We start from the raw sequence: 72,089 nt of genomic DNA, 5'->3' as shown, positions 1-72,089 counted from the left end.
ATCTGTTGTGCAGAAACACTGACCCACGGGGAACCGATGGAATACAATATAGAGGACAGACACAGCACCCCACCACAGTTCAGTGGCCTACTTCCTATAGAGGCGGTCATTTTCACACTAAAGGTTTGATGTCAGAGTTGTTTGTTTAGTTGGTGTAATGGGTTTACATGTACCATATGTCTGAATGGCTACAAGCATATGGAAATGATTAGAGATGCACAGAAATTCCATCAACCAAAAACTATGTCCCAATACAGCATGTTGGATGAAATGGTTTTGGAGGGCCGAAATCATTGACCAAAATGCGCTGTTTAATTAGCACTTCTCAGATGGCACGTGTCATAACTTCATGTCAGCTGTGTGGATGCTAGGGCTGGGTTGACAATTCTGGGTTTAATCAATTTTAATCAATCTTTGATATGAATTGATGAATTGATATCAATTCTTAAATCCTTTTATTATATGCTTTTTTCAGTTGATCACAATACGCTTTTCGTGACTTTTGATATGAAAGTCTAAACTTAACTTAACCTGTTATATCTCCTTTACAGAATGTTTCAATAAATCGGTCATTGCAGACAGTTTAAATGTTTATATATTTCAACAATTATTTGTTGATTACTAAACAATTTGATTACTGAATTGATTATTTAGCTGAAAACCCTTGTTTTCAGCTAAATTAACTAATTTTGGTTTCGGTAAAAATTTCATTTCGGTGCATCACTAGAAATAAAAAGGGGTGTTGATAAACATCATCGTCATAAGTTTCAAGACGTTATGGTGAGTATTGAGCACTGAAATTATTCTCCAAAGTTTTACTTTAAGACCCCGTATAAAGTTTAAAATACATTTTGTAAAATTTTGAGTTCATGCATTCATTGGTTTCAAGAGCGTTTTCCCAGTTACCAATATTATCTGATGATAGCCATAAGAGTAAAACACAGTTTTGGTCGACTTCTGAGATGTAATTTGAGTGATGTGCACCACATGACCGCTGAACAGTGTCATTAGATTGCAGCTGGCGTCGGCCTGGGACTTATTGCCTTTTAATATAAAACGCGTCAAGCTTGCGATTATCTTATTCATCCATTCATTTTTTATCGCTCGTGTCAGTAACTTTAAGCAGTACTGAAAAGCTGGATATGTTTACATACCACAAAATAAATGATAAAGCAATATCTAAATCGACTGACTGTCTCATCCTCATTATATAATTAAGTAACTTCTATTCCAGATGTGATGCAGGGAAGCTTGACATTAATGTTAGTTTTTATTTGCAGGTTTTTAACCTATGCAGAGCCGCTATTGAAAGTTTTCACCACCACATAAAGAAAACTTTATGTGTGAGTTTTCACACTTCTTGAATGTATTCAGTTTTGTTTTGTTTTTCATACATGTTTTCTGTTGGGACAGTGAGAAATAAAATTGCAACTAAAATCTAAAACATTTAATTGGACCAACAACACGGTTTGGTAAACAAATTTTTTTCACTGGCTCAACATATTTCTAATGGAGCCCATGTTAACAGACTGTGGCCACAATTCATCAAATTCAATTCACAGAAATTCTATTAGGCCAATGTAAAAAAAATAAAATATGTGACCAGTCATTAGAAATTTCTGAGTTGGAGAGGTCTGACATTTTTTACAGTGTACAATCTGAAAATGTTTGAGCATTTTATACACAATGCCCAATGTATAATATTTTGCACGCCACCACCTACCCCTCAAACCTCCACCCTTATATTTGCTCTTGATGGCGGCTAGGCTGATGGATTCGTCACCCTCCTCATCCTCATCATAGCGGTCTGGCTCCAGGTACCCAGCGTTCAGACCTCGCTGATGCTGTTTCTCTCTCATGCGCCTCTGCTGGGACTCGCGACGGATAGATGCACGTAATCTCTCCTCTTCTTTCTGCACAGAGAGAGAAAAAGAAAATGTCACTGCAGGATTACACTGAAGGAACACATCCACTTCCTAGTTTATCAGTCGAAGAGGAGATAAATATAGACTGAGTTTTTTATCTGAGTAATGAAAAAGGATTTAAGAACTAAACCTTATTGGATTTAATAAATATTTTCATTTATTACATTTTGATCCAGGATCCCCACACTTTTCACCAGAGAAGTTCCACGACTTTCCCATGAAACTGCAGTCAATCAAGATTTTTTTTTTTTAATACAATCATTTTACAGATATTGCTGGGGTTTGTCAGATACTAAACTTTTACATTTAAACACTAAAATCATAAATGCCGTTGATGCCATCTGGAATGTATTGTATTTGTATATTGTATTGAATTTACACTACTGTTAAAAATACTTTTTTTTTAAAGAATATTCTTATGATAACCAAGGCTATTTATTTGATTTAAAATACGGTAAAAACGATAATATTTTGAAAAATTATTTCAATTAAAAAGAACAGTTTTCTACTTTAATATTTTTAAATGCAATTTATTAAGAAATTTCAGCAGTCATTACTCTAGTCCTCAATGTCACATGACCTTCAGAAATCATTATAATATACTGACAAAGAACATTTATTATTATTATCAGTGTTGAAAACAGCGCTGCTTAATATTGTTCTGGAAACCGTGATAAAAAAAATACAAAAAAATAGAAAGTTAAAAAAAGAACAGCATTTATTTGAAATACAAATCTTTTGTAACAAAATAAAAGTATTTACTGCCATTTTTTTATAAGTTTAATGCACGCTCGCTGAATAAAAAATAAAATAATAAAAATAAAATAAAAAATAAAAACGTACTGACCGGAAAGGTTTGAAAGGTAGTGTACAGTATATACAATATAAATTCAAGCCCAGTTGAATCAAAAACACAAAACAGGTCCAGGCGTTTATGCATGAGTTATTAAGGGTGTCACGATTCTCCAAATCCTCGATTCGATTACATTTTCGATTCTAAAGTCACGGTTCGATTCGATTCTCGATTTAAAAAAAAATTTTTTTTAAAGCACAAGCTATGCCATTTTTAGACTTTTATGCAATATAATAATATCTGACCTTTGTTCGCAATGTACTACCACACACTACATTGTCAAATTTAAAACGTTTAACAACAACATAATGTAACAATAACTTATATCTTAAGTCAACTGGAAACTTAAACAATATAACCTATTACCTATTATAGTCCCGGGGCTCCCTGGACTCCTCAGAGCAGTCACAGGCGAATAGCACGGCGTTTTAAATTGGGTTCCCACAGCGTTTGCAACGCAGTACGAGAGAACGTCCTCGTAAGGGAACGTACTTGGTTACTTGCGTAACCTCGGTTCCCCTAGAGATAAGGGAACGAGTAGCCTACTGCGTTACCTTGCCGTGCTATTTCGCTCATATCCGGTACTTCGCTTCAGTCGATTTAAACCTAAAGTCCTTTGGCGAGTTTTCTCTGAATTCATACACTTCAGCCGCGTCCAAATTGCCGCGCTCGAGGTTGGCAGGGCGCCAAGCGCTCCCATTGGACCGTACGCCACTGCTATACTCGCCATAGGTTCGACGAGTTGCCGCAGCACAGCCAGCTCGCTCAGACGAGCTATGATGCCCTCGCTGTGCAGCTGCAATGCGTTTTAAAATAAAGGCTTCAATATTCTCGAGAAAAGGAGTTTTACCTATTACAGGCAAGCCGAGCTGACGTGACATATGGGGCGTGGCAGCATCGACGATTCCATTTTTTGATTCGATGATCGAGATTGAGCATTAATTTCGATCGATTTCGATTTAAAATCGAAATCGTGACACCCTTATGAGTTATGCATGATTATTATCTCTCAAAATCAATTTCAATAAAACCTGAAATCCTTTTATAGCTCTTCATTTATTACACATCAACATTTATGACAGTAAGACTGTCTAATGGTGTCTAGGTCTTTGACTGACTTATGGTCATTCATCTGATATGAAATCTGGCTCTTTGGACATTAGAATTCAGGTCAGAGGAAAATGAATGTGGGAGAAGAAATAGATAAAACATTTACAGTACTCCGCTATAGTTGTCAGACAATCTGTTTAGATAACACAGCTCAAATCATACGTGCATAACCTGCTGCTGCCAAGAGCTGCTGTGTTTATGTATGTGTGTGTGTGTGTGTGTGTGTGTGTGTGTCGAGATGGCCTGGTCTTCACAGACTCTGATAAGTCTGTTATGTTTACTGCTGTCTTATGCAATAGCTTATCAGATTTGTACAATGAGATTTTCTGAAATGACAAGAGCAGAGTCATTGTGTGTAATGTTGACCTTTAAAGGCCCCGATATACTCAAGGCTAAGTTCTTTCTCGTTCCTCGCTTAGCAGTAAAAAGAAGTTCGAAAAACGTGACCAGTGGTATAGTGTTAGCGAACATCCGGACGTTTAGATGAATATGTAATGTGTGAAATATGTGAATTCCCTTTCAACAACAACAAACACACAGCAAAAATGACAGCGGTGAGAAAACAACCATTGAGAAAGCATCTGATCATAGTGATGTGCTTATGTTTGCAAAAGCTCTGCAATTCAGCACTCCAGTAAAGTCACGTCACATTTATTTCTATAGCACGTTATACAAAGATCAAGCAGCTTTACAGGATAGTCCTGCATGCACTTGGGTTCCTGCGGGTACTCGATGGTTGAATCGCTTTTATTTGATAAATATTATTCCACCTATTATTTACTCTGCGTGCGGGTTCGGAATCAATAGGAAAGAATATTCGACTCAATCCGTTACCCACTGATAGGCAGCGGCTTTAAAACGATCCTGTGCTTATTTGTGTTCACGTTCTGTAGTCAGACAATCAGGTTTCACATTACAACGTGAATTGCAGCATTCTAGCATTGTCGCTGCAACTGAAGTGATTGACAGATTTCAGTCATTATAAGTGGAACGCTCTTTACTCGCTTTCTGTATACAATTATAAATTTTTTTAATAAAAGTTGTTTTTTTCATGTTTGTAAGAGGACCAACGGCCACATACACACTGCAGAGTTTCAGGAGAGACAACCGCATTTAAATGCAGAGTGAATCCGCTCAAATATCCGATATTTATATGACAGTAAAGGCTCATATTTTGCTATATGTTCTTTTCCTTTATGGAGACATCTCAGCATCTGTGATTTATGCACATTTGTTCAAAATAGCCTGTATGGGCAGATTGTTAAAAAAAAGTTGTATACTGTTACGGATGCACCCTCTTACCTTTTTTTCCTGTTAATTATTACCATTCTATTTTTCTTAAATGCATCAACTCAGAATGCCTAATGTTGGTTTGATTGCTTTCAATAAAACTTTAATTAATTGGCTGTCGGAAAGCTCGGGTGTTCTGTTAAAGTCCACCTGTGGTGAAAATCAAGCTTTTAATGTTGTTTATATGTCTATGTGGTGTTTTTAATATGCTTTAAGACAAACCATGTACAAATTCTTAACTCAACACCATTGCAAACTTTTCCGTAAAGTCAGAGAAGCTGTTTCAAACTCCCTCCCCCCCCCCCCCCCCCCTTAAGATTCAAAACATAATGCTTAAACTCCCTAGGAGGACATTTCTATGACCTAGTTTCTTCCTAAAACTCCAGGGTTTCAGAAAGAAGAGCTTTTTATTAAGGAGGATACACGTTGTGATATAACCTCCCTCTGAAAACACAGCATTTCTGTGTTAACATGAATTTTTTTCATCAGTCTTGTCTAAACTCAAATCTCTTTGCCGAGTTCAAGTTTGTGTGTGTGTTTGTTTTACCTTGATCATCTCATTTCTCTGGGACTCTGGGTCTCTGCCAGCCATGGGCAGAATTCGGATCTTCTGTGTCTTTGAGCAGCGGTCAGCAAGAGAGAGGGTCATTTTCCTGTGTGTGGCGCTGTCTGTGGAGTGAGGTCTACAAACACACATACATGTCAGCTACGTATAGAAATACACATACAGGCATCCTGAAGTGTGAAATGCTTTAATTAATCTACAACTATTTTAAACAACATTTTTAATTTTAGAATTAATACAAATGCATATTACTTAAGCATAGGACATTTGTTATTTTAAAATGAACGATGAGGGCGTTTGGCGTCATAACGGCTTTGTTTTCAGGAGCTATACTCAAACTTGAATTAAAAAATAAATAAATAAGAGTAAAATAACTGGATTAAATGGAGGAACATTATGATTGAAACTTGAAAACAACAACAGTTCCTATATCAAATACCATAATAAATAGAATAGCACTAAATGTATAGTTTTGTTTAGTTTTTTGCTATCATGCAGCCTCCTCTCGTGTGTAGAGGTACTTTTCATACACAAAATGTAAATTCAATGCAGATGCGCAAGCGGTTATCATGGTAACAAACAATACCTGCTTATGACAGTGAGTGAGACTGTCACTAAAGGATGAGGAGGACTTGGATGATGAAACCGGAAGTGCTAAAGTGCTAAACTTGTGTCCAGGTTGTGGCCTACAAAAACAGGTGATCCTGTAGCACTGGTTAGAAAAAATTACCCAATAGCACCACCTAGCGTCCAACCAGTGATATATCATCACTACCAATACTATGGCTGTGTCCGAAAGCTGAAAAACGCTGCCACTGCAAGCAGGAAGGCAACAAGACACATACTGAAATATCATTATTTGATCGATTTTTGAAGGCAGCATAGATGTATGCTTTGCTGCCTTTGATATCCCACAATCCTGTGTGTTTCATTCCATAACAGAAATATGGTGTCGGAAAGTTGCGGCTGGCGGTCAGATTGTATGTAAATGTCCATTTTTGACAAACTTTGTCCACTTTTGATGTAATTTCTAGCATGAAATTAGTATTAGGAATTATACATTTGTTTATTTATCACCAAAGCTCTCTTTATTTTGTTGTAGTAGATCATTAGACCGCTATGCTGCTTCAGAAGTCTGTCTGAAATTAGTTTAGTGAGGTACCGTCCTTCATGCGCCTGCAAAGTCATTGCCCAATATGGCAGCGAGGCAACAAGTCAGCTGTCTAAGCTTTCAGATGCAGCCCATAACCGCGTGTGTGTGTGTGTGCGTGAGTGTGTGTGAGACGCACCTGAAGGTGAGTTTGGTCTTAAACACAGCCTGACCCTGCAGTCCTGTGCCCTGGCGGATGAACAGGTGGTTGTGGTCACCCTGCAGTGGAGCTTTATACACATCAAACACCTCATTCCCCAGGTGCAGAGACATGCTGCAGAATGAGAAAGAGTGATACTGATTTCCAGATTTCTGCTGAATTTGATCATCCGAGCGATAATCAGCACCTGCTGAAATGATTCGGTGCAGTTTTCCAGCACCGAATTCTGCATGCATCTCCTCACCTGCCGTCTGACCATTTAACAATCCTTGCGTTGCTCTCCTTGACTTCGATGCCCTCCTCATCGCGCCTAGAGCGCCACCTGATGGTGTTCTCCACCTTCAGCTTGAGACGGGTCCGTCCTTCCTCATCCAACATCTCCTCATCCTCAAACTCATCCTCATAGTATTGAGGGTCAAACGGCCTGTGGAGAGACAGTGAGAGAGGAGACAAACTGCTGACTGACTGGGATTGTTAGGATGGAGCATTTAGAAACTCCTTCAGTTCTCCAGGAGACATTCACACACCTGGGCTCCACACTGAGAAAGTTGGGCAACTTGACAAAGTAGAGCTCACTGCCCAGATCTGTGCTGACTTTGGGAATCTCCACTTCGATCCTCGTCTCTGGAGCCGGCTCCTCCTCGGGATGATCTCCCTCCAGACCGTCCTCACCATCCTATTTATTCAGTTCAGATTAATTCAATTGATTAGTAATTTGCATATTGAAGGGTTACAGTTTATTTTAAGGTGCTATTGTTACAGTGTAATTACACAAATAAGTAGAGAGTAATATTTACCATACTATAGGGTTAGGATTAGTAACTTGTAATTACGCATAATTTACTGTAATTAGTATAGCAAGTGCATACTGCATGCAAAATAAAGTATTATCTACTGAAAATACAGTAAAATATAACAACCCGTTTAATTCTAGGTGTTCGAGAGGGGTGAATATTGTGTAAATCTAAATTATGACTCTTTTAAGAGCAAGAAAGAGGAATGAAACTCTTTCATGGGTGAGAAAGTTCATTAAATTATAAAAATCAATAAAGAAATATATTACAATAGTAATAATACTATTGTGCAGTAATATGGAAGTAGAATAATGTCAAATGTTTTTGAAATAAAAAGCCTGTTGAATTGCACTACTTGAAAAAAAATAGGCATTGCATTAACCATGCTTGCATTTTAATGCATTGTATTTTTAGTGCTTACATTTTTATGGGCTGAAATTCAACATGGTTGAATATTTAAGCTGTGAATATTTCAATTAAAAACATTTCAAACACCTTTTCATTATTAAAAATTCAATAATCCATATTCACCTTTCATATTTCACTTCCAAAATATCCAAACTGTTTAAAAATACAACCAATAATATTCAACAGGCAATTTTCGGTCCATTTTATTTCGCTTAGCAAATTCGCTTCCACAAATTCAGTGGTTCAAATTCGACAGTAAATTCAACGTGGACGTCCAGGAACTGCAGGAAAAGCAGTAGATTGCCGAGCATACTCTCCATCTGCTGTTAGTCGACCTCACCAGCAGATGGTGCAAAAGCGCGTGTTGAAGACCAGCAACAGTTAGAACAAGTCATTCATTCATAAAACTCATTTACAGCAATGTAAGTGTATTTGTGATTATTATGACGCCTGTTTTATGTTAAATTCAGTGTCTTCACGGTTACTTTTCCTGTGTAGCCTACATGCATCTTTCTCTACCGTGAACGAGATTATAATGTTATTCCCCGATGCGGATATACAGATCCAATGTTAAATTTTTGAGGTTGACATATATTTCTCATGGTTGTTTAGTTGCCTTAACTTTATATTGTGGATGTGCTGCATGCAGGCTATTAGGGTTTCCCTCAATACTTAAGGATTCCCCTGCTGGACACAACGCTTAACGTAGCTTAATGGACTACAGTGATGTAAAAGACCAAACTCGCAGGCAAGCAGATGGACTCAGAATAACGCGCAAAGCTTAAAGCTGAGTGTTTCCCAGTGATAGACTGGCATAAAGATGGCTTGATGTTGGACATTCGCACATTTAGGGACCGTCTCTAAAGTGTATACGACTTTGGTATACACGTTTCTAACTCCGATAGCATTTGAATAGAACGACTTACAGTCATAAAACCAACTGTAAAGTGTTCATTTAGTGTCAGGCATACTGCGCACCCTTTGGATTTTTAATATTTATTCAAATAAATTTAAGTTTGCTATTGAAGTTAGAAACGTGTATGCCAATGTTGAATGCAACTTTAGAGAGGGTCCCTAAATGTGCTAATGTCCAATATCAAGCCAATTTTTACATTTAGTCATTTAGCAGACGCTTTTATCCAAAGCGATTTACAGTTAAACTAACAATAGGAGGACAATATGCAAGTGCTGTGACAGTTTAAGCTAATGCAATACACGTATGCATACTATATATATATATGTGTTGATTTTATGCCAGTATATCACGAAACGCTCAGCATTTAACTTTGCGCGTTAAGTTCATATTCTGAGTCCATCTTCTTGCCTGTAGCCTATATAATAGCCTACAGCCTACTTCCCTAATAAGGTGCAAGATTGGTCTTTCATATCACTATTAACGGAAGGGAAATCCTTGAGTATGAGGTATTGAGGGAAACCGATTATAATCCTGTTCATGGTAGAGAAAGCTGATGACATGTAGAATACACAGGGAAAGTAACAATGAAGTTATTGAATGAAACATAAACACAGCTTTTGTGTGTTTATCATCTTTTCCGCATATACTGACACAGATAATCATTTTCATTTTTATGAATGAATGTCTTCGTCAGCAACAAGCGCTTTTGCACCATCTGATGGTGAGGTCGACTAACAGCAGATGGAGAGTATGCTCGGCAATCTACTGCTTTTCCTGCAGTTCATGGACGTCAATGTTGAATTTACTGTCGAATTTGAACCACTGAATTTGTGGAAGCGAATTTGCAAAGCGAAATAAAATGGACCGAAAATTGCCTGTTGAATATTATTGGTTGTATTTTTAAACAGTTTGAATATTTTGGAAGTGAAATATGAAAGGTGAATATGGATTATTGAATTTTTAATAATGAAAAGGTGTTTGAAATGTTTTTAATTGAAATATTCACAGCTTAAATATTCAACCATGTTGAATTTTAGCCCATAAAAATGTAAGCACTAAAAATACAATGCATTAAAATGCAAGCATGGTTAATGCAATGCCTATTTTTTTTCAAGTAGTGCAATTCAACAGGCTTTTTATTTCAAAAACATTTGACATTATTCTACTTCCATACAGTAAACTAAATAAATACATGAATGAATGAATAAATGAATAAAATATATACATGTATTTATTAGGGGTGACCCCGAATAGTCGAAGATTCGATGCTTCGATTGGAGGAGCCTGATTGGACTACCGATCTCACGGTCGAATCTTCGCAGAGGTGTTATGAAACGAGGATCATGCCACTTTGGCTATATGAGGGCGCTCAATGTCTGATTTGACAATACGTTAATATTCAGCCTATTATGATAATGCTGTATATAAAAATGTGCAAAGAAAGAAGGTTTTAATAAATATTTTTTAACGTGCGTGAATAAATCAAAACACCCCGTGACAGATTTAAGTTTCACTTTCAATCCGTGACCGACAGAGGAGCGTCTTGGCGGCAAGGATTTAAATCTTTAACAATGTCTGGGATAAGAAAATCTAAAGTGTGGATGTACACCATCAGAAAGGATATTCTCCAAGGCTGGATTTAGCATCAGGAAACGCTTAAAAGGCACTTTAACGTGGCTTAATTTATGTACACAGTACACACTTTATTAAGAAACCATACTATGTGTGCAGATAAGCAAATTAACCTAGAATATGAACGCAATACGTTCCTCCTATAGTAAAGCGTTTTCTTTACATAATTTGATATTTTAATTTAACTATTTAAGGAGATTAAGTCGTTAAACGTTTTTCACGTTAAGTGTTTTAGAGTGTATTTTCTCCGCGCGCACAATTTGAAAAGACTCCAACGGACACAGACAGAGTGAAAGACTGGATTTGTTCTCTCGATCAGGTAAAAGTGATTTCAAAACTTTTCAGCCGGTTCTAATTTGATTTTTGGATGCTGTGAACATTTTTAGCTAAAAAGACTGCCTCTCCAGTTTAGCATTTATTGTTGTTTCTGCAGTTAAAAAGACAAAGTTGAACATTCTGGCTACTATCGTTATTTTAATCATTTATTTATTTTAATTTTATTTATTGATCTGTCAGGGTTATCTAATCTAACTATTTGTGGCTTGTGTTTTGAATATATGTTCCCCTGCACTTTAGGCATTTTGCACACATTTGCTCCTCAACCTGTGACTTGATTCTGATTTATTTCGTTTTGTTTTTTTATTTATTAGAAAGGTATAGTTTGTTCTAATTTAATTTAGTAAATTAATTGTTTATTTTTTCGGTGCATCGATGTTGTGCTGTACTTAGAGCCTGCTCGCACAGGTAATTTAGCCGATTTAATTTGATTTGCATGTGAAATGCAAATCCTGTCTGCAGTATGGCCTTTCTGGAGTTATTTATGTTATTTCTTAGTTTTATTGATCCACAATGTTTTCATACATTTTTTTCTATATCTTTGTGGTGATTTTCTGTACATCGCGACTTTGAAATGTTAAAGCCCCACCCCCATACACATGATTCGACTATTAGTCGACTATAGGCAAGACTTGATGATTCTGATTCGACTATGAAAATCCATAGTCGGGGACACCCCTAGTATTTATTTTAGAGAACATCAGTAAAATTTAGTGGTGGGCCGTTATCGGCGTTAACGTGCTGCGTTAACGCGAGACTCTTATCGCGCGATAAAAAAAATATCGCCGTTAATCTATTCTCCAAGTTGGGTTGGGAGATGGCTCTATACTACACAAGCTATGATGACGCAATCTACCCGCGGCCGCGAGGTAAACCCGGCTGCAACGCATATTCGTCGTCATCTTAAGTAAACACGGCTGAAAGTGAAAGCTGGTGAAAAAGATCGGTGCAACATCCATTATTTGGACTTGGTTCGGGTTTAAGCCGTCAGACGAGCAGCAGCAAACTATATACAGAGTGTGTGGGGTAACAGTTCGGTAAGTTAACACACGACTAATCCGTTCTACCACCTCAAATTCAAAACGAAACATGATATCACTGAATACCAGCACGCGCGTATTATTCCCATTCCAATATATCTTAGTGGTGTAGCACATAATCTCGATTTTAAGAATCTTTGTTGTGTTTCTTTTTAACTGAAAAGACATCAGTTAGACAATATTCTAATTTTAAATTTGGGGTTTCATAAACTCCAAGCCATAATAAACATTAGACCTACTTAAGTCTCTGCAGCTAGTGTACTTAAATTTTATTTATCTGCAAAATTATGTTGTATACTTACAGTTTTGCACAATATATGTTCTCAAAACTACATACACCCTTTAAAAAAAAAATACATTTAGCAGTTGTTTAGCATGGGTCTGTGTAATCTGTTCTGAAATGGTTTTATTATAATATACTGTAGGCTATATCGTTATCGCAAGAGGCTGCAATGTATATCACAATATAGATTTTAGGCCATATCGCCCATCCCTAATTGATAGCCTATAGTAGTTGATAATAACATAGGCCAACCTAATGTTGCCTACGGACGGTAACAGTACAGTAGTAACCTTTTACAGTCTATGAGTAGAACAGCTTTCTCAAGCAGTTTGTGATGCATTTTGGAAACAGGAGATGAGCCCCTGGTCTAATGCGCCACCTGGCTTGAGAAACCCGTTCTCAAAGACTTAGTCATTATTTGGGTAGCACACATATTCTGAATGCCTTCGGCAGAATTCAAATGAGCCATTTTAATCTAGATTAATTTCAAAATTAATCTAGATTAAAAAAATTTATCTATGCCCACCTCTAGTAAAATTACAATAGTAATATTTATGGCCGTCTTAATTTGTTAGAACACTGTTAGTACATCTTCCTGAAAAACAAAGAACTGTTTATTTAATTTTTTATCTTTTGTCAGTTTTGTTTGCAATTAGTTTCTTTGTTCTTATTGTATTGCTGACCGTTTACTTGTCTTCTGTAACTGTTTTGAGGACTTTTTACTTACATTAATTAACCTAGTACTAGTTTTTGCTAAAGTATTGATAATTGTGAAATTTCACTGACATTTACAATTACTCATATCATGAAATAAGACTTTGATCATATCCCCCACCAATAATCGTGTTAAATAATCGTGATTTCAATATAGACCAAAATAATCACCCTGCATTTTTTCTTGTTCGTGAAGCCGTTCCACTCGGATATGTACATCACAACCGTGAAGAAAAGCCTATCACAACTTCCGTTTAATTATATGTGAACCTGGACCACAAAACCAGTCAAAGGTCGCACGGGTATATTTGTGGCAGGAGCCAACAATACATTGTATGGGTCAAAATGATCGATTTTTCTTATTTCTTATTAAGTAAATATCATGTTCCATGAAGAAATTTTGTAAATTCCCTACCGTAAATATATAAAAAAGATATATTTTTGTGAGTGAATGCAGCACAATCGCGAAAATAAATGGACAACTTTAAAGGCAATTTTCTCAATATTTCGATTTTTTTGCACCCTCAGATTCCAGATTTTCAAATAGTTGTATATCGGCCAAATATTGTCCTATCCTAACAAACCATACATCAATGGAAAGCTTATTTATTCAGTTTAATCTCACTTTCAAAAAATGTACCCTTGTGACTGGTTTTGTGGTCCAGGGTCACATATTTCAACCCCCCTAAGAAAGATAGCTTGGCTTGAGAAAATCCTCAAAAATATATAGTTAGTTATTCAGCAGATTCATTTTTTATTCTGATGTTGTGCGTGTACATGTCTCACCATTGGTTGCCCAGGTGTGAGAGGTTTCTCTGCGTCGCTGTCTGATGAAATATCATCTGCTTCCCCAAACAGATCATTCGCGGCGGGCTTCTTACCTACACGCAAACACAGATTTGAACAGAGCTGCTGTGTGTATGGCGCTGCGTTTCATCACAGCAAGTGTGTGTCACTCACCCCTCTGTGAATCACGGTCAGAATCCGAGTCAGAGTCTGAAGCGATTTTTTTCTTTTTCTTGCGTGTGAAGTCCTCTTCGCTGTCACTGCCCTTGATAGACTCTGAAATGAATGATCACAAACAGAAAGATTTGTTAGAACATGTTAATAATATCAGATGAAAACTAAAACTTTAGTTTTTGACACAAATACAATAGCTACGTTTACATGCATCCAAATGAGCTGTTATTAATCATATTGATTGCTCAGTCGGATTGAAAAGGTTTCACATAAACACCTCCATTCAATTGAGTTTGATCCAAATTAAATCTCAATCAAATTGAAAGGGGTGGTGTAGACCTGAAATAATCTGATTAGGGCTGCATGATATTAATTGAAGAAAAATGTGATATGCGATAACTCATTAAATAACGCGATATTCGATATGCGATACGATAATGCTTAAAGTGAGTAAAATAACTTAAATTATCTTTCAAATATATTTAAAATTATATAGCCTACATACGTGTTTCACATTCTTTTTGTGACAAGAAAACATCCCTACAACTTCTGAAAGTGAATAGCAGTGTTTTACTGTAGCTTAAGAAGTGTTATTTTAACATCAGTGTAAACCACAGGGTTTAGGGTTTCAGGAAGGCCTATGTTAGGTTTATTTAACAACAGAAACTGAATAATCAAATGTAAAAATAAAACATTGCTTAGTTTTCACTGTATGAATTAAATATATAATGATTCTTACTAAAGCTACAAAAGTAATTTAGCCAAGAGCAGTGAGCATGACCCCAGTAATTGCAAGCTGTTGAGATATGCATATCGCGATATATACATTTGCAATATTTAGATAATTTCGATATATTGTGCAGCCCTAAATCTGATCAAAAGGAAAAAATAAGCATGTAAACGCTTTAATCCCATCATCGTTTAATTTAGATATGTCATCAAGGCAAAAACTAACAAAATAAAAATGTATATAAAAAAAAACATCATCACCGTGACTCTTGTACTGAGTTGTATTTACCACTGGGAAGTAAACATGGCGGGGGGGAGAACGATTGCTGCTGTGACTTGCTATTCTTCATTAGTTTTTTCACAACAGCTACATCACCTTGTCTTGTCGTAGTAGTGCATATTTACATACATTTATAATCCTTTGAAGCGTATTGTATGTATTATACACAGCAAAAATAGCCTGTATTTGACCGATTCGTCAAAAAGCTGACTATACTGTAGATAGCGTGGTGAATGTTTATATGGTTGACAATGAATATGGGATGCTAAATATCATTTTGTCTTTTATCAAATTTTCCCAATCAATTGGCAATAATAAACCTGGTGTCCTCCATGGTTCCTGTTCTTTCTGACAACAAAGCACTTGAATGCGACAAGCTCGTAATCATGACTTCAGAAGTGGGAAGTAGGAAATTTCCAATATCATTTTAAGGCAGCATTAGTATAAGTTATAACATTATGCACTGTGATTTAAATGATAAATAAAATCCAGCTTTGGGCCAGAGTTTGTGCTGTACTCGTTTAAAATAAAAAAAATCACATCACGAATATACCACACCTGATTTTTGTCTTTCCCTTTCATCATCAGAATGGTCCCTTTCATCATCCGAGTTCTGTGGTTTGTCCTCGTCCTCTGATTGGTCACTTTTTCCATCCCTGCCCCACTTCTCATCTCCAGAATGGACATCTTTCCCTGACCCCTCTCCATCTGAATGAGGTGTCCCAGGGTCTGAATGACCGCTTCCAGCTTCTGAGCGTGGGCTGCCCGCCTCTGACACTGGACTTGCACTTCCTCTGTCAGACCTGTGGCTTCCTGCTCCTGAGACTGGACTCCCTACATCTGACCTGTGGCCCCTGTCATCATCATCGTCGTCCTCCTCGTGATGGCCCTCTGACCCGCTGTGCTCGTTGTCCGAACGCATGCTCGCCTCTGATTGGTTGCCTGATCGCTCTGACGGGCTGCCGCTGCGCTGGCTGCCGCTGTGCTGGCTCCCGCGCTCATCTTCGCTGTCGTCTCCAAACAGCTCTTTATTGCTTGGCTTTCCCCCATCTTCATCCTCATCTTCGTCATGATCCCTGTCGCTCTCGCTGCCAGAAGCATTGCTGGCAGATCTGGGTCTCTCATGCTCCGATTCAGAGCCAGAGCCAGAGCCGGAACCAGAGGCGGACGCTGGAAGAAACACATCAAAGCATACACTAATTTATTAACTTGTCATTTAGGATATGCTTTTATCCAAACTGACTTACAGCTTCAATATGGAACACAGATCATAAACAAGTCTCACATGCCAAAAAGAGCTACATAATGAGGATTTTTCCCAAATTTAACAGCTATACAATTGTACAACTAGTAACTGTTTATTCATTTTAATTAATTTGTCAATGCCATAAGAGTGTCTTCAATTAAAGAATAGTTTTTTTTGACAAATATAATGAATTAATAAATATTTTTGAGATTTTGGGAAGTTGCACCACATGACATTTTAAATCCTTAACTAAGCTTAATGATCATAACATATCAAATGGCAAAAAAAATTAAGCAACATGCACATCGTGAAAGAGGTTTATTCAGTCAAGTTTTTGCACTTGTTTATGCATTTTACAGTAAATATTTTGATGGGGAACAAATGTCCATCTACTCTATTATAATAATTTTTTTTTAAATGTATATAAATATTATAGAAAATAGACGTATTTGGAAAGACTACTACTTATTTTTTACTTTTTATTTTTTTATATAGATCATACAATTTTCAAATACTTCTAATTGTGGGCGATATCTTTGTTATTTTGTGAAGATAATACCGATAAAATGTGGGGGGGGAAACTGTCTGCAGTGCTGAAGCAATGACCGTCTTACAACTGTCTGCACATATCGCTAAACGAGAGCTCTGCTGAGATAAATATACTTAACACATAAATGAAACACATTTTCAAATATTAATGCAATAATGCAAGTGTAAAAACTACCTCGTTGCTCATTGTCACTATCGCCATCACTACCGAAAAGCTCGTCCATGTCCGCCATTCTCACCGGCTGTAAATAACGATCAACATCCGGTTGAAGGTTTGCGAACCCAAATCTCCAAATCTCCGGTAACACTTTATAAAATAAAAGCCTTTTTAATAAAGTAAAAGCCCTGGAGATATTTTTTATAGACAAAAGCCTCTTACATGCAGTGATTAATTTCAGTGATTTCCTCATCTGGCCGAATAATAAATTACCACACTGCATTGAAGTGTAGTGAAATTAGTTCATAATAATTTTATGTGATTTTTTAAAGCTACTGTTTAGCTGTACTGTGTGACATTAAACAAATTACATAAAGCAAATTAATTATCATTGCAAAGATAAGCAACACATTTTTAGCAAAAACAGAGCAAATTTTACAGATGACGTTACATTGTCCTCATTACTTGTGTACACTGTAAACCAGAACTCAATTACCTAAAAAAATACCTAAATTTGGGGAGTTCTGCTAACTTATTAGGCTTTACTTAATATTCAACAATATTACTGACACTATTGGATGAGAACTGAACTGAGCTAAACAACGACGTGACAGTTTTTCTGCAGAACTGCTTTATAGATTAAATTAACTAATTTAATGAATTGATGATCTGTACAACGGAACTGAATCAACACTGAACTGACTTCAGATGAACAATGACACCATTTTCTTTTAGAGCTGCTGTATCCGAAATGAACTGTTTGCATTCCTAAATCTTTTTCCTGTTATCACTGTAAAGCTGCTTTGAAACAATCTGTATTGGATAAAGTGCTTTATGAGTAAAGGTGACTTTACATACAGTGTGAAAAAAGGATAGTCTTGGGGGTAACACATTACAAATAACGTGAGTGTATGTTTATTCCTGTTTTGGTTCTGTCTGTTCTATGCTTGTGTGTGTTCACCTAGTTTCTTTGTGTGTGCTAGTTAGCCTAATTAGTAAAGTAACACATTACTTTTAAATTTACAACAAAATATCTGAATTATTTTTTAAATAAGTAACGTAAGTTGGGAGTAAATGCAGAGGCTGTCATGATTAGGACTCTTATTTTGATATTCTGTTTTGTTTTTTTCCTTTAGTTCCTGTATCCATGCTCTGTTTAGTCCCTGTTTCATTAATCTCTTCCTCGTTTGTTCCTATGATTACATATTATCTGCACCTGTCAGTCATTATGTTCGCCTTGTATTTATACTCCGTTTAGTCCATTGTCGGTTCTCGTCTAGTTTGCGTGGTTGTTTTATTTTTCTGAGAATTGTGATTTAAAGACTGTGTTCTTTCTGATACCCTTCTTCATTGTGTGAATTGTTACCTACACTACATGTGACAGAGGTGTTGTGCCAGACAGCAACATAGTTTCGGCCCACATCTGGTACGCGTTGAATCCACATGTACCAGATGTGGCCCAGATATGGGACGACACTATGTTTCTGTCTGGGATGTGCACTGTGTAAACAACATGATGATTATTGTAGTTCTAGACTAAATGTGAGCATGCATATATTCATCTCACTTGCACAAAAACAGATTCAGTATTCCTCAAAATGAATAAATCAGTAAAAAGCAAACTCAGAGCAGACCTGTCATAATTAAAAGTTAAATAAAACAAATAGCTACTTTATGTATTGAATCTCACTTTATTAATGTCTTTGCTGCTGACCTTTTGATGATCCAATTCAACCATATAAATAAGCAAAAAATACCTTATAGTTAAACATCACATAAGTGTTTTTTTAATTTTATTTTATTGCTGAATTAAGAGTGTTGAACTTTCTCCTGCATCCTATTCTTCTGCAATCGAGAATGGCAGCACAGCTGAAAAGCTGCACGCTCTACTGTACAGATGTAAATGTGCATTTCCTTCAGCCTCAGCAATTTGCATTTCCTCAGATTCATTTCACTTTTGGTGTGAAAAAGCCTTTATATTTGCCAAAAATAGAACTTTGGATTTTATTTATTTATTGTTAAAAAAAATAAAAAAGCCCAGGAAAGTAATGCAAAAGTAACGTAAAATTACTTTTCATAAAAAGTAACACAATTAGTTGGGTGATATCAGGTAAAATAGGCAATTTAAGGTTTGTGAGTCCCAGCCCCTCTGGAATTTAGAGCCAATGACTGCAAAGGATTTCAAACTGTTGTCATAACTGTGCTTAACAAGTAACAGGTGATTTGATTGGTTTATGATTGCTATGGTGGGCGGGGCAATCATTCTAATCAAGACTGCACCAGAAAGTAGTCTGGCATACCAAATGTGACTAAACTATTATAAGGATGATAAATCTATAAATAAAAAAAACATGCACATAAAAAAATATGCATAATATCTGTCTTGATGGCATCAATCAGAAATAATGTTGTTAGTTTGGTATCTGAACATATTTTTTGATAAGGAGATGATTTTCTTGGTAGCCCAATTTACCTTAACCCACTATTGTAAAATGGGCTACATGGTTTCAGCTAAAATGGGCCATTATCTCTGTCACTCACAAACACATACGTGTGTGTGTGTGTGTGTGTGTGTGTGTGTGTGTGTGTGTGTGTGTGTGTGTGTGTGTGTGTGTGTGTGTGTGTGTGTGTGTGTGTGTGTGTGTGTGTGTGTGTGTGTGTGTGTGTGTGTGTGTGTGTGTGTGTGTGTGTAAATGTTTTATTACACACATTTTTTATATATTTAAATTGATAATAGCCTATATTATTTATAAAAATGTATAAATGCAGTGCATGTCACATTCACACACACACACACACACTCACTATGACAGTAATAATGGTAATAGATGGTAATAGATATTTTATTTACAGTGAGTATGGCAAATGAGAAGGAAGCGAGTGGAGATGGGAGAAGGAAAGAGAGAGGAAGTGAGAGGATGAGGAAGGATGAGAGAGGGAAAGAGAGAGGAAGTGAGAGGATGAGGAAGGATGAGAGAGGGAAAGAGAGAGGAAGTGAGAGGATGAGGAAGGATGAGAGAGGGAAAGAGAGAGGAAGTGAGAGGATGAGGAAGGATGAGAGAGGGAGAAGGAAAGAGAGAGGAAGTGAGAGGACAAGAAAAGATGAGAGAGGAGACAAGCAGAGGAGACAGAAAAAGAGAAAAGAAAGGAGCAAGGACCAGAAAGGAAAGAATACAAACATAAAACAGGGAGAGAAAGGAAGACCTTTCACCTATGGTGACCCAGATGACCCTAAGGCTACTGAGGAATGGGTCAAATGTGAACCATGTTCTGCATGGTTTCATGAGAGCTGTGGTGAAGAAAACGGAATATGTGATGACGATGGTTTCATCTGCAAAGATTGTCTTTGAAAAATCTTTTCATCACACACACACACCAATTATCAATTTTGAATGAGATTTTTTTTTATTTGTACATTTTGTTCTAAATGTGTTCACACACACACACACACACACACACACACACACACACACACACACACACACACACACACACACACACACACACACACACACACACACACACACACCACACACACAACACACACACAACACACACACACACACACACACACACACACACACACACACACACACACACACACACACACACACACAAGTTCACTGATCTATATATGCTGTTCCAAAATGACTTTGTTTAATTGCAATTTGAATATGGGTTTGACTTTGCACCCAAAATGTTTTTTTTTTTTAATAGCACAATATTAATATGTTTGTTTAATACAGTTTAAATGTTATGTGGCTGTATAAGCAATTGTGTTTTAAAATTTAATTTGATTGTAAATAAATATTTCCCTTTGTAGTTTGACTGGCCCATTTTACCTGAAACTGCTCATGCAAAAAAAAGTTGGCACAGCTAATGTTTCAAGAACTGTAGGGCATAAATAATTATATTTTATTACATAATTTTAGCACAAAATTATCAAAAACAGTCATTATTAATCATAAAAACACATGGAAAAGATATATATGGTATTGTATTATTGTCCCAAACGATTTACCAAAAAGTGGCCCAATTTAGCTGATATCACCCCCTTTTTCTTTTTTTTTTTATAGAAATGCAATAAAATATGCAATATTCTAATAAAGTACTTTTAAAAGTAACTTCCCTTAACACTGATTACAGAGTCATCAAGGCAAGATAAAAAAAAAAAAATAGCATTCAACATTGAATTTAATTGAATACTGAAGTTAATATTATGGAGTAGGTGTAAAAAGTCAACCACAGAATTTTAACCATTTGGACAGTAAAATGTTTATTTATTATTATTACTTTTATTATTTTTTTCTGCATGGAATTTCATTATTTGATGGATTTTAATTTTTTTATAAATATGTTGTAGAAAATTCTTAAATATTGTTCAAAAGGGACGTGTAAACACAGTTTGTCAGGACTTTGGACTTGTTTTGACCACTAGAGGTCCTCATTGTGTTTCATTTTCAGTTTTTCCACCATTGTATCATGTGTCATTGTTTTGTTTTGACCACTAGAGATCCTCATTGTTTTTCACTTTCAATTTTTCCACCATTGTATCCTGTGTCGTTGTTTTCTCCTGGGTCTTGTTTCCAATCAGGGTATTCAATTTGCTCTGTTCCTCTGTGTTTTATGTGTTGTGTGAACAATCTGTAGTTACAGTTTGAAATAACTTTATGGATTGGCTTGGATTTACTTTTTGGACTTATTAACAATATTTAGACATTTTAAGAGTTCTCCCTGACTGTGCACTCCTTTCTGCCCCATTTCCTGTGTTCGGCCCACACAGCCTAATTCATATCTCGGTCCTGACAAAGTTTCAAATCTTTGTTTGTGTGATTTGCAATTTACTATTTGTTAACATTAAGCATTCATCGGTTAGACTGAAACTGAATAATTAAAGATGATTTAATATGATTATTTGAAAAAAGAAAAACATGCCTAAACATAGGAAATAAATGTCCCCACAATAAAGACCTGACATACAATTGCTTACTGAGGAAAGTGAGTAAAGGGGGCAGCACAGTGTTTTATATTTTCATTTATTTCCCAGAGAGTGGGAGGACACAAGTGTTTGTTGTTGGAAATGGACGGTGCTTCCTGAGGGGAATCATCAGACATGGGTACTTCTTCCACTCTAGAATATAATTCAGGGGACCTGTTACCACAGCTTAAATAAATGCATGGTTGCAAGTTAAACATTCTAATTTATTGATTTAATTAAACCTTTTAGGTTGCAAACATTACTTCGAGTTCTTTTGAAATAATAATGTTGATCATTGCATTAACTTACAGTTTTTTACAATCGCTATGACAGTTTTTTCAATACATTTAACAAGTTTCCTAAACTCTTAACGCACCAACACACCTAAAACACACAATTGGCAAAACGGTTAATTTCATGCTCAAAATCACACATTGTAAACTAAACTCCAAAACTAATTTTCAAAATACAATAATACAATAATACACTAACACAATACACTATGTCTAACAAAACACTGCAAACATGTTTCAAAATCAAATAATTATTCAAAACACTAACACATGTTCTCTTCCAACAGGAACATTTAGTCAATCATAACACAATGACAAAAAAACCACTATCATCAGCTGAAATTACAGAAACTGCATTATTTTATGTGTCAGGTCTGCCCTTATACAACAGACAGTATATTGTATTGATCATAGATTGTGTTTTGCACTGCAGTTTATTTATTTTTTTGAAGTCGCTCTACATTTTTGTTTTGTTTGTAATGTAAATGCATGCATTTTGTTGTTGTTGTTTTTTGCAGCAGAAATTCAATACAACAAAATAAATGACCCTTCTTAGAGTAGCTTTATAGAATGTATGGTTTATGAAAAAAAAGAAGACAGACACAGAATTGCTGCAGTAACGGCTTTATTTGCGACAGGACATTTCTGCAAGATAACAAAAATATGCAATATAGCTGCCATTTACAGTATTACTGTATGTGAAAATACAAAATATACAAACAGAAAAGGCCATCTTCTAATCTGCCCGGTCTTCTGCATTTGTCCACATGTTCTCACCCACATCACACCTGATATCTTCCCTGGCAAGGCATCTTGGGAAGAATCGTTTACAGTAACATGCCTTATCCACACCTGGCAGTGTTCAACTGTGATGTCTTGGTATGCAGCATCTTTTGCATACAGGAGGGACATTTGGTCCTGTGGACTATGGTCAAAAACCTTTCATCTCCAGGCTGAGAAAACTCATCAATGGGGTTGAGGAAAGGGAAGTAAGGGGCAAGGAAAATGGACATCATCCTCTGATGGGCGTCAAACCAGGCTGTGACTAGACGGGAATGGTGGAATGCCACATTGTCCCATATTTGCATAACTTCAATCAGCTGTTTCTCACTAGCAATGGAATAATGTGAAAATACAAAATATACGAACAGAAAAAGCACAAAAAAAAAAAAAAAGAGTCATCTTCTAATTATTTGCATAATTCAATCAGCTGTTTCTCAGTAAGAATAGAATAAAATACAGGGGATATATTTGTGTTTCAATTCACAATATAAACAGCTGTTTACCTTGACTTTAGCCTGTAAGGTTAGGTTTAGAACATGGTGTTATCTGTTCTGGCATACAGTGTTAAAGCATTGGTAAATTTGGCAGTAAAAATCCATTGTTTTTTTCTTGTTTGAGCTTGTGTGTAAAAGAAGTTCAAGCATTTTAAATTTGTGTTAATTGCATGCATTTTGTGTTAGAGCAACAAGAAATGTGTTAATAGTATAGCTTACACAGACGGATGTAGTGCTAACTGTGTTAAGAGTTTTGGAAAATTGTTAAAAGTATAGAAAAATCTGTCATAGCAATCGTAAAAAACTGTAATATTGTGTGTCTGTAATTTAAACTGAAATTTAATTCAAAATTAAGTTGTGGTAACTTAATGAAATTGTCTCGATATCTTTGGAAACTGGGTAGGCTAGTGGATTTCTAGTTCCCAGCATGCCTTGGATAGATGTGAATAAATGTTTAAATTAAGTTTTTTTTTTTGTTTTTTTTTACAGATCTGTTAGTGTTCAATGCTGTTATGTTTGACATTTAAAACAGTTTCTGTAATGTTGTAAAAAGTTTGTGGTTATTTGTGCTGAAGAGTTGATAAATGAAGGTAAACACTACATTGACTCTATAAGCAATGACTGCACTAATGCCAGAGACCTAACCACAGCCTCAGACGTCATGCCAACGTTGGTTGAACGTCTGATGCATAATGACACACTTAACTGGAAACACTTCAGGAGTTTCGAAGTCGTCATTTGTTGAATTCTACAGGATTTCTGGGAGACGTGTATATGCCTGGAAACAAAGCCGTTGTGACGCCAAACCCCCTCATTGAAGAACAAAGCCATCATGTTTACAACTGTGACACTGAGTGCTTATCAGGATCAACTAAATGCTGGATTTTCAAAAGTATGTGATTGTAAAGTATGTGATTTAGATTTATACATCATCTGAAAGCTAAATAAATAATCTTTCCATTGATGTATGGTTTGTTAGGATAGGGCAATATTTGGCCGAGATACAACCATTTGAACATCGGGAATCTGAGAGTCCAAAAAAAATAAAAATCCAAACATTGAGAAAAATCTCCTTTAAAGTTGTCCATTTATGTTAATGATTGTGCTGCATTCACTCACAAAAATAAATGTTTTATATATTATTGTCAGGTTTCGTACAGGAAGCAGACAAGATGGTAAGTTGTAAGTGCTTTATTTGCAGAACGGATCCAGTGGAGAATGGTGAGTATGCAGATAACAGATAAACAATGGTAACTTAACTCAATGATGATAATAATGTCTCTATTGCAGGTGATGATGGCAGATGAACCAGGCTAAAGAAGATCAGGAAAGCAAGTAAGTATCCAGATGACAAGCGGTGAGTCTGTGTGTCAATGTATAGACAAGACCAGACGAGAAGTGAAGGGAGAGTGCTGAATATATAGGGCTTGTTAACGAGGGAGTGCAGGTGATGATGATGATGGCTGATAGAGTGCAGGTGTGCCAAGGAGGATGATGGGAAGTGTAGTGCACACACAGATGAGGAAGAAGATGGTGAATGTGACAATTATAACATGATCTTTACTTAATATCCTAATGATTTTTGGCATAAAAGAAAAAATGTATCATTTTGACCCATACAATGTATTGTTGGCTATTGCCACAAATATACCCATGCATGCTACTTGTGACTGGTTTTGTGATCCAGAGTCACATAATGGTGTCAATGCAGGCAGATCAATAATATTGTTGAATATTAAATTGAATGTCCCCAACTAAGCAAGCCATTAGGACTAATGACCTAGTAATGTCCCACTTGTTCATTTACATGCTAAATAAGTTACATATGGCATGTGCTATGATAACTCTGGATTTTAACTGAAATAGTAAGCCTAAGATTAATTTGTTCCAGGGCTCCAGCTGAAGTGACTTTTTTTGAGTAATCAGCTTAAAATTTTTGATTTATGTTACAAATTCAGTTCCTCTAACTCAATAGTTTGTTAGTTGAACACAATTTTCACACAATTTTCAGCTCCAGCTCCAGAGGGATAAAAGGAGTGACAACAGTGCAAGACGAGAGAGAAGCAGGCCTGGACTTTACATGTACTTTACGTTTACTTTTGTTTTGGTGTTTGTTTATTTTTGGATTCAAGTTTTATGTTAAACGTTTGCTGGTTACCACCTCCTTCTTCCCTGAACTGAGCATTGCTACACTGTTGCGTAAATTTCTTTGTTTTGTTGAGACACATCATTTTTAGAGTGATTTTTCATCGTTTGTCTTACTGGAGAAAAAACTAATTATATATATATATATATATATATATATATATATATATATATATATATATATATATAAATATATATATATGAAGGTACCCCCTGGACGTGGTGCCCCTGGGCACTTGCCCAATTGCCCATATGGCAATATTGCCCATATTAATCAAGCACAATGCAGTCTGCATTCATAATCTAGGTGCTTGATTTTATACACCCGTGGAAAGGGACCTGATGAAACCCATGAATAGGTTGTATTTTGAACGATTTTCAACCCAAATTGGGTTACATCAACCCAGCATCCTTACCCAACAGTCTCAACCCACTGTTTGGGTTGAAAAAACAACCCAGCATATTTCGAGTGTATGATGGGCACGGATGTTCCCTGGTTCCGGGAAAACCGGTGGGAAATCGCTAATAAAAAACCTTGAAGGTTTCAGAAGTGTAGACAATGTCAAATGTGTCCCATTGAGTAAACAAAAGTCTCAAAACATTTGGATTTAGTGTACTTTGACATTTTTTTGATCTGGGACAGTCTTGTGCACTTACGTCTTGTCAAGTTCAAAAGCCCTCAAGTGTCCAAGACTGCAAGTGTGTGTTTTGGGACAGGCCCTGATATTCTCTGATTACTGATAAACTGTGACGGCTACACCAAGCTCTCCCTCACCTTTGTCACAGTCACCAACACACACACACACACTTGGACATTGTTAAACTGCAAATCAAGGACTGTATTTATACTCAGTATTCACAGTCACTCTAGTCTCTTCTGTCTTACTCCCAAAGACTGTTCAGACTCTTATTTATAATAGTCCTTTATGACTGTTGCTGGTCAGACTGTACGAACATGAGCCCCGCTGTAAGACATGCCACACTGTGGGATCTCAGGACTGGTGTCATTAATGTCAGACTGTACAGCAGTCAAGACGAGTTTCATCTCTTCTCTGGTGACGTGTTTTTCTGTGCGAGGGCAGGACAACCTGTCACTCACATGAGATCACAGATTCGCAACAACTGAAAACCACAACGTTCCAACAATCCAATCAATTCCCAATGGACAAGATCAAGCCAACATATATTTTTTATATTCTAGATGCTGTTTCACAACCAAAGGCCCTGTCCCAAATGGCACCCTAAACCTATGCCCTAAACACTCGCAAGCTGTGTCCCGATTCAGAAGCTGCATCCTTCTAAGTCCACGAAGATCGGAACAAGCGTTGTTAAATGACACGTTTCTGTTTCATGCCGACTTGCGGTCACATTTACCACTGTACAAATTTTCGCAACAGAAAACTGCTTAGTTTAATACTGACTTCTGTGTGAGCTCTGTGCTTCATGCATCTTTATAGGCTACTATTGGCAACAGAGAGAGGACATTTTATTTCAGGTGGATCATGTCATGTGACACGTCATTCAGCAGTGTGTGCACTGAACTTACCAGTTTGACTGCAGGTCTTCACAAGTATGTTATTCTTTGTAAAGGAATGATTTGGATGTTTCGATTGTTAAAAAAGGATTGCATACTCAAAAAAGAAAAGAAAAAAAAGATTGATTTATCTGAACTTGAGCCCACCTGAGAAATTCTCATTTAATAACAATAATAGCCAACCCTCTAATGGTTACTAATTAATAACAATTCAGTACAATAAATAATTTAAATAAATAATGAAATACTCAATAATAAATAAATTATTCAATTTAAATAGCGACACAATCGCGTAAAAACAATGACGCCATCAGTGGACTTCATATTCCAAGCTCCTTTGTACCTCTAAAACTCTACAATCTCTGATTGGTTGCGTGCTTCTGGTAGGCGGGAACAATGCTTTGTGGGCGTGCTCTTACATTCCGATTAGCTGTTGTGAATGTCAATCATCAGAGCAATTCTAGTGTCTGGTTTCCTGTGTTACCGCCCTTGGGCTGAGACAGTGAAGACGGGTGCGGGAATTTCTTTGCTTTCCGACCAAGAATAGGTCAATAAAGGGTACAACACTTGCAGGATTTTTTCTAAGGTAAGAAATATGTTTCGTCCTCTCTCAGCGTGAGGGTTACATTTAGGTAGAGTTCATAAATGTAGAGGTTTGTGTGGTTCAGGAGTTAGCTGGCTAAGCGCTCGAGCTCTGATATCCGTATGAGCGTGAGCAGATGGGCCAACAGTTTATGATATTACAATGATCCAAACTATCAAATGATCTTATAAGCATAGCACACTGAGTCTATTATATATACTTCGTAATAACGGATACATGATTAAAACTTATTAACACATGCTTCACTGATTTTATCAAGGTAAGTTAACACTTCAGAGACCATATGTGATATGGGCACCCATCATAGTAAATAATACATGTAACGTTACTGTAAAAACTACACACACATTTGATTCAGTCTGATTTCTTATAGTTGTATTACAATATAGCTGGATTTAATCGCATAATGTATATTTGAAATCTGATTACTACATCCTAATACATAATTTAGGACTTTCGGGCGTTTTGATCGTTATTTAAAAGGGGCTGCGTAAATGAAGTTTTGTAACGTTATTATTGTCCATATGTGTATACTGTAAATGATTTAGTATAATAATAAAAATGTGAATGCTTCATTTAGATCCGTTTATAAGCATTGCACGCGCTGATGCTGATGATAATGCGGTCTCGCGCAGGTCATGGCTTTTGCTTAATTGTATGTTTATAGTGTAACGTTATTATTAGTGTTATTATTATTATTTAGCTGTCTCGCACAGAGCGAGCGCAGCTGTACAGTGTGTGAGCTCTTGTGTCTCGTTATAACGGGTGTGGTCTTCACCCGGGGCTTGACTCTGCGTGGTTTTACATAACTGACTCATGGGATTTAATGCATAGTATAACACAATATAGTTCACTTTCCGCAAAGGCATTATGAAGTAGTGAGAATGAAAACTGTTCCCAAACAAACATGTGCTGCTTTTAGACTTGATGATGGATGAATTAAAGAGCTCATGAGCCTTTTTATGTCATCATTTCTTTGTTATTAGTGAAAACGATCACTGCCAGGGCCCTATGAAATTCGTTTACTATCTATCTATCTATCTATCTATCTATCTATCTATCTATCTATCTATCTATCTATCTATCTATCTATCTATCTATCTACCTGAAGGCTGGACATTAAATGCATTTTTATCTTCCTGAAATGGCACTTTTAAAGAGCACTCTTCTAAAGTAATGATCGCTATGCACCTCTTACACAATAAACATTTCAAAACACACCCTCCATCTGGGTTCGATAAGCCTCAGTCTCTGTCTCTCAGAGGAAGTGCTTGATGAGAAACAACCAAAGAAAAGATTCTCAATGTTGTCACTGTCAGAAGCACAGATAATTTTAGCTTGTTTTCCCTTTCTAGAGTAATGAAGCAGATCTCCTCACGTTTCCTCTTTTGAGTTAAATTTGAGTGAATACAGAACCAATATTGACACCAGTAAGTCAATTATATACCCCATAAGTTTGTGGTCAATACCAGTCAAAGGTTTGGAAACACATTTTTTTATGTTTCTCTTAAGTCTCTTATGATCATCAAGTCTGCCTTTATTTGATCAAAACTACAGATTTTTTTATTTTTATATTACAATTTAAAATAATGTTTTTCTGTTGTAATGTACTTTAAAATAAAATTTATTTCTGTGATCAAAGCTGATTTATCATCAGCCATTACTCCAGTCTTTAGTGTCACATGATCCTTCAGAAATATATATATATTTTAATCAATTTAACACATCCTTGCTTAATAAGTATCCTATTAATATTAATATTAAATTCCCCCTTTTCATTCATCAAAGAATCCTGAAAAAAGTATCACGGGTTATAAAAAAATATTATTAAGCAGCAACTGTTACCGACAGCATTTTAGAATGATTTCTGAAGGATCATGTGACACTGAAGACTGGAGTAATGATGCTGAAAATGTATGCTACTATATCAGCAAAGTAAACTTTCAGATTGAACGATGATTCTCACAAAACTGTATTTTCTGCAAGCTTTTTTCGTGGTATATTTAGTTGTCTTTCCAAAAAAAGGACACCAAATAACCAACTGATATAAGGAGTCCATATAATTCATACATTTATGCACATCAAAGCACATGGAAAAATAAACAACATTACAGAACAAAACCTTTCAGAACACCGTGTGCATTGTGTATGGTGCAACAGCAAAGAGCTTTTTAGAGCTTGTTTACATTTTAGACATGCCAAGTTGCCATACTGAACTACATGGAGATGCCCAAAAAACACACACAAAAAATCCTAAACCAACCACCTTGACCTGACTACATTATATGCCTACACAGATCCATTCAGATTTACTAGACACTGCAACATACACATGACAGATAAAAACATTATCTTGAATGTGTGTGGAAACAACGTAAAAATGTGTCTGCGCATAAATACAATGTGTGATCATCAGTGTGTTGAGAGCACACGTACACAGTTTGTTTGCGCATCATTCAAACAGACACCCGTGTGCTAACTGTACGACTTCTGTGCGTCACCGCAATCGTCTTTACCTTGATTACAATCCGCTTCCATCAAAACTTATTGCGAGACGCTAGTTTGCTTTGTCCAGCTGAGAAACGTAGTTTGCTACTGACTATTTAAACGTGAGTTTTGAGCAGTATAGAGCAGTATTACTGTTCTCTCTGCCATCTCTGATGTAAAAGCCTGGTTTTCTTTACATTAGCGCTGTTTTGGACGGATTGTTTGAATGTATTCGCTTACTGGAGAATTGGACTGAAAACTTTCCAGAGTTTAGTGGCTTAAAATGATCTGATCGCAAACAGAGAAGCAAAATCGGTTAAAGGGTTAGAATTCCACTCTTCAAGTGCTTGTGCCATTGTAGATGCTCAGTTTGATAAACTCCCGACTTCTAAGATCATCGTACAGGGTGAAGTAAATTACTTGAATGACGAAATTTCACGTGCTTCAGTAATTTATTTGCATCAAATTAGTTTAACCCAATAAGGATTTTTTTAATAAATCGCATGCGTCATTCGCATAAATAAATGTGAATAAATCGCATGCAATGTTTCGTGTAGAGTGTTACTTACAACAATGTAGGCATCAAAACAATACAAATGTTGTCTATGAATAAAGACAATGTAACTTTGAAAGTAACATTAGTAAAGGTTGTGTAAACTATTTTCAAGATTTGAGCTGAACTCATTTTTAATTGACGATAAAAACTTTCTTTTTTTTTATCTGGAAGAAGTGTCTCAACATGTCTTGTCATTCTGAGCTCCAGAACATTCGCTGATGTTCGTCTCTGTCATGGTTCTGACCTTTTACCCTGTGTCTTTTCATCCTTATTATGGATTTGTCCCGTAATGCACTTACAGAGCAGGACTGGCTTCCTCTGTATTGTGTCTGTCTGTCGGATTAAGAGGCGTTGATGAGGTTTGTCTGATGAACAATCACAGAGAATAATAACATAACTAGATCCCACCCCCAGAGTTCTCTATTCTGGCTTTATCATTGTCCTACAGACAAAAATCAGATCGCAAGAAGTACCAAAGTTTAATATCTAGTATTGAGGCTTTGTTCAAATACTCAGTATCACTAAATGCAGTGTTCCCCCTACCATTATATAAGGCCCCCCCCCCCCCCCCCCCCCCCAATGGCTCACCCCCCACCCCTGAAGGTCAAGTAAATTTGATTTGATTTTCTTTATAGCGCCAGATTACAATTTGTTATTTTATAAAACAAACTAAATGGTCCTTAAGTAATATGTTATTTATCTTATTTCCATGATGGCATGTCTTTTCTGTCTGTGTTTGTGCATTTACAATTATCCTAATGAGTGAATGAGATGTTAAATTAAAATCAATTAGAATGGATAAGTGCGGATTCATCGTCACAGGAATAAATACGCAAAATATATTTAACTTAATTAACAGATTAACAAAACGGAAGGGAACAAAACTGTACGATGACGAGTAGCAGCTTATATGCTGAGTTAGGTTCATTTTTGTGACGCGCTCCAAGAACCAGTTCACGGAAAGGAAACTGAGATGGCAGAAAGTGGTTTGTTGTTTTCTTTATTTTATTTAATTTTGGCCAAAAATAGTATTTTAAGTATTCAAGTGATCGCGCACACAACATATTAGTTCAAGCATTAAGTTTGCATCTCAGCCTGTTCATTATCAAAATGAAAAAGTCAACCAAACAAAATTACACTTTTTTTTTTTAGCATATTTTTGTGATTGATGTTTACATTGATGATTTCTCTTTATTTACTGATATTTTACATTAATGTAATAATAAAATGTGACTTGTACGCGACTTATGTTTTGTTTGTTTTTTCTCAAAACCTGAATTTTATATGTATAGCATATTTTTTAACCATGCAGCAAATGTTTCTTGAAAAATTACTTTTAAACCGTTTTACCGATAGTATTAATCTATCAAAATTCTTACTGTCGGTTAACTGGTTAATTATGAGTATCCTCACTTTGAGTCGTTTTGGATTTGGATGTGTTCAGGAAATGGAAAGAAGCTTGTGGTTAAGGATCTTGGCTGTTTTGATCTAAGGGGCAGCCTAGGATCAAAAGGGATACTGAATTTGTTCCAGTTTTAGCACCATTTAGCCATTAAGCCACATTAACCCCTGGTTCAGCTGTTCCTTTGTCTCCTACAGTAACAAGAAAAATTGTGAGTGGGGAATCCTTCAAATAATGCATTGGCTCTTCAGTCAGCTGCTGCTAGTATGTAATGTCCTTAATTTAGCTTTCACTTGTTTAATTGAAAGTTAATGTGACCATTTATGGATGTTGACCTTGTGAGGGTCTTAACACAGTCTTAAGATGAGGTGAATAAGCTGAAACCAATCCTGCTGAGAAGCCCAATGGTATTTTACCGGATTTAACACTGGTTTTCTTAGTATTAGCGAAAGTCTACTTTACTTCTCCATTAAGCACTGGAGTCTTGAACATAAAGTCTTGCTGTGATTTGTTATTGCGTTTGGCTCAATGCAATAGTAGCACTGAATTTAAAACTCTTCATGAAAAAACATGTTAGTTCTTTGATGAATTGATGCGCAGCTTGAATTCTCTCTCGGCTTTGGCACAAGCGCTAGTTAAATACAGCTCCATCCAACATTATATACAGCGTTTTATTCCCATGCCACAGTCTGATTTAATGCTTTTGTCAACCTTCACATTTACTCTAAACTCTTCAACAACGTTGACTGCTAGGTTCAGTTTCATTACTCAGTCAAGAGCTCAAGTAAATGAGTTGTAATTGAAACGAAGAAATTCTGTAATTGTAGGATCCATGAATAAACTATAATCTTGTGCTGTGGTATTTCCCAGGGTTTGTCATTATATACTTTGGCAAAATCTCATTTTTCTTTAGGATGCCCTGTTTTTAGTCTGTGACTCATGGGCAAAAATGACTATTTATTCATGAATTGGTGAATAAATGACATCAGTTATTCCTGTGGTATTTTTGGTTGCTGGAATTTCCTCACGTTTTATGGGTCTGATGGCTGACTTGAGCTGGCAGGGCTTTATTTAGGCTTCCCTGTCTAAAACCACAACCTTAAAATCACAATTCGCAACCCAAAAATCAAGACTATTTTTGCTGAGTGTCCCACTCAAGAGTACAGCAATGATGATGATTCATATCTTTACTGAAACAGCCTGATGAAGTGGCTGATGAATTTGGAGATGGTGCAGTTCTGCAGGGGAGTGAAGTTCAAAGGTCAAGGTGTTTCCATATTGGAATGAGATTAAGAAAATTAAGTTCTAGCCTGAGGTTAAAGGTCATGCGAGGGAGGCTTACATGGGGAACATTTGTCGGATATCACACAGAGGACACGTATCAGTTCAGTAAACTCTCTCTCATTGATTAGTGGAAAAATCTGTTTGTGTTTAAGTTAGTTATGTAATGCTAGTCATTCGTATGAATGGAAGTCAATGGAACAATCAGAATGCATTCGGTAATCAAAGCTAAAGGCGTTCCAACGAAATATTAGTGTGTGACTTTTGTTTGCTACTACCACAGTTTGCTATAGGAGAATAATACACTGGAAGCTTGCATAGCACTGAGATTTTACAGCAACAAATAGCCTATGTTAGTCATTCATTGTTTTGCATTGTTGTGCTCCAAAATCTGTAACTCTGAGTTGCCACAACAGGCGCTATTAGTTTACTGTCTTTTACAATCAGTTTTCTTCCTCAGATCTTCTGTCATGGTAACAGTTTGAAGAATCTTGCTGTACTTGTTAGTTAAACAGTTGACATTTCTTTAGTTAGTTACCTGAATAACATATTTTTCTGTTTGCAGACACTCAATCAAACTGGACCACAGTCTCTCTCTGACGGACATTGTGAATCATGGCTCTTCCTTTTAAGAAAGATCTGGAGAAGTATAAGGAGATCGATGAGGATGAGATTTTGGACAAGCTGTCAGAGGAGGAGCTCAAGCAACTGGAGAGTGCTCTCGATGAGATCGACCCAGAGGTGAGACACACTTTTATTCACTCCTTTCAGACAGTTTGTCAAAATCTATCCAAGCTTCATTAATTGATTTCTGTGCAGAAAACTTGCAACGTGGGTCATAGTTCATATCCGGACAGGAACAAGTGTTTGTTTTAATGGCCACATTTCGTATAGCAAATCATAAAGATGGAGTTCATGACACTTTAATTTGATTTAGGACATTTGTTTGATGGTTTCAGCACCACAGGCATTAGCAAAAGCAAAATTATAAACTCAGAGTTGTAGAAGTATATCTCCCTGCATTTGTGATGATATCTACAGCATTGTTACAGCATTGGATGGAGATATACCAGAATTTGATTACACTGCTTGAACAAAGGGATCAGTTATTAATGTTTATTACCCCAAAATCTGAATGACTTTTTCTTCTTCTGTGGAACATAAAAGAAGATATTTTGAAGAATGTTGGTATCAGTTTTGGTGACCATTGACATCTTTTGTGCATTAAAAAAAGCATTGAGACATTTCTCAAAATATCTTATGTTACTCAGAAGAAAGCTACAAGTTGAGGTTGAGTAAATAATGACAGAATTATTATTTTTTTTAATATACTGTTCCCTCTTGAAGCACTTGTAATAAATGTGTGGAAAATCAGTCCTGAAGATGGGAATTTAATAATTTGATGTTGTATGCAGAGCAAACATGCTTAGAAAAACCAGACACAAACAATCACCCTGTCATTTCTGGTAAATTGCCAATAACATGGTGATGATGTAATTCACAATGATGTCATTGTGATTATGGGTGTGGTCATATGTTTGAACTGCTGTGTTGAGAAATCAGTTGTTTATCAAACTGGTGAAAAAAAGCCATTTTCCAAACTGTGTAAATCTGCCTTTCTGGAGTTTCTGTTAAGATAAACAACTCTCTGTCTGTTTGTTTACGGATAAACAGAGCTCAAGTTTGCTCCCAAACACAAGAGCTTCCTCTCAAGCAAAAATATCTCAGCAGTTTGTTTTCCTACTAAGCAAAAATTAGTAAACAACACAAATTCTGACATTCTGTGTTCAGATCGATCTATGATCATTAGGAAACAAATGCAAATGATAGTTTTTATTTAAGAAGTGAATGCTTCATTAGATGTAACTTGGTGTGAAAATTGTGAAGTTTCTGTTTCATACTATAACTGGTACATCTGTTCTGAATCCATTACCCAGAATGCTCTGCTGCCAGCCGGACTCAGGCAGAAGGACCAGACCACAAAAGCGGCCACCGGTACTTTTAACCGTGACAAACTCCTGCAGTATTTGGAGAAGGAAGCTATGGACCATAAAGACAGAGAAGATTGCGTCCCCTTCACCGGAGAAAGGAAAGGTACAAGAATGAGACGAGACGTGTTTGATATCAGTCTGGTTTTTGATACAGCAATAAACATTACTTTGTCAGAAATGCCACACATGAAATTTCCGTAATGGTCCAGGTCTCGAAGATTTGCTGCATTCAATTTTTTGTAGTTTCTTAGAATCAGAGTTTGTATGACACAGCACAATTGAGGGTTTAAAAGAATCTGTTTGATTGAAGATCTGAATGGTTCAGTCAAATATGGAAAAGTGTCACATGTCATTCCAGACTCTTATGACTTAGTTTTCTTCCAGGAACACAAATGATGTTTAATAGAGTAGTTATAGAAGTTGATAGGTATTTTTCCAAATGATGAGCTGCCAAACTCCAAAATGGCTCCAAATCTTTGTGTATTACAGAATTGTTCTTTAAATCATCTTATTATTATTATTATTATTATTATGGATCAATCTCCATGGCTCTACCATTGGAGAAACATCCTGGATCATATTTGCCAGGATAACCAATCACATTACATCCTTAACATCATTTAATTTCTGTCAGAATTGTGCGACAGTTTGCGGATATCATAGAAATGACTGAGAAGTGCTTTACACTGAATCCTAATCCTAGTCTTCTCTCAAAAAACAGCAATTAAAAATTAGACAATATGCTGTCAATTTAAGTGATAAGCTGTTTCCTCACAAAAGCAGTTTATTCCGCGTACTGAAGACTCTTCTCCTTTGACATCCATTCAAAAAATGTACCTCTTGTGTCTTCCCCATTGTACCGCAGCACAATGGCTCTATCATGGCTCTGGTTATGATACGTGTATGATACATTTATTTGTCCTTTTGGAGCTTGACTGTACACGTCGCTGTACTTTTTTGTTTATATGAAAAGGAAAAGTTATACAGGTTTAGTGTAAATAAATTACAACATTTTCATTTCTTTGAGTAAACCGTTCTTGTAATGCTGCATCCAAAATCACATACACTCTGATTGGGTTCTTATTTAAAAAAAAAAAGTACTTACTGTGTGACTGTATAAACAGAAATGTATGTTCTATATAGTATGAATGTAATCTGGATGTACTACATTCGTCATGTTATTGTCATGTGACCTCCCGCTTCACTGCCATTCACAACTCCTCTCCCATGGTCTCTTGGGATAGTAAAGTGTCCGCTGGATGTGCACTTCAGAATCTCACCAGAAGTAGTAGGTCATCCAGGATCTTTTTGTGAATTTGGACATGCTACTCATTTCACATAGTGTTTTTCGTCTACTATATTGTAAGGGAATTAGGGATATTTACATCCAGCCATTGAGACGATTGGTTAAGGGACCGGAAGGGGTTATTCTATGTTTTGGCTCCGTGTTGGTCACTGATGTTTTGCTGAAGTTTTTAGAGCCTAGTTGTTGTACTTGTGACTCACTGCATGTGTGTGAAAGCCCTAATATACTCAGGACAAAGTTATTTGCTTGGGGGTAAAAATAAGTTTGAAATCCCTTCAGGAATATACTCTATCTCGACGCCGCCTACGCTGCTGAGAGCTGCGTTTAGATGAATATGTAAATATGTGCTGCACGCTTTCCTCTCAGGATCAAAATAAACGCACAACAAAAGTGACAGCAGTAAGAAAACAACAGTTAAGAAAGCAAATGAACCCCAAACGAAGGTTTTGCCCTTATTTTGTTTGAGTTTACATCACACCAGTTCGTTCTTTTATTTCGCTTGAAGTATATTGGGGCCTTGACTCTTCCATATCCTCCTGCTGTGTGTGTGTTAGTGAGAGTGCTGTATCAGCTCCTGAAGTGATTTAAATTCTGCTGTCTCTGCAGGTATGATTAGTTAATACTGTCTGTTCTTACATAACCACACACACTGAAGCTCAGATGCCCCATATCTGTCTGCGTTTGTGGGATTGTCTGTGTGTGTATTAACATGTTGGCTTAGCACGTGAATGCCCCATCTAGTAAATGCACACTGCTTTTTATCTACTGAAGTTGCTGAGATACACGCTCATTCACAGCTCCATGATGCAGATAGTGTTTGGAGGGACAGGATGTTTAATAGTAAATGATAGTGTCTTAACGGTAATGCTGGAAGTTTAAATTTGTGTATGCACATGTAGATTTAAGGCCTGTTCACACCATGACGAATATTTGGTGCGACGATTCTGTGATAAACAAACATTTTCATTTGAATGAATGGCTGTTACTCCGTCTGTTCAGACACACGACGCGACAGATTTTTTTAAAAGAGAGGGTCTAATTTCTTTTCCATCACACTGTAGAGAAAACTGGCCAGCCAATAGCATTTGTGCTTTTGGTCACATGCCCACAGAGTTACATCAAACTAAGACTTGGTGGTGCTCATGAGTTTTGCTAAGTGACAGTGAAGAGCAGAGGAAGAATCCGGAACCGGCTGTCATTCTCTGTACTCTTTTATTGGGTGTTGATTGAGAAACACCATAGTGAATACATAAATATGAATGGCTGTTTGAAAATGGTGTTTGACTTCCTTTCTTCTCCGTTTTGTGTCCTGGAGTAACAAGGGTGTTTCTGCTTTTCTACAATAGCCACCTACTGTCAGAGCGCTAAACTGCATTTTCATTCACACAAATCACAAAGAGATCTGAAGCACAGTTTTGGTAATGGGCGTTTGGCCTCTGACATGCACAAGCGGTAGACCAGTCACAACAGACTGGGCCATCAGGCCAATCAGAGCAGAGTAGCTTGTGGAAAGGAGGGATTTACAGAGACTGAGTCGTCATTTGAGAATCATTGAAAAATGTGGTAATGTGCAATCTATATGATGAGCAAATGAAACCTTTGATGCATGGAATCCTGTTGTTGGAGACCTCCAAATCAAAATTGGGAGCCTTTAAAATAATATAATAGGGGCACTTTAATGTTAGTCTGTAGTTATTACTTAGCTTTATTTAATAAAAACTCTAGTTTCTATGGTACGTCCTAAATTTAGATGCATGTGACTTTACTCACCTCTCCTGTTGTTCACAGCACAACTTAAGTTGTTTGTTCTTGATAGGTGTGTTCCATTCAATCAGTCACTGAATTTGATGATAATTTCCTGTGACTCGACTGTTAATCTCTTAACTTGGCAGATCACATAAATTGATCACAGTTTGACAAGATGTGAGCCTACTTTAAGAATTAATCATCGGTTTCATGTCATCACGGGTGCGTCAAGTGTCGAAATAATAAAAATGTGTGTCCAAAATATATACAGCATGGGCAAATATTAGCCAAAGGTTGTAAGATAACTAGCCTGATTCAGCAGTTATATAAGATACACATGAGAGGTGTGGAGAATTTGGAAAGGTTGTTTAAAGGAACTAAAATTAACAAAATAATTCTAAAATCCCTGTTATATCACATGTTTTAGAACTGCAAGATATTTACAAAAGTAGTAGTACTGAAAGATTTGCTACAAATGCTATAACAAAATACTTTAGTTTTTCTCTTAAATTAATACATTGATCTTTATGTAATTTCTGATTAGAGGTGAAATCCATCTACTAAATATTAACTTGACTGACTGCTTCAATTTCCACTTTAAGCCTTTTTATTGTTAGTAGGCCTATTTAAAATAATGTAGAACACCTCCTGTATAAATGGCAGCATGTGTTTTGTTTGTGAACTGGGATTCCTTATTCTAGCGAGATGATAAACCGGTTCTGCAAAATCAGTATTTCAGCAGAAAACCCCACTAAACTCTGTAAACCGGTTACTAATGAGCAGACTGGTATTATTTCCTTATGACTCGTATGATAAATGTTTTTCCTGAACACTTTATAGCCGTTTCCAAATACAAGAATCCATGAAGATGTTAATGAATGTATTGGTCACCTGTGGTCATTCTCATTTGATTGATTTGAGTATATTTAGCTTTATGACAGCTGGGGATGACATTTTCTGGACTGTCGGGAAAGTAAAACTCTACAGGAAGAGATCTAAAGGTCTTTAGAGTATGTGTAATGGTTCCGTCTCTGGCATGAGCTTCTCGTCTGTTAAATCCATCATCTCAGATGGGTTTAATATCATATTACACACACACACACCAGTTTTAGCATTAGTTTGAACAGTAGTGTGTATATTAGTGTTGACTGAGTAATACTGATTCAAATTCAGTTATTTACAGCTCAGACCTGTGAAAAACACACACACACACACACACACACACACACACACACACACACACACACACACACACACACACACACACACACACACACACACACACACACACGAGTGTCTCCAACACACCCTTGTCCTGTTACTCATGGTTCATTTGCAATGTGTAATGTTCTTTAGGTCACTGACTGCCCATTAATTCAATTGTCTACAGTAATAATTAATTACATTTTATATAGCGCTTTTCTCTGCACCCAAAGTGCCGGAAGGAGGGAATCTCCTCAACCATCACCAATGAGCAGCATCCACCTGGATGATGCGACAGCAGCCATATTGCGCCAGAACGTCCACCACACACCAGCTTACTGGTGGAGAAGGAGACATTGTGATTGTGATGAAGCCATTCAGTATTTATATGAGGGTGATTAATAGGCCATGATGGTGGATCGAGGCCAAGAGGCCGGGGTTAAACCCCTACACAGAGAGTCAGGACCTCAGTTTAGCGTCTCATCCGAAGGATGGATACAGTAGAACAACAGTTTAGCAGTTGCTTTAGTACACATTTAAGTCACCTGTTCATTGTCCTCCACCTTTACTGTTGTTGTAGCAGTTGAACTCTCAATTTGCTTATAAAGCTGATCGTGTTTTGTGCATTCCTAGTAAGTTATTTTGCGTTCATTATTACACGATGCATTCGTGTAAGAAAAATATCCAAATGAATCGCTTCACTTCAGAAGGCCTTTATTCACCCCCCCAGAGCCGTTTCGAGCACTTCTATCAGAGATGGATGCGCTTTGATGGACTTCCAAAAAAAAAAAAAAAAACTATTGACTCCCATTATAAGGCTTGGAAGAGCCAAGAATTTTTTTTATATAACTCCGATTGTATTCGTCTGAAAGAAGAATGTCATATACAGTTAAGGATGGCTTCAGGGAGAGTAAATCATCGGCTAATTTAAATTTTTGGTTGAACTATCCCTTAAATTAATTACTAGAGTAATTAACTTAGAAGAAATTTTGGTTTGCAAGAATGAATTATATTTTAAAATATATTAAAAAAGAAAACATTAAAAGGTATTATTTCACAATAATATTGTTTTACTGTAATCAAATGAATGCAGGCTTGGTAAGCGTAAGAGTTTTATTTATTTTTTCTCTTTTTACAGACCTCAAACTTTTATAACCAGTTTGCAAATACTTTTTCTTGTTTTCAATTTAAAATTGTCCTTTTTAACCTATAAAAACTTAGATCTGCTCTTAAAACTACTGATAAAATGCTGATTAAATGGTTGTTGTAATATGTTCACGCTCAGTCTTTTTCACCTTTTAACTGCATAAAATTCCTTAAACTTGATAATTATTGACAATTATAGAACAAGTGATTTCACAACTTCTAGTTCAGGATTTGTGGGACTGGAATTTGAGAGTGTTTGTTCAGTCGCAATGTCTGAGAACAAATGAGGAAACAGGAAGTGCTGGAATTCCTCTGGGATGAAATCTAAATGGCCCTTTGCGACAGAGAGAGCATTTGAGAGATAGGCATCTCTGCCAAGTGCTGTCTATCTCTTTCTTGTATGTTTCCTTGGTAATGCCGTCAGGGAAGGGTACACATGAGACGCAAATAGTTTGTTGAAGCATCATGGGATCCACATCGGTGGCCAGATCTGTTACTTGACTTGATAGTGAGTTAGAATGGAAAACTTGACAGCATGGATTTGTTGATGCTCATGTGTCTTCTCTCTGATTTCCTCTATTTTCTGTCCTGTCCTGCTGGAGCCTTCAGAGTACAGCTGGCTGTGACATAGCCTCAGCAGAAAGACTCGTCTGTACTGGTCCACAGGGGAGGACACTGTGATTGGGTCGGGAAAGGACAGGAAGTAGTTTGGGAGGTAGAGGTCAGCCAAGATCAGCCCAGCGGCACAGCTGAGCCCAGGAGACCCACTGAGCTCCTCTCTTCTGGTTCGGACTGGTTTTGTGCTGCAGGCTTTTCTCTGAACCACAGTGTTTTACATGAACAGAACAAAAAAAAACAACCGCTAAATAAAGGGCTTAAATAAAGCTTTCCCTCTTTTCTATGTGTGAGGTCCGCTTAAAGATGCTCCTTCAGAACCAGTACAGAACTGCTCTGTTCATATCTGGCCTTCAGATTCAGATTTCTGTTCATTTTTTGTCCAGTTCAGAATAAACTACAACTCTTTTAAACGTAGCGGTTTGGATTTAAACTGTAGGAAGTATTATGAATGCCCACATATTTAAAAAAAAGGATGTAAAGTTTTCATTTATTGGTTGTCTTTAGGCTCCCAAACCATGTACCGACCAAACCAACTGTATGCTGACAGATCTGTTTGGAAGGAATACAGTTTACGTATAAGCAGACGAACAACCAGATTGCTTTTACAGATAACGCAAGTGTCCCAATGCCCAAGTGTAAATACCCCCATGTTGCTGTTGTTTTGGATGCCTTTATGCTGAGGACATTATTGCACTCCATAGCCTCGAACATAAGAGATTTCTTCTGAGAAACCAGCAGTTTTAAGCAGCCAGTTCACTTACTGGAATGGTTCCAATCCCCCCAAAATGAAAATTATCCCATAATTTATTCGCCCTCAAGCCATCCTAGGTGTATATGACTATCTAGTGAAACAATGGGTTTGTGTAAGAAAAAAATCTATAGGAGTAATATAGTTATGGGATAATTAGATTTTTTGGGGGGGTGAACTATTCCTTTAAGATTGTTCTTTAGTACTTTCACTTTGGCTCTTGCATCAGATCTGCTTTGTCATTGATCAAAGAAAGATCCGTTTTTTGTGTGTGTTTTTTTAAGATAGTTTTTAAAAATCAAACTACTGTTCAAAATTTTGCGATTGATGGGATTTCTTATTTATTTATTTTTATAAATGTCTCATGCATTTCATTGATAAAAAATGCAGTAAAAACAGTAATATTGTGAAATATCACAATTTAAAATAACTTTTCTGTTTTATTATATTTTAAAACGTAATTTATTCTTGTGATTGCAAAGCTGAATTCTCAGCATCATTACTCCAGTCTTCAGTGTCACATGATCATTCAGAAGTTAATTTAATATGTTGACTTGGTGCTCAAGAAACAGTTATTATTATTTTCAGTGTTGAATATTTTTGTGATACCAGGATACATGATAGAGCCATTAATACTTTTTTAAGAGATTTTCATGAATAGAACGTTCAAATGAACAGCTTCTATTTAAAGTAGAAATCTTTTCCAACATTATAAAGCTTTACTATAACTTTTTAAAATTTATATTCAGAATAAAATGCATCCATGCCAAAAACAAATATTAGTTTCTTTCAGAAAAAACTAAAATCTTACCAACCGCAAAGTCGGTAAGTGTAGTGTACTAGTGTAGTGTACTAGTGTAGTGTACTAGTGTAGTGTACTAGTGTAGTGTACTAGTGTAGTGTACTAGTGTAGTGTACTAGTGTAGTGTACTAGTGTAGTTGTACTAGTGTAGTTGTACTAGTGTAGTTGTACTAGTGTAGTTGTACTAGTGTAGTTGTACTAGTGTAGTTGTACTAGTGTAGTTGTACTAGTGTAGTTGTACTAGTGTAGTTGTACTAGTGTAGTTGTACTAGTGTAGTTGTACTAGTGTAGTTGTACTAGTGTAGTTGTACTAGTGTAGTGTAGGTTCGTCAAATGCAAGCCTATTGGTTGATGATCAGGGCTTCTTAAAGCAAAAGAAAAAAAGGCAGTAGCCCAGATAAAGGTGACCTAGGAATGAGTAAGTAGGTTACTAGAGAAGAGAAGCTGTGCTGATAATGTTATACTTCGTCTGTGTCACATTGAATAACCAAATCCTGCTTACTGCGTTGACATGAAGAGATCATAACACTACACTCAGTCTCCATTACTACAGCAGAAGAGAGTTTGCTAATTTTAAGCATGAAGCATGTTTTAATTTGTTCTTGTTAAAATAGTTGAGGAGTGATCTAACCTGTCCTGCATCATTTCGTTTTTTCCCCCATTCCACCCGTACTGTTTTATGTTGTTCATTTAAATCACAGAGCTTTGAAGGCATTAACTTTGTGTGTATGGGGGGGCATAGAAAACTTTAATAACTGAATATTATCAAATATGTTATTGTAGTTGGCTGTGTGTATGGTAGATATCCTCTAAACACACATGAAATCATCTGTTAATGGCAAATATACTATACTCTATAATACTCTTTTAGAACACAGAAGTCTATCATTTCCCCACCAGTGACCCTGCAAATAGTTTTCAATAATCTTTTGTTTTATTTCCTGGTTCACTAACATTAATTGTTTGCATTGATAACGCGTTTGGAATTCAGCCACACCTCAAACACAAAGCCTGTTCTTGTGTCCAGAGCAGTGAGAAAGGTCTTAGGACCCTCAGCCTGTTCCTGTTAGGAACTCTAGAGCACCAGGGAAAAACTAAACAATAACCCATGCTGTGCCCAACAGCACCCCTCAAAAGTGGTAAAATCGCTGTAATGCCTGGCTATGCGGAATAATGCAGGAGAATAAGAAAAACGTGTCTTTGAACTTTGGTGGTGTGTGTTTCCAGACCTCACAGGCCTGAGTGACGTACTGTTGCCGTCCTTTATGGAGGGGAAAGAAACTACGTATGAGGACAGAGTAGATAGTTCTAGTGTATGCCATTGCCCAGACCAGAGCTGAGGTTTATTCACGTCTTGTGTGTAATGAGAGGTTTCTGAGCTGCCAACTGCTTTTATGACAGTTGGAAAGATTCTGTCATACATGAAGGTCTAGAATCATCATTTCATGAGTCCTTAAAGGAATACTTCACCAATAAATGAAATGTGCCATGTTTCAAACCTCTTATTATTTTAGAGTGCAACAATGCCTTTTTTTTATTTTTTTATAGGGATCTTAATTCAGTTTGTTGTAAACCACAACATTACAAACTTTGATTTGAAGCAAAAAAGTATTTGAAAATTGGACAAAAAGACAAAGGTACAGGACTGTGTACTTAAATATTTGCATGCATATTTCGCATCATGTAGTTTGAGAGCATAGGACTTTACATCATTCACAGGTCTTCATGGGATTTAGTGGGCGCTAAAGTGTTCTTTTGGCTCGATTTACTTGTTGCGGTTCTCCTGACTATTGGAGATTTCTCAGCATAATAATGGCTAATGTAGTTTTTTATCTTACCAGGCAGTCCTCTATTAAAAAAAAATAATTTGATATAATACGGACTGTCAGCTTCAACAATAGCATAACATCGATTAACAACCTTGTAGGATACTTTTGAGTGTGATCCAGACTTAGTCTTAAAGATTTTAGAAAAAATAAATCCTAAAAGTTTTTTTTTTGTATAACTATACCTGGCTCTCGCCATGATCATAGCCGTAGAAGCTGGAATGGCATTAAAGTAAAGAAGAAAAAAACCTTGTAGCTCTCAGTAGATCCTGACTATTTTTCATAATTTTTTTCATGGGGCATGAAAAGAGATGTTTTCAGAAATGTTAACGCTGCTCTTTTACATACAATGAAAGCGGATAGTGACCAGGGCCAGTAAAAGGTACCATAGAAACACCTTGAACTTGGTTCAAGCGACTAATGATGACAGATTGTTCATTTTTTGGGGGGGAAACTGTTCCTTTAAATGTGTCTCAGAATCAAGCATGAGTTGGAATATTCCATATTTGCTTCTAATGTGCTGAGGAGCGGAACAAATTTTGATGGACATTGAAGAATGAATTTCCGGTAGTCTTTATACTCTATGTGAAAAGTTGAATTCAGATGTGGGGTTTTATTGAAACACGAGCTGAATGCTTTCAGCTTAGCAGAACATCCTCTCTCCCTCTCCGCAGTCACATGTCCTGAATAAAGAGTGTGTTTTTCACTGTCCAGAAAGAATGAGCTTGTCACAAGACCAGCATCATATTACCCAAACTCATTATCAGTGACAAAGAGAGTCAGATAGTCTGACTGGAGTTGGGTTGAGGTCAAGCGGTGAGTTCTCATGATAGGCCTGCTTTAGCCGCCAATATCTGTCGAGTTCATAAATGTTAGCCATTTATACAGCTGGACATCATGTCTGACCACTAACCCTCTCTCTCTCTGCTGTGGTCTTCCTCGGTAGCGATGCAGTATTTTGGCAATATTCAGTGAAGTAAAGTGGTGTTCACTTTTCTCTCATGTTTTTATCATTTGGCTGAGCTGCAAAGAAATAATTTTATGTTATGGTAGGAAGAGGCTGAGTTCAAGTATTGATTAAACTTAAACGTTTAAGTGGAAAATTTTGCTTTGCCGTCACTGGAATAAATGATATTTCAAAGTATATTAAAATAGAAAACGGTTATCTAGAATTGTAATAATATTTTACACAGTAATACTGTTTTTACTGTATTTCTGCAGCATTGTTGAACATATGAGACTTATTTCACAAACATTCCAAAAAAATCTCACCGAAACGTTTTGAACCAAGTTAAATCTTAATGTATTTATGTTAGTGACATTAAAAGAGTCTAACTGTTAGAAACAATGTGCCAGAATAACATAATACCTTGACTTGTCCTGTGACGTTTTGACAGGACATGTCAATCGTAAAAAAAATGTTTTTAATAACGAGTTCTACGAGGACTTGAACGCTTTTTACAAGTTGTAATCTCGTAATTACAGCATGGCGTGAATGCACCTTGAAACTCCTTTTAAATAGCATTTTAAAAAATGTATTAATTGAGAGACTACATGGAATATTTTGCTTAAGTCATGAAAAACTTTGTCACAATTTTTCAATTTAATTGAAACAAGCTGTGCCATTTACTAATCACTTTTTGTCTTTTCATTCTACAGGAAAAGTATGGATTCCCAAACAGAAACCAATCGAGTTGCTTAAAGAGGAAGTCACGACCCTTGACCCGGAATTGGAAGAGGCACTGTCTAGCGCTACTGACACAGAACTGCATGACCTGGCAGGTAAATAGACTCACAAACAGAGGGATAATGGGAGATCAACATGCAAATGCTAATATCACTAGGATTCGTTTTATTGCTCGAATAAGCCAGAATGAATAGCTCTGTGGCGTCTATTGTTCTAGTGGTTTTCTATCACTCTCTCTGCAATAAATTTCCTCTGTGGATATGAACGCCCACAATGCATCATCACAGCTCCAGAATACAACAGCAAACACTCATCTCAACAGCTCTCTATCTCTGTCTCTCTATCTCTGTCCCTCTATCTCTGTCCCTCTCTCTCTCTCTCTCTCTCTCTCTCTCTCTCTCTCTCTCTCTCTCTCTCTCTCTCTCTCTCTCTCTCTCTCTCTCTGTGTCTGTCTCTCTCTCTCTCTCTCTCTCTCTCTCTCTCTCTCTCTCTCTCTCTCTCTCTCTCTCTCTCTCTCTCTCTCTCTCTGTCTGTGTGTGTTTTGGTCAGCTGCAAACAGGAATGTGAATGTGGTTTCATGCAGTAACATGCACACAAACATGAAAAATAGTAGTGAAATAAGTGTTAGAGCATTTATTTTTAAATGCATTGCAAATTACAATACTTCATACAGTGTTATAATATTTTAATCCTATCACAGGCTCTTTCAAGCACTTGTTGTTTGTGTATATTGTATAATAACAGTTTTGTGTTGTCTAGCTATTCTTGGTGTGAACACACTGGTGACGAGCAAGCAGAGTTATGACGGCACCTATAAAGACGGTTATAACAGTGAGTTTATTCTTTTTTTGATGTATTTTAAGTTGATGTCATCTTTCTACAGATATTGTATTCATGTTCTTTTCAATGCCTTATTTCTTATTTCTAGTTTTAAATGCCTTAAGCATATGTGACAGTAGCTGCATTTACATGCAGTGTTAATTACATTGACGAATAATTTTCGTAATTTTTTCACTGACCAAAAAGAGACGATGATAACTAAATAACTTGTTTGTGAAAGGAGTGTGTAAAAATCAGTTTATAATAGGATTGATCGCTCAGTTGGGCTAAAACCTTCACTTAAACAGTTGAAAGGGTAGTGTAATGACATGTAAATGGTTTAATCTGCTATTTAAATCTGATTCAAAAATACCTATGCAATTATGTTCATATAAACAGAACTTTCAATATCTGGAATCTGATTGGATTCATTTGGATTGATGAAAATTTGTGCATGCAAACATACCTAGTGATGGCTCATTTGTTGATTTTGTGTTTCTGTCATAGATGTTATTAAAGGAGAAAAGGTAAATCCAGTTTTCGATGAACCACCAAACCCTACAAACGTGGAGGAAACTCTACAGCGAATAAAGTCCAATGATTCCTCACTGACCGAAGTTAATCTCAACAACATAAAGGTAATAAAAAATCAGTTTGGTGCACAGAATAGAGTGGTGCAGGAAGGCTTTTGGATCATCGCAAAAAACAAGCACTGCGATCAACAAAAGTTTATAATACTTGCACGTTTTGTCCATCAAGATAATTTTCACAGATAAACACAACTTTTATGAATTTTGAATCCTAAATGCAGCTGCCAGAAGTAAAAATCTAAAGGTAGGCTATAACCGAACTACACCACGTTCCCACGAAATCAACGTCACCATCACTAAGCTTCCGACAACTCTTTCAGTTTTTATCTAAAAACATTTTCCCACAAAGTTTGAGTTAGAATAGTTTATAAGAGTATAATTATAAGCATAACGAGGCTGTAAAAGCGGACCGAGTTTATCTTTTCGTCCTGATGGCGTTTACTCTCCTCGACAGCCTCTGTAGTCCTCTTTAGCCACTTGTTAGCAACCGCCTTTTTCAAGACACTTAACAGCTTAAAAAATCACGAGTGGAGCAGTACTGATGTATTTTATGTCGTAGAATAAAATGTGAAAGTGTCCTGAGCTTGTGTTCACCACAGACCTTATTTCAGTAATTTAACCAAAAACCCATAAAAAAAACCCATTGATTTTGGGACGATGAAACCGTAAGTGCTAAAATGCTAACTCGCTACCACGTTTTGGCCTACTAAGTGATGTCATACCTGCACCACTCTATATGTTAAAATGAGGCCCCCTTACACAAAAGCCATATGAAATTGAATGGCTAAATAAAAGTTGCATTTATATTACCAGCAAAATACTTTAGTCCAAACATCTGATGCCACATTGACGAAGATTGGAAATAAAAGGGCATAAAATACATTTAAAAAATATTAATAATATTGTGCATTATGCATTATTTCCAGGTCACTAAATAAATGAGTAACATTGGTCATGTGACTCATTTGTACAGACGACCTGATTTTCTTGCTTCCACTAAAGGACTGGACATATGCAAAATATGCTGAGAATACTACAACACTTTTTCACTTAAATTAATTGATAATCTAATTTATACAAGCATTTATAGTGGTCTCAGAATTTTGGACTCTGTTGTACTTAATTAAATATAAAACCCATTTGTTTTAGCTGCTTAAAGTCTTCTAAAATATTTTAAATATTTTCTATTAAATAACTATGCAATAAACAGACACACAAACCAGAACTAGAATAAATATTCTTAACAGCTCCCAGCCCACCATTTTTTCTTTTAATGATTGAATTATGGCTTATCATTTTGGTTATCTCTTTCACTGGGAGGAATGTTATTTGGTTATATAAATTTACATGTCCTAAAATGGCACACATTGACTCCAAAGCCCCAAAATGTAGAGTATGTTGTATAATCTGAAGACCATGGCGATAGTGACATTTAGGAGTCAACATTTAATTGTCAACAACAAACCTGTTTTAATGTTTCCTTTCTCTTTTGTTCCAGAACATTCCAATCCCGACTCTTAAGGACTTAGCCAAAGCCATGGAGAGGAACACTCATGTGAAGAAGTTCAGTCTGGCTGCCACCAGGAGCAATGACCCTGTTGCCGTGGTTAGGGACATCATTCATTCGCTTGAGATGTTCGTGTGTTCTGGGTTGAGATTGGACAAATGCTGCCTTTAGTCATGGACCTTGAAACAGTGCATTGACTCTTCCATGTACAGCCCAGTACTGCATGTCTGATGTTGTTTTCCCATCATTGCTGGTGGTTTCCATCACCAAACAATTCATTTTAAATAGGCAGCATTTGTGTATAGCCAGTTTTAAATATACTGAACTCTAAATAATATATATTACAAGGTAAGTCCTTGTAACTGTGGTTATTGGTGTTTCAAGTAATTCTTCACTTAAAATGAAACTCATCTTGAAGTGATGATCGCATTCAATCAAAACATATTTTATGTGTAATATATAAGGACTATCCAGCATGAGCAACAAGAATATAAACCAAGTGATCGAAGACAATTTGCAAACTAAGATAATCATAGAAGAGATGCGGTTCTCTTGTAAAGCTGTGTGTGTTTCTCTGTTCACTACAGGCTTTCTCAGACATGCTACGCGAGAATAAGACGCTAAGGAGTTTGAATCTGGAGTCTAATTTCATCACTGGTGCAGGAGTTCAGGCTCTGGTAGAAGCTCTGCGGGACAATGACACGCTCTCAGAGATCAAGATCGACAACCAGGTACCACCACATGGACACAACCACATCCTTTTCTAAAACCAGCAAACTATTTTCTACTCTGCACTGGTAACACCTGTCTGACAGTCTGCAGAGCAACCTGCCACATACAATACTGTCACAGGTTTGCATATTTTGGATAGTTTACTGCATCTTCAATGTGGTTCATCTAGACAACTTTATGGCATACAGGTTGGAGAGGGGAATAAGATTAATACTTTTATTCAGCTAGGATGCATTAACCTGATCAAAAGTGACAGTAAAGACATTTACATTGTTACAAAATATTTCTATTTCAAATAAATGCGGTTCTTTTGAACTTTCTGTTCTAAAGAATCCTAAATTTAAATAAAATTGGAACATTTCTGAAGGATCATGTGACACTGGAATAATAGCTGCTAAAAAATCAGCCTTGCCATCATAAATTACATTTCAAAATATGTTAAAATTTAAAACAGTGATTTTAAATTGCAACAATGATAACACTTTACAAAAAGGTTGAATTTGTTAACATTAGTTAACTACATTAGTTAAAATGAACTAACATTTAAAAAAAAAATGTTAATGTTAATTTTAACATTTACTAATACATTGTTATAATGAAAAGTTTTATCTGTAAATATTATTTAATGGACCTGAGCGTATTGCTCATTGTTAACTTTAGTTTTCAATGGTTTGGGGTTACATTTCCTGCAAAAAATGGCCACATCATAATAGTATAGCTACTAAATACCTTAATGCTTAATTACTCAAACTGACCATACTCTCTAAACCAATCAAATGAAAGTACATCAAATGTTAGTAATGATAAAGCAGTAAATTCTTATAATTTTTGGTTCATAATTTCTCATGGTTTTTGGTTCATTGTTCTTGCTTGTAATGTTGACTCTTTCATTTTCAAAAAAAAAAAAAAAAAAAAAAATATATATATATATATATATATATATATATATATATATATATATATATATATATATATATATATATGCACGCGCAACCGAATGGATGTGAATTCAGCTTTGACAACAATCTAAATTATATTTCACGAAGAAATGTTTCTCTAGTTACAAAAATAAAACAGGATTTAGTGTTTAGTAGGCCACTGCATAAATGGGTCTGATTTCAGTGATGAATATAGGTTGTATCTGTGTATAATTCAGCACTGGTGTGGGTACTAAATGTGTTAAAACCTTGCTATTTTCAGCCACTATGCAAAATGAATGCAAACGTTACTCATAGTGAAATGTCTATGAGTGTGGGCTTACATAACTAACAGAATGTGTGTGATGTTGGCTCTCAGCGGCAGCAGCTCGGTACGTCGGCAGAGATGGAGATCGCCAAGATGCTGGAGCAGAATACGAGCGTCGTGAAGTTTGGGTACCAGTTCACCCAGCAGGGTCCCAGATCCCGCGCCGCTGCTGCAATCACAAAAAACAACGACCTGGGTGAGAACACGACCTAACACGCATACACTGATGGACAGATACACTGGGAGGAGGGGCTTGCTGTGAGTCATTGGTCATTTGCCATTCTGCAAAGCAATACTGCTTTCTCAGAACTCCGTCCACAGAATCTGCTGTTACCTTGGTAAAGCTTTGAAGTGGTTCTAAGATGGAAAACAGTGAGACGTGGTTAAGAAACGTGTTGGTTAAGAACAAGTACTCCAGTTCATTACTGATGCACATCTGTAATTTACTTATTCAACGAAAGCAGATAAGACGGATAAAAACACCAGGTATAAATAGGGTTGGGTATCGTTTGAATTTGAACGATTCCAATTCCGATTCCTTGTTTCGATTCCGGTTCCTAACGATTCTCGATTCCGATTCTTTTAAGAGGCAGGGTCAAAAAAGTTTAGATCAATTTTAATTCTATGAACTTTTTACTTTTTATGAAATTTACTATGAATTTCTCACAGGGCTGTTTTCAACTACAATATAAATGTCAAATCTATTTTAAACAACTTTTTTGACATTTTAAATGAGCTAGCTAACCAACGGTCTTTCTGAAGGAAATAGTCTGACCTTCTCCATCAATTGAAATATAAAAAAAATTGCATCACAATAAGTGTATTGTATTGTATGTGATTGTCACTAACATTTTAGTAACTAAACTGAATTTTATTAGGTTTAGTGACAACATGTTACAATGTTTACATGGTACAATTTCTGGTAAGCTACGCTTTTTTATTATTTCATTTCAATTCAGTTATTGTGATTTGATTTAAAATTGACTCATTTGGATAAATATTAGGTACTCAAGATAGGCGTTAATTTTTCTCAAGAAAAAAACAACTCCCCTAATGCTGTAAACATACAGAGAGCCCTATCAGCTGGCAGTATTATTTAAGGTTAAAAATAACTCAAATTAAATATAATGTTTTTTTTATTTTTATTATAATAACAACTATATTTAATGATATAAGTACAAATATAATAAATATGTAATATAGTACACATATTTAGCAAAATACTCTCTATAGCTCTTTTTTTCTTGCCAACTATGTGCTACAGCCTATATGTTCATTCAATTTCTTTCCTGAGGTAAATATGACATAATTGTTCTCCAGCTGTGTTATTGACCTCTTCACGCTGATAAAAAACACTGATTGATCGATATTATGTATGAGGAATATACAGTTAGGTAAGTTGTAGTCTACTGTATCTTTCAACAGTGTTCGTGTTTATTTACTATTAGCTAGTCGAGATGATCGGTTCACGTGCGCTAGGGATCTGTCGCGTCACATTTACAAGCGCCAAAACGGTATTTATTGTTTGAATTTCGTAATAAAATTGACAGAATCTGAGAGCTGAGATTTTTTTGTATATCATAAAGTAACTGCTCTGTCTAGTCTGTCGGTCTCCGTGTCCTCTTTGCTTCACGATTTTATTGTGCGTGAGAAAATGGATGTGTGGTGTGAGAAGTGTCAATTGCGTGTGTCTCACGGTAAATGCGTGAGAGTTGGCAGCTCGTAAATGTGTTTTCATGAATATTTTTTTTTTTACGTTCGCCGGCATCGCGCGCAGTTTTCAAACGGACGAGCAGAGGACGAGAGAATATGGTTGCAACTTGCAAGATACCGAAGAATAAGAAAACATCATATGTACGTTTTTAAGGTTTAACGTCAGGGTTGTTTGCTCTGAATACATTTTATGAGACGCTGTGTGAGTTAAAAAGGCAACTCACACAGCGTCTCATAAAATGTGTCGGTTCGCAGTTTAGCATAACAATCAATATACGCTTACACCTGTGCTAGTACACGCATTTACAAATGCCGTGTGTACGTTACAAATGTTTAACTAAAGTGTCAGCGAGTTAACATTTGGCAGTTTGAAATCGATTATGTAGTTACTTCAGTTCAGAATAGGGCTAGAAATGAATTCTTCTTCCGGTCGGCGGACTGTGAATCGAAACTATAGGAATCGAAATTTTAACTTTTGAACGATTCCGGGAAAATCGCAAAGCTAGTCCCGGTTCCAGTCGATACTCGATACTCGATACCCAAGCCTAGGTATAAACGGGAATGTGTCTCCTATATCTACTCGTGATCCGATGGACCAAAACGCATCTTAATACCAGGTGTAAACAGGTCCAGAAAGTTATCGTCCAATGCAAAATATTGGTCTTGCCGATATATTGGTGGACCACTACTCAAATTATAAAAGGACTTTAGAAGGGAAAAAAACTACTACAAAAGTGTAGAATAAGGTCCTTTGAAATGGTATTTTATTCATGGGACTTTCTCTTCCTTTCTCTGTTTCCTGGATGAAGTCTGGATCTGTCTCCTGTTCGCCAGTCTTATAATGATACCACGCACACACGGTGTGCTTTACACGTGCGTGAGATGATGTCATGCACAGAGCTCTATTCCAGTGTCTTTAGGTATTATGTGTGAGCGCATGGGTTTGACATTTACCCTTCGGCATGAATGCTAACAGCACATACTTTTAGACGTTATGTGAGTTTTGTTTAATTGTGTTTGTTTGACTCACCTGTACATTGTACAGTGTGATAAGGTATCAGCTCCTCACTGTTGTGAATTCAGACCTTATATAGATGTGAACTAGGCAACACTGATTAACCAAACACACGATCCACTTCTGGAAATGCATAAGAACACTAATATGCTTCAGCTCAGAGCGGTAGTCTTGTGTATGCAGACTGCAGTTATCTGATTTTCAGCATAAAGTCTGGTCCACTTTGCTGCTTATTCTCTCCAAGAACTGCCCACTCAGACAGAACCTGTTGAAATTTGCATAAAATGTGCTTACCGATAGGGACTGAAAATCCAAAACTAATTGTCACAGCTGGTTTATAAACAGTATGTTTGATATATTTTTTGGGAGTATGAAAAGTACCTTATAAATAACCCATCGGTCTGATTAAAACGTGTGTCCTGACTCCCAGACATTGCGTAGCAGTCGGAAATCTAATTGGATCATTTTGACTGCAACATGCATTAGATAAACCGTCGTCCTGAATAAATGGGTGAAAGGTCTTTTCATTTTTACTCCAATTACTCCTAATTAGAAAACCTTCAGATTTTACATGTATATTTACATATGTAGTCTTAAAGGAACTGTATGTAAGAAATGTATTTCAATTAATCATAAAATGGCCCTGATGTGTCACTAGACATTAAGAAATCATGTTCATTTCAAATACTTATATCACTGACAACAGTAGTCCGGCCAGGATATTGTCATTTAAAAGTGAAGTTGCAGCCCTCAACTGATGTTGATGTTGTCATCTTGTGTTTTGGCCTGAAGCGCCACCCTCCACCTATCTACCAATCACGAAGTCAGTAGTGTTTCGGCATCCGGGTTGCCAGCTCTGCTCTAGTTACCACAGCTGCAGCTACAAACGTGACATTTTTGCGATACATAATTTCATAACTTCGCAAAACATCTCTCATGAAGCATAAACATAATTAACAGAAAAAAAAACTTACTGTGTAGGACTCGTCACTTGCCATTGGAAGCTCCTTGTATCAGCCTACGTTCCTGCTGGATCCTGCAGCCTAACTGGCAACCTGGAGTCAGGGGGGAGGGGATACACTGCTCTACAGTAATTTTAAAGTGATTGCAGTACCAGTTTTGGCCACAATCTTACATATGGTTCCTTTAAAGAAATAGTTCACCCAAATCATTTTATTTCTATTTTGTATACTTTACTCACCATAATGTCGTTCCAAACCTGTATGACTGTAACACAAAAGAAGATATTTTGGGAAATTTCTCAGTGGTTTTTTTTGTCAATACATTAGAAATCAATATGCATCAAAACAGTTTGGTTGCAAACATTCTTCAAAACATGACATGAGGGACCTTTTAAATTGTATATTGCATATAATTGTAAATAAACAAAGATATACATTGAAATTAAATATTTATTTCACTACTTAGCATACTTGCTTAGCATCCTGTTAGCCAGCTAGCTTATTAAATCTCATATTTCCATTGAACATCTGGAAAGAACATGCCAATACTAAAATGCGAAACAATAAAAAAAGTAACCACTTTTTGTAGAAGCAAAAGCAGGCTAAAGTAGTGCTAGCGCACTGTAAAAGAGAACGGATGGCAGAACTGCCACAATTTGAATTGACAATACCATGGATCCTAGTGCGGACCCATTTGTAAAGGGGGACCTGATTGTTCATGACACCAATTTTTTTGGCTGAATTTGGTAATCTTGTGTAGCTCTGAAACAGGATAAAGGATTGACTAACGCACCTTTGATTTATTAAGCCTCTTAAATGAGCAGATCTCATTAAAGTTTCACTTATCTCACAGCATGTTCTCACGGCATGTTGACAGGACTGTGAATGTATCCGATTACTAACACGTCTCCGTTTTCTCTTTCAGTGCGGCAGAGACGAGTCGAGAGGGACGTGTAGAGCATATTCTCCTCTCTCGCTCTCTCTCTCTGATCAGACTCTTGTGCCAAACCCTCTGAGGGAGCCGCTTCACCTGAAGAAGGGACACAACTGGATACTTTCCCTCCCTAATGTTAATACTCAATGATCTTTTTATGTATTATTATTATTGTTAATTGTTGTTGGTTTTTATAGCTGCAACTGTTTTGCAGCTTTTTTTGTTGTTGTTGTTTCGTTTATTTTTTGCTCATGTAAAACTCTTTTCTTTATAAAAGTTCTTTTATAAACAGAACAGGTTACGACGGTTACATGCACACAAGTTCTATAGTGATCTCTTCACGGATCGGCTGGATCAGAACCTGTCGCCCACATTCACTCTGAACGAATCTAGACTCAACTGGACTGGATCTGCTGTGTTCCCCGCTAAATGTGAGCTAAATCTAGATTTGTCGAGTCTGGGTTTGGAGCACAGGTTTGAACAGGGCCGCATTAGCCAATGAGTCGCGCTGATCGTAATAGACACTCCTTAATAATTCCTCTATACTCTTGCTGTTAGCTTAACCGTGAGGGGTATAGCGTGGATGTCATTGGGCAGCTTGGTCGTCTTACAAACACTCTGCTTCCACACTGCACCCTCACACGTTCTGATACGTTCTCCCACCGCTTTTGCCACCGATCGAGACGTTTCGTATGGTAAAATTCACCTCCATTCCCAAGACACACCAGCTGATACCGTGTCTGAAGAATTACAGTGCTAATTTAAGATCAGCGCCCCATTTTCATCCAGTGTCATTGGAGATGGAAAAACTTGTTCTAGATCAGCACTAATAACAACTTTGGGTGTGTAAAATGAAGGTCAAAGGTTTGACCGGTTTCACATATGACTTAACTAGATTTGTAAGAGGATTCTTTCCACCAAGCAATGCACTAAGGGATATTTTCTTCTTTTTTCCTGCACAAGTAAGCATTTATGTTATATAGTTGTCAATTATAGATTTAGATGAGAGTATCTTTCCTGTAGATAAATCTAAAATGGCTTTTCTAATACCATGCCAAAGACTAACACCTAAATACTCTCATTTTCAGGACTCTAGCTGAGGTCAGCCAGGAAATAGGAGTTTGGATTTTGTTTTTGAGTTTATTAAAGCAATAGTTCACTCTGAAAAGAAAAATCTGTCATTGTTTTCTTGCACTGATTTGTTTCAAACCCGTATGCTGTTGATATGTTTTATGCAGTTCATGGTAATCACGGCTGCCAATAAAAAACCACCATAAATGTAGTTTAGTAATGAATGCATATAATAGTTTTGTGTCTGGTACAAACCTGATGTCATATCAAGGTTGCATGTCAATGACATCAAAAATCATTGCTTCACCGTATAGCTTGGAATGTAGCTCACTATAGTCACTACACACTTTGTATGGAAAAGAGCTGCATGAAGATTCTTCAAAAAGTCTTTTTTTGAGAAAAGCAACAACCGGATATGGGTTTGGAACAACATGAGCGTGAGTAAATGACAAAATGCTCAGTTTGGGGTGGATTATGCATTTAGTTTATGTAAGATCTCTGCATCTGGGATAATATTTTTGAAGCACATGGTCTGTGCTGAGGAGGAAATTAGGGAACTAGTTAAATGAGAGCGAGAGGGATGGGAAAAGGTTTCATCTTAAATAGCAACCAATTCTGGGAACATTTAGTTGTCCCGTTGCAGCCAGAGCCCCGAAACATACACAAATGCACGTGTGTGATCGCATGCATGTTTGCAATGTAAAGCAAAGCTTTATCTTTTCACTAATCGAAATAACAGTGTAAAAATACTGCATTAACCTTTATACTGCTTGCCATGTTTTGTGAGCTTGTACTTCTTACAAGGTTCATTGATTGTGGTATATGTTGTGAAGCACAGATGCTTTGGCAGAATTTTGTGGAAGGTGGTGAATGGACCTTTAGTGCAAAAGTATGGCATCTCGGACTGAGCCGTCTGAGCATGGCCGGTATGGATTATATAGCTGGATTATACAGGGGAACATGTTTTTTTTTAAATGCAAAAGCTAGGACCAAGTTTGAAGTTTTCCTTTTCTCAACATTGACGTTGTGTTTTATTGTTTTGTACCGTTCTGTTTTGTAAGAGCCGTGTGTATCAATTGACTTTGAGTTTGTTTGTCCGTTATTTTTCTTTTTGAACAAATGCTGAATTGTGTGTATGAAATTGTAGGGTTTTTTTCAGGTTAGATTTCATGTTTTATTCCATCATTGTTTGATTTATGGGTTAAAGGTTCATTATTTTGCTGAAAGCTTATGCTTGTAAGAAGGAGCTCTGCAGTCTTACCATGAGTTTATTTGAAATATCCATCTCAAATCCTCTTCAGAAGACTCCATAAATATAAAGATTTGCATATAAATATCATGTATCGTAAATGCCTCTTATATTGCCGCAATTTTCTATGTTGATAATACATGTCTGGATTCCAGAAGAGGAAATCTTATGTAATGTTAATAACACATCTCTGTAAAGTATCAGATGTCCTCAATAAAATGTATGTTTTTACAGATTTGTCTGTTCATTTTCTTTCTCTAATCCTACTGTGAGTTTCAAAGAGTTTACAATTGATCGTGAAACGTGTTTCTTTCATAAGTTTAATGACTAGTTTTTTTTATACACACACACACATATATATATATATATATATATACACACACACACGCATGCATATACATACACACACAGTTGTGTTTAAAATAATAGCAGTGTGTTTAAAAAAAGTGAGTAAAGCTCAAAATACTAATAACTTTTATTTCAATACACACAAATGCTTTGGGAACTGCACATTCTATTCAAAATCAAAACATGAACATTTATCAAATTTGTTATTACTTTATAGAAAGTGAAGAAAAGGGAATATTAGGCTGTTCAAAAAAATAGCAGTCTGCAATTTTCTTTAAAAAGTCAAACATTTACTGTATAAACTGAAAAATGCTTGAAGATTTTGCTTTCTTGTGAATCACTGAGCTAATATTTTGTTGTATAAGCACAGTTTCTGAGAACTGCTTCACATCTGTGTTGCATGCAGTCGACCAACTTCTGGCACCTGTGAACAGGTATTCCAGCCCAGGACGATCGCACTACAGACCACAATTACTCTGCATTTCTTGGTTTTGCCTCAAAAACAGCATTTTTGATGTCACCCCACAAGTTTTCTATTGGATTAAAGTCCGGGGATTGGGCTGGCCACTCCATAACGTTAATCTTGTTGGTCTGGAACCAAGATGCTGCTCGCTTACTGGTGTGTTTGGGGTCGTTGTCTTGTTGAAACACCCATTTCAAGGGCATTTCCTCTTCGGCATAAGGCAATATGACCTCTTCAAGTATTTTGATGTACTCAAACTGATCCATGATCCGTGGTATACGATAAATAGGCCCAACACCATGGTATGAGAAACAACATCATATCATGATGCTTGTGCCACCATGCTTCACAGTCTTCACAGTGTACTGTGGCTTGAATTCAGTGTTTGGGGGTCGTCTGACAAACTGTCTGCGACCCCTAGACCCAAAAAGAACAATCTTGCTTTCATCAGTCCACAAAATATTGTGCCATTTCTCTTTAGGCCAGTCAATGTGTTCTTTGGCAAATTGTATCCTCTTTAGCACGTCGTTTTTTCAACAATGGGACTTTGCGGGGGCTTCTTGACGATAGCTTGGCTTCACATAGGCATCTTCTAATTGTTACAGTACTCACGGGTAACTTGAGATCTTCTTTGATCACCCTGGAGTGGATCATTGGCCTTGAGTCTTTGCCATTTTGGCTATTCTTCGATCCATTCGAATGGTAGTTTTCCGTTTTCTTCCACGCCTTTCTGGTTTTGGTTACCATTTTAAAGCATTTGATATCATTTTAGCTGAGCAGCCTATATTTTTCTGCACTTCTTTATACGTTTTCCCCTCTCCAATCAACTTTTTAATCAAAGTACGCTGTTCTTCTGAACAATGTCTGGAACGGCCCATTTTATTCAGATCTTCAGAGAGAAATGCACTATAACCACCATGTACAGTCCAGTACTGGCTTCGTCCTTAAATAAGGGCCACTTATTGACACTAGCTTTTTCACAGAATGATTAACCTCACTAATTGAACTACACACTGCTATTATTTTGAACACACCCCTTTCAATTAATGATTCAATAATACAGAATTAGCAGCATACATGTCATCACTGTTGGGTCTGTTGTTTTTCTATTACTCTACTACACCTAGTACATTATTTGCCATGTAGAAATATAATTTCTACCAAAAAAGTGATTGATCTGGTTAGTGATGTTGGACTGCTATTATTTTGAACACAACTGTATATATATAAATATATAATATACAATTAGTAGTGAACAAGTGAACCCCACTCCGAGGACACCAGGCCAACAGTGTCAGACCTGAAGTTAGGGTGGTGCTGACAATTGCGTAACCCGCCCCAACCACTAACTCTACCCTTCACTATAACCAGCCTGGTGCTGCTGTCCTCAGACTGCTGTGACACATGGTTCTGCGGTTTGTTATTACTGGAGTTGAATAAACCTCAGGCTTGAGGAAATGCTAATTCACACCTGTACAGTAGAGGGCGCAACTCAAACAAACCTTTCAGCTGTGCTGACATTCTGGATTACAGAAGAAAGTTCAACTCTCTTCAGTAATAAAAAAAAAATGTCTAAAGTCATTTTTTTGCTTACTAGTATGGTTAAATTGGATCATCGAAGGTGAGCAGCAAAGACATTAATAAAGGGAGATTAAATAGACTGCATTTTTGTGTTATTATTTAACATATTTAATAACTGGAGGTTTGCATAATATTCTGAGTTTGCATTTCACAGTTTTTTTTTATTTTTATTTTTTAATACGGAATCTGTTTTTGAATCTGAATCTGTTTACACAACGCCTCTGACCTTCCTCCTGATTTCTTTCAACATCGGGACAAGAGGTGTCAGTCAATAAATGGGAAAAGAGAGTAGCTTGCGTTACTTATTTAGAAGAATATTTTTATATCAGATATTTTGATGTAATTGTAAAAGTAATGCTTTACTAGTTACTAGGAAAAAGTAATCTGATTACATAACACACGTTACTTGTAATCCTCAACACTGTTCATAAATGTTCTAGAATAAAGCTCAGCCTGTCATCTATGATCAGTCAGCTATAGTTAAAGCCAGGCAGACACTTCTATCCTCGGAAACTAACTTTAAGCACATAGATGTTTTCAGAAACATGAGCAGTGCGCTGTGTGCTGAGGTAAAGTGAAATGCAGGTGAGGTTTTATTTTAATCAGATCCAGTTTCTGTGATTATTTGGAAATGCCAGACACATGATGTCATTGAGACTACATCACTTCTGCCGTGTGTTAAACTCCAACAGAGCTTATCTCATCCTAACCAACACCAGCCCAGCAAAACCACACTGCTGCTACATGGGAAATGAGTCATAAAGCTCTCTCTCTCTCTCTCTCTCTCTCTCTCTCTCTCTCTCTCTCTCTCTCTCTCTCTCTCTCTCTCTCTCTCTCTCTCTCTCTCTCTCTCTCTCTCTCTCTTTCTCTCTCTGTGTGTGTGTGTCATAAAGTGATGGAAAATGTTCCGCTCTGGGGCTGACATCATTGAAACCAGATGTATTCATTTTCTTCAGTGATCAGACTTTTCCCAGATGACCTATGGGGTTTCCTGTGAACTCCTCATGTTGTCTATGTGTTGTTGTATTCGAGGAGAAACCACATTCCTCAGCTCCAGTGAGTGATCTATAGATTGGGTTTGGAATCAAATTTCTGAACCTCTATAGTGCATTACTGGATCTGTGGAAAGAGGAACAGAGAACAGGGTGTGTGTGTGTGTGTGTGTGTGTGTGTGTGTGTGTGTGTGTGTGTGTGTGTGTGTGTGTGTGTGTGTGTGTGTGTGTGTGTGTGTGTGTGTGTGTGTGTGTGTGTGTGTGTGTGTGTGTGTGTGTGTGTGTGTTTTGCACTGTGTATGTTTTATTTTCCCACCCCTTCATTTCTATGTGCTTTTCTGCATCATGTATGATTTATAGATTAGAATTTTTTTTTTTAAATGCTCTGTATTAGGCTATAATTATTTTTATTTTTTGTATTGCCTATTTGTTTCCCTTTTCCCATTTTCCCCAGCACAAATTGGAAATGCATTTATATTATATTATATTTAGGGGTGTAACAATACCCGATTCGCTACATATCACGATACTGAACTCACGATACGATATTATTGCGATACTCCAAGACATATGATAAAAGGTTAACAAAAAATGTACTATTGATTAAAATACTAAATTTGGTTTGACATTGGGAGTGGAAATTAATAGGCTTGGACTTGGTGCAGGTAACCCAATGCACAGGACATTAGTGACACCAGAATACAAATATTCATGATTCTGAAGCTGAAAATACAGAATTATTTTAGACGAACATGCTTGCACTGTCACTGGCTGGATATATTTTAAATAATGTAGGCCACTTTTTACTGGAAAAAAGACATTTGGCATTATCAAGAACCACAAATATTCCCCCCAATGCATTATTATACATTATATTTAACATAATATATAGTAGTTTAATGTAGTACTGACACTAAAACTCTGCAAACTTTGAATTTTTTTCTCACACAGAAATTTTTATTTTGAGTGAACTATACACAATACATATTGTCACTATCCACAATACATATTGATGCATTTTTTCTATTGCGATATATTGTTAGACCCTTAATTATATTATATTATTTTCTCATGCGTGAACCTAACTTATGAATGTGTGTAGTTCAGATAACATAAAATCTGTTATTTTATATGTGTCAATGAATGAATGGTGTAATTCTGTCAAATAAAATAGATTATATGAAAAAGAATAATGTTGGGTTAGTGTAAGGGGACAGAATATACAGTTTGGACAGTATAAAAACCATTAAGTCTATGGAGAGTCCCCACAAAGATAGCGAACCAGACTGTGTGTGTGTGTGTGTGTGTGTGTGTGTGTGTGTGTGTGTGTGTGTGTGTGTGTGTGTGTGTGTGTGTGTGTGTGTGTGTGTGTGTGTGTGTGTGTGTGTGTGTGTGATCTCATATCTGTAGTATGTGAGTAAACACTGACTGCTTTGTGTTAAATGTCCTTGTGAGACAGAGGACAAACCAGGTGTGACAGAAGTTAAACATTGACCTGTAAACTGTTTGTGATTAGCAGCATCTGAATCTATGTGACGCAGGAAGGCCTGTTCTCAGACCGAATGTCCATAGAATAACATATTCAGATAGATAGATAGATAGATAGATAGATAGATAGATAGATAGATAGATAGATAGATAGATAGATAGATAGATAGATAGATAGATAGATAGATAGATAGATAGATAGATAGACAGACAGACTAGGCTATTCCTTTCAGTTGGACTTAGAGCAAATTAAAACATACAGTTGTTTAGAAACGACTTACATACTTGCAATGTGCTCTTTTACAACGGTTTTACAAACAGGTTTTTTGCTGAGTCTGACACACTCTCTGCTAGTTGAGGAGTGAAACCACATGAGGAGTAATGAACAGACATAATCGGTTAATGTGCGCCATCTATACATAGAAAGACGAATTACATGCGATAACTACAGCGACCAGTAGAGGTCAGTGTTAACCTGATATTATTAAAGGGGTTGTTTTTAACAACAGGAGAGCTAAAGATTACACAACAGTGCCTTTTCCAGCGACCCTGGGTCTGAGCCATGAACCAAACACAACTAGCTCAAAGATAAATCACATTATACCGGTAGTTCTAATTTAGATTATTTTATGAGTGACTTAATTGGCTACTTTATTCCAATGAAGCACATCAAGTTACATAATTGGACCAAAAACTAGGCCATTGGTAAAGTTTATTTTTTTTAATTTTTTTTTATTTTTTTATTATTTAAGTTTACTGCAAAGTATTCCAATAAACATTTAAATACTTGAGAGTGAGAGACTAGCTTAATTCGCAGTGCATCATGGGAGTTGGTGGTCGCAGCTGAGCTCTTTTGGTGCGATTTTCACTAACATGGTAACAATAATTGAATTCTAAGAATGCATTTTTCTTAAGTATTATGTGTAGTGTTAATAAAAAAAAAAAAAAATTATTAATTCAAATGTTCAAAATATTGCAACATTGTTTAAGCATATTCAGAAGATAGGCCATAGTCCCTGATGTTCCGTTGTATAGTTGAGTTGGTACATTATAACTGGTACAATATAGTTTTTCCCCCATGAGTGAAATACTGTATTGACCGACCTCTTTAATGATCTTTTGTTGGATTAAAAAAATGTATTGTAAATATAAGCTATTCCACCTGACACATGTTCCTGTGTTTGATCAGGAGCTTTTGAAGAAGAAGCTCAGAATGTTTGAAGAGGAAGATGACTGTATAAAAACTGATATGAGGGACAAGAAAAAGATGAGAGATGATTATGTGGAATAAAGGAGACAAAATATGTAAATAGTATTAATAATATTACAAAATAGTAAACAAAAATGACATGACTCATCCCTTTTTGCAGCATTTCCATTAAAACTATCTACCATCTAATGATAAAAGGCCATGAGATGACCAGTATATTTTGAGTCCCTGAGGTTCCCTTTGTTTAATAGCATACAGATGATGTTTTCACACTTCATTAAATGAAATGGTGCTTGTGTAAGTGGCATTAGTAAGAACTAACACATGAGAATGAACAGATGCTGTGAGCTCGTTCAGATTAATAATCCTCCGGGATCCTTGAACACCTGTTGTAAGAACATCCAGAACCCAAAACAAACCACTGTGACCCCTCCAACACTGATTGCTTATGTTCACACTCACACAAACCTTGACATTTGTATTCAATTCTTGACATTTGTATTCAAACTCATTCTTATTAATAGTATGATGATACTGGGATATCAGATACTGGGATACTAAGCATCACTACCTAATGTAGTGTAGGCCCTAGGTACTGTTTGTCCTATGAACCTGAATTAAAATGTCAAATCATGTTGATTGTTAAGGAGAGGTGTGCAATTATTTTGGTTGGACTTATGGTTTTTGTCTTGTGAACAATAAAAAAGAGGGACCCTATGGCAGGAAAGGCACCAGGATGAAGTGCCCTAGGGGGCATTCGGAATTTCGAAGGGGGCACCTATAATTTTGAAATAAATTAAATTATACGACATATTAATAATTACAGACTGTCAAATTTATTTATTTAATTAGCTATGGGAAAAAAAAGGATAGGTCTTTTTATGCCAACATTTCATAAGGTTGACTCATTTGTCTGCCAGCAACCACCTGTGACAGAATACCAGACCAAACAAGTGAAAGCGTTTGTAAGATTTTTTCCTTTCCATTTTTCGTGTTCAGTGTTTTTTTTGTTGTTGTTTTTTTTACCCCTGCTTGCACCATGGACTTTCCGGCAGTTAAACTCATGTGCCTTGAGCAGGGAGAATGCTCTCTCGAGGAACATTTAGTAAAATTTCTGGATCTCGCCCATCAGACCACCTTCCTGGATAACTGTCTGTACACCATCCTGGATGTCGGACTCAACACCGCCACACGTGCACAGTTATCCGTGGAGGTTCTGCATTAGACTTCAGTCTCTACCCCAGTCTCCAACCATCTGTGCCACCCAGTCATCTCTGTCACTGTTCAGTCCCTCGGCACCACCTCTGCCTCTCAGTAGCGTGGTACCACCTCAGACCTGTTGGGAGCCATCTTCTCCTGGGCATGAGGAGCCAGAGGCTCCGCCTGCAGCCTCGGTGCGCTACGCTCTGCCTCGACCTGTCGCCCTGGCTCCCAAACCTGCGCTCCTTCCACCCTCGACTTCGGCTTGGACCATCGGCCATTCGGCTCCACCGAGGTCAGACATCGCTTCACCTCTGCCGCGGACTTGCGGACCGTCCGCTGCTCTCTGGTCCTCCACCCCTTCTACTACGGCTTGCTCTGCCCTACCTTAGGCTACACCTCCTTCCTCGGTCGCGTCAACTCGCCCTCAGACCTCTGGATCCCCACCTCGCTCTCAGGAGGTTGTCGCTGCAGCTCTGTCACGGCCTCCAAGATCTTCACCAGCTCTCCACAACCTCGGCTCATCGGCTGCGCGGTGGTCTCCATCCTCGCCGTCGTCTCCGGTCAGCCCCATGGCGGCGCTCATCAGTATTCCTCCATGGCTCTTCCCTCCGTCAATGCCGCCGTGGGGCAACACTCTGGCTGTGGCCTGGATGAACAGCCATCATCCCCTGCTCAAGGCCAGCTCTTGGCCCACTCCACTTTTATCACCACCCTGGACTTTGTTGTTCATCCTCCTCCCGGTCATCTGACCAACCCCAGAACCATCATATGCCTGTCTTTGCCATCCCTTTGCCAGCCCCTTTAACCATCCCTTATCCATCCCCTCATCCCCTCTGCCACCATTCAGCTGTTCTATTAGAGAATATAAGTGCATGTGTGTGTGTGAATATAAGTGTATGGTCCTAATAAGGTCCTGGATTCTCACATTGACATTAAGTCGTATAAATTATTATCATATGATTATTAAATCAGGCTGCACTACCAGAAACAAAAATATATTACAGCAGTAAATGGATCTGGGAAGTTCCATCCATCCATCCATCCATCCATCCATCCATCCATCCATCCATCCATCCATCCATCGTTAACCAGTATTACAATTTAAAATGACTGCTTTACATTTTAATATATTTTGAATTTTTTATGTGACAGCAAAGCTGAGTAGCCATTAATCCAGTATTCAGTGTCACATGACCCCTAAGAAATCTAAAATGCTGATTTTGGTGTTCAAGAAACATTCATTATCAGTATTGAAAATGGTTGTGCTGCTTAACATTTTTGTGGAAACTGTGATACATTTTTTAGGATTCTTTGATAAACTGATCAAAATAACATTTATTTGAAATAGAAGTATTTGATTACAGTGTTAAAGTCTTTACTGTCAATTTTGATCAATATATCTCCTCGGAGAGGAAAGTTATCTCGACAGATGCCTCCAACCTAGGTTGGGGGGCCCTTTACGAGGGCAGGCCCATCTCCGGCGTATGGTCGATCCCGGAGAGGCGCTTACACATAAACTGTCTAGATATGAGAGCGGTCGCTCTATCGCTGAAAGCTTTTCTTCCATACCTAAATGGACACAACGTCTTGTCAGTGGTATCCTATAAATTACCAAGGTGGACTCAGGTCAAGCAACATGCACACCACGGTCAAAAACCTCATTGTATGTGCTCAGCACAACCTGCGTTCGCTGAGAGCGGCGCACGTGCCAGGCATTCTGAACCAGGGGGCGGATATGCTATCCAGAGTCAAAAGTTCCCCCAGGGGAATGGTCGCTTTCCCCGCGAATGGTTTAGCATATATGGAGCATCTTCGGCAAGGCAGAGGTCGTCCTCTTCGCCTCAGATGACAACGCTCGTTGCCAAACATTTTTCTCCAAGACAGGGATGCGCTAGCCCACGATTGGCCAAGCCGCCCGCTGTATGGATTCCCTCAGGTCACGATGCTACCTCAGGTCATCGAACGGATCAGGGAGAGCAAGTGTGCAGTGCTCTTGATAGCCCCTCTCTGGAAGAACCAGCAATGGTTCTCCGAGTTGACTCAGTTGCTGGAAACAGCCCCATGGCCGATTCCACTGAGGAGAGACCTCCTCACACAGGCGAACGGGACGATTTGGCATCCCCATCCCGACTTTTGGGCCCTCCATGTATGGCCCCTCAACGGGTATCCAGGTACTTCCCAGAAAGGGTGCTGAAAACCATCACTGAAGCGAGAGCGCCCTTGACCAGGCGTCTTTGCGCTCTAAAATGGTCAGTGTTCTCAGGCCGATGTACAGCACGGTGCCTGGACCCCTACTCATGCGGAGTGCCAAAGGTGCTCTCCTTTTTACTAGAGCTTTTGGACGCGGGTCGCACCCCCTCCACGCTCAAAGTATATGTAGCGGCCATAGCAGCATCTCACGCTCATGTGGCCGGGCAATTACTGGGAAGAAACGACCTGGTCGTGCACTTCCTCAAGGGGGCCAGAAGGCTAAACCCACCTCGACCCCCCTCTGTACCTCTCTGGGACCTCGGTCCTGGAGGCCATGAAGGGAGCCCCATTTGAGCCGCTTCAGTCCGCTGACCTGAAGCCTCTTTTCACTCAAAACTGCTCTCTTGCTAGCACTGGCATCAGTCAAGTGAGTAGGCGATTTGCATGCGCTTTCAGTGGGCGCTTTTTGCCTTGAATTCGGGCCCAACAACTCCAGAGTCGTCCTTAAGTCAAGGCACTCCGTTCAGAGCGCAAGTTATTTCGCTATCAGCTCTTTCCTCGCCAGAGGATGATAGAGACGCGAATCTACTCTGCCCTGGCAGGGCTCTCAGAGTCTATTTAGAGCGTTCTGTCCCGTTCAGGCAGTCAGAACAGCTCTTCGTATGCTTGGCGACTGCACCAAAGGGCTCGCGGTCACAAAGCAAAGATTATCACGCTGGATAGTGGACGCTATCTCGCTGGCTTATGAGTCTAAGGGCCTCCATTGTCCCATAGGCGTCAGAGCTCATTCCATGAGAGGCATGGCCTTGTCATGGGCATGGTCGAGTGGAATACCAATTGAAGATATCTGTGTGCGGCTGACTGGGCCTTGCCGTCCACATTTATGAGATTTATAACCTGGAAGTTCCCGCTTTAACAAGCAAAGGTTCTTTCAATACAATGAGTGTTAAGCACAATTCACCATAACTATAAGGCCCGATGTATATCTGGTCCTGGTTGAACTAGAACTACGGTTCTATATACCTTACAAAAAAGGAGCTTGGCCCTTTTTAAGGCCCATTCCTTGGTTCCCTATTTGAGGCTCGTCACTGGTCTGGCCTCTATTAGGACTCATAACTTTACTCTTATATGGGTCTCGGGTGCTCTGCCCACGGCTATAGTATGGTGTTTTGAAAGGGGTTCCCATAGCGTAAGCTACTTAAACAATACAAGAGACCTCTCGAAAGGGAACGTCTCAGTTACTAACGTAACCTCGGTTCCCTGAGAGAAGGGAACGAGTATTCCTTAACCCGCCATGCTACTGTGCTTAGATCAGGGGATCGCTTCAGTCGATTTAAACCTGATTTTATGGCGAAAATGGGGGCTTATAGCTATATGCCGCACTCATTCTGGCGGGCTCTGATGCGCGCCTGAGCCGACTCGCCATAGGTTTGTGCAATTGCCGGAGCACAGCCAATGACCACACTAGACGCTCAGCTATGTGTCTGCTGTGCAGCTGCACTGCGTTTTAAAAAATTGGCTTCAATATTCTCGAGAAAAGGAGTTTTCCCATAGCGTAAGCTATTTACGCAATACTTGTTCCCTTGTCTCAGGGAACTGAGGTTATGTTAGTCACCGAGACGTTCTATACTGTCAATCAAACTTTTCATGTACATACTTTTTTATATCATGACGGAAAGGGTTATACCACTTGTACTTCTTCTGGAATCACAGAGATTTCACAAAACTGGCCAGTGTATTAGGCCTATTGTCAAATTTGTGAGAACTGACTAATACACACAAACATACACTGAGTTACATTGTGAAACATTTTTTTTGTTACAACAGCCCGGGTTCCCCTGAGTTTCAGTTCAGAGGAACAATAGAAAATGGCTGGAAATCATAAAAACACAGAACTGTGTAAGAGAGCACTACACGGTAACATATTTATTGTCAAATTAACTTACAATTATACAGTAGTTGCTGGATTTCATAGTAAAATTACCGTAAAAATAACTACAGTAGTATGAAGCATACTTTAAAATAAAGTACAGCATTATACTGTTATTTTTATTATGACTTTTTTTTTTTACTGTTACATATTCAATAACACAATTTATTGCTTCACATCAACAGCTTTATTCAGGTTTCATCTTTTACATTTCATAGCTGAACTTCAGGAGAATATACTGATTTTCCATCATATGAACCATATTTCATCAATGAACAAAATACAATTATAGCCATACCAGTAAAATCACAGTAACACACTGTGCCAGTGGAAAATCAATGTTGGAAATACAAAAATAAAAGTTTGAAGAGTTAAAGTACTTAATTAATAGCAGTATACAACAATAACTTAAAACGTTTAAAACCACATGCTATAAAGAAGACCACTCTTCTCGCCTGTCTCACGATGGTCCAGCCGGTCTGCCAGAGCTGCTGCGATCATTTTCTACTGTATTTAGATTTACAGTAGTCTAATATTTTCCCAGAAAGCATTGAAAATCTACAGTAATGTACACAGCTTATACAGTGTGAAACTGTTAAGAATACAATAATAATGCGGTGAAAACGACAAAATCGGCAGTAACAGTCTGTGCTCAGATTCTAAAGTAAGGAATTGTTGAGAATACAGTAATATTACTGTGAAAACAACAGAAATCATTCAGTGTGTCAAAAGTAAAAAGATGTTTTGTCCATAGACATTCCGAGAGAGATTGTGATTGACCTACACGATTAATGTTATTAATTTAATTGGATAAAAAAATTAAATTAATAATTTCTCTCTTGTCACGAAGGAGGCGATGTCAGTTTTCTCTATCACTCTGGGCAATGTGTCAAGGCGAGCCAATCAGGGATGAGTTCCCTAATGAATATTCATGAGTCTTCCCCTGCCACCCTGCAAAAAATAAATAAATCGCATTTCGCTTATGGACAATTGTTGACATGGCTGAGAAGAAAATATAAAGTTTTTTATGACCTAGATGTACATTTTACCAGTTGTTACCTACAGTTTATCCAAACATTATGGTCATCGACCAGTGGTTGATGTCTCAAACATAATAATAGCGCGTTGAATAATACGATCGCATTATGATTATTTAAATAAATAGAACCGAATGTCAGGGCTTTACTGAGTCATATCATATGTAAACATTGAAACCTATAAATTCATCTGAAACTCATGCACATTTTCATTATGTGTTAAAATTGTAATCTTAGTTCAAATGGAACATTATGCATTATTATGTACAACTGTAATCATTTAAATAAGCATGATGTATCTATTGTTTAATGCCCAGGTGGCATGCATAATATCAAAATACAGAACTGTAAAATTAGGCTGTGTAGTTGACATGGATATAAGACATCGGAGCGCAAAAAAATGTGATTTCTCCTGTCTAACAACAACCAGACTGTTATTTCCGGCATGACGATCGAGTCTGTCCCAAAAATACCTCTCAACGCGCCCTCGTGGAATCGCGCCAAGGGCACTATAGGTCTGCACTACATGACGTCACCAAAGTGTGGAATCTGAGGAAGTCCACAAGTCCAGAGTGTGCCATTTGGGACAGGGCCATCCTCTTCATGTTCTCCTCATGGTGCGAGGTCGCGCCTACCGGGAGGGGGCGTTCTGTCACATTCACGTTAGTTTGGACTTGTTATGTTTTGTCCATAGATATATATGTCACAGGGTGACTAATGAGAAATGAGCAGCAGGTGTTGAAGGGGAGGAGTTAGAGCAATGATTGAAAGCATGCTCCCCAAACTGGATTATAAAAGGACATTCTCTGGAGAGGAAAGAGGCAGAGAGCGGGAGGGAGGCGAAGAAGCAAGATGGAGCTCTAACTGAGTGTTGATGATGGGGGAGAAGTGCTTTTGTCATAGAGGAGAATGTGAACTAGAAGAATGGTGTCTGTGGTATGTTTATTTCCCACACAGTTTGGAGATCTCAAAGTCAACTGTATGAAGGATCCCGGGGAAGATACGAGTGGAGGCTTAACTCACTGTGAGATATTGTGGATTGCAATGTCTAGTGTGGAAACGAGCACGTGTGGAATGTTGAAG

At 37.3% G+C, this 72,089-nt stretch overlaps 2 protein-coding genes across 2 annotated transcripts in view; one reads left to right on the top strand and one right to left on the bottom strand.

Annotated features, from left to right (window-relative positions):
• The window catches only part of leo1 (LEO1 homolog, Paf1/RNA polymerase II complex component), a 25,773-nt gene extending 8,547 nt beyond the window's left edge, over positions 1-17,226 (bottom strand). Inside the window, exons 1-9 of the mRNA XM_082182968.1 lie at positions 17,116-17,226; positions 15,704-16,315; positions 14,137-14,238; positions 13,963-14,057; positions 7,581-7,729; positions 7,298-7,477; positions 7,033-7,167; positions 5,726-5,861; positions 1,724-1,913 (exon numbers count right to left, since the gene is read on the bottom strand). Coding sequence (XP_082039094.1) covers positions 1,724-1,913; positions 5,726-5,861; positions 7,033-7,167; positions 7,298-7,477; positions 7,581-7,729; positions 13,963-14,057; positions 14,137-14,238; positions 15,704-16,315; positions 17,116-17,173 — 1,657 coding nt within the window. The 5' untranslated portion in view covers positions 17,174-17,226. The remainder of the gene's footprint in view (positions 1-1,723; positions 1,914-5,725; positions 5,862-7,032; positions 7,168-7,297; positions 7,478-7,580; positions 7,730-13,962; positions 14,058-14,136; positions 14,239-15,703; positions 16,316-17,115) is intronic.
• Positions 17,227-27,758: 10,532 nt separating this feature from the next.
• On the top strand, positions 27,759-58,795 carry tmod2 (tropomodulin 2). Its single transcript, XM_082183073.1, has 10 exons — positions 27,759-27,910; positions 34,220-34,395; positions 35,592-35,748; positions 46,700-46,822; positions 47,487-47,558; positions 48,054-48,184; positions 49,635-49,742; positions 50,231-50,374; positions 51,672-51,816; positions 56,236-58,795. Exons 2-10 carry the CDS (start codon positions 34,270-34,272, stop codon positions 56,265-56,267), a joined length of 1,038 nt encoding a protein of 345 aa, XP_082039199.1. The 5' UTR covers positions 27,759-27,910; positions 34,220-34,269; the 3' UTR covers positions 56,268-58,795.
• Positions 58,796-72,089: the final 13,294 nt, after the last annotated feature.

Source organism: Leuciscus leuciscus (genome assembly GCF_965113295.1).
Source record: "Leuciscus leuciscus genome assembly, chromosome: 10".
NCBI lineage: Eukaryota > Metazoa > Chordata > Actinopteri > Cypriniformes > Leuciscidae > Leuciscus > Leuciscus leuciscus.
This window is presented reverse-complemented; position numbering and strand designations above follow the sequence as displayed.

Excerpts from the sequence above, each read along its gene's own strand:
- tmod2 (XM_082183073.1), top strand. The coding sequence starts at position 34,270 with ATGGCTCTTCCTTTTAAGAAAGATCTGGAGAAGTATAAGGAGATCGAT. Across the intron at positions 47,559-48,053 it reads CTATAAAGACGGTTATAACA|ATGTTATTAAAGGAGAAAAG; the intron begins GTGAGTTTATTC and ends TTTCTGTCATAG. Across the intron at positions 49,743-50,230 it reads GCAATGACCCTGTTGCCGTG|GCTTTCTCAGACATGCTACG; the intron begins GTTAGGGACATC and ends TGTTCACTACAG.